General features: G+C 45.6%; 1 protein-coding gene, 1 long non-coding RNA gene and 1 pseudogene across 6 annotated transcripts; 2 read left to right on the forward strand and 1 right to left on the reverse strand.

Annotated features, from left to right (window-relative positions):
- Nucleotides 1–23,141: 23,141 nt before the first annotated feature.
- LOC117067654 lies at nt 23,142–38,647 on the forward strand. The gene is made up of 3 exons (XR_004430812.1): nt 23,142–23,744; nt 29,698–29,701; nt 38,614–38,647. It is a non-coding gene; the product is annotated as an uncharacterized LOC117067654 (long non-coding RNA).
- ZNF286A (zinc finger protein 286A) lies at nt 25,290–44,724 on the reverse strand. Of its 5 annotated transcripts, none has more exons than XM_033184467.1 (6): nt 44,516–44,724; nt 43,934–44,091; nt 42,978–43,066; nt 36,901–37,015; nt 35,471–35,563; nt 25,290–28,070 (listed from the first exon to the last, which is right to left on the reverse strand). In XM_033184467.1, the coding sequence occupies exons 1-6, from the start codon at nt 44,572–44,574 to the stop codon at nt 26,839–26,841; spliced, it is 1,746 nt and encodes a 581-aa protein (XP_033040358.1). In that variant the 5' UTR covers nt 44,575–44,724; the 3' UTR covers nt 25,290–26,838. The 5 variants fall into 5 exon arrangements, with proteins under 5 accessions (XP_033040358.1, XP_033040361.1, XP_033040362.1 ...); XM_033184470.1 differs by having other exon boundaries at nt 43,934–44,168; nt 44,516–44,723; XM_033184471.1 differs by having other exon boundaries at nt 43,934–44,255; nt 44,516–44,708.
- On the forward strand, nt 39,246–39,887 carry LOC117067653 (annotated as a pseudogene).
- Nucleotides 44,725–66,786: the final 22,062 nt, after the last annotated feature.

Raw genomic sequence — 66,786 nt, forward strand, 5'->3', positions numbered from 1 at the left:
AAAAAAAAAAAAAAAATTATGAGGTTCTGAGGACAGTATAGATTCTTCAGCTGTCTATCCAGAGGTGCCTATCTTGCAGGTACCAGAACCTTTCACGAAGACTAATTGATTAAAAAAAAAAGCTGGGCATGGTGGTGCACGCCTCTAATCCAAGCACTTTGAAGGCCAAGATGAGAGGATTGCTTGAGGCCAGGAGTTCAAGACCACCTGAACAGCATAGCGAGACCCCCCATCTCTGCAACTGTTTTCAAAAACATTGGCTGGACACTAATTTTTGCCTGTAGTCCTAGCTACTCAAGAGCTGAAGTGGGAGGATCACTTGAGCCTGGGAGGTCAAGGCTGTAGTAAGCTACGATTGTGCCACTACAGTCCAGCCTGGGCAACAGAGTGAGAACCTTTCTCCAAAAAAAAAAAAAAAAAGGAAAAAAATAAGTTGGCAGTAGTTAGGTAGTTTGAGAGGCTTGAATAATGCCATTTCATACAGCATAAGTAAATTAAATTGCAAAACAATTTATTGATTTAGGGATTAACTGAAAACATTTTTATATGTATATCACCTTCATAAAATATATTATCCTAAAATTAGAGATCATTCTTAAAAATGCTCCTTTTAAATGGTAAAATCTTACCTATTATGAAAATTCAGGCTCTGGAGAAAATCGCGGAAGTCTCAAGAAGTATATTGTTTCCACTGGATATTTATAAAGCACATCAGCATTGTTCTTAGAACAGCTCCCACAGTAGTTATGGAAGGAGGCCGTGTCCATGTCGCAGGCAGTGCCCATGTGTGTCCTCTGCCTGGTGTTGGCGGTCAGGCCTGGCCTGGCTCAGTAGTTCCTCCACGGTGTCACACTCCTCCAGCGACGCAGGCCCCAGCAGCTCACCGATGAGGACTTCAGCCCAGACCGGTGAGCTCGGGGTTTGTGTGGAACAGACGGCATTGCTATTGCTGCTCCTGACCAAGGTTCTCGCTCCCTGGTCTCAGCCTAGGGCTGCCCGGGCGCCGGCCCCAGTGTAGACAAGGTGGTGCTGCCCCAGCCTGAGCAGGTGGGGAATGGGGTGGGGCTGGGGTCAGCCAAACATCAAGGCAACAGCAACAGTGCCTGTGCCCCTGCATTCCACACCTGACACTGGGTGGTGCTCGTCATGGAGCTCCTGAGGCAGAAAGCCAATTCCAGCCCAGCCACTTGCAATCCAGGGCAGGCTCCTTCCCTCTCAGGCCCTCGGTCCCTTGTCAATACCAGGAGGCAGTGGTTACAATGAACGTGTTTCAAGGTCGGGCATAGCGGCCGGGGCAGCGGAGGAGTCTGGAAGGGCGCAGCCGTGTGCGTTACTTATACTAAGAGCTACCAGCCCAACTATGTGGAACCACCGATCTGAGGGCTCCCTATGGGGGTTCTGACCAACTGACCATCCCAGAGCAGATGGCCTTGGCCTCTAGACACGGCCAGGCCCGGTCCCTGCTCAGGGAGATGGAGGGCTGCTACGGGCCACATTCCCAGTGCCCCACACGAGGTCAGGGAAACGTCCTGCCTCCACCTCCTGGCTCCACCATCAAGAGCCCCCCGTCCATGCTGGGCCCCCACCCCTTCTCCTGAGCTCCCCAGCAGGAGGGGGCAGGAGCCCCGCCTCCCATGGCACTGGCCCCCTTTTCCCAAGCCCCTTTCTCCCACTCTTTCTGGGCTCCTGGGGTGGCAGCTGGCACGGGGCAGGGCTGCTCACCTTTTCTAGTTTGGAAAGAGCCAGAGAGTAGCTGTCCTTGGCGCGGAACTGCATGAAGCGCATGTTGGAAGGGTGGGTGAGCTCCGTGGTGATGCTGAGGCTGGGGAAGAGCCTGGGGGAGGTGGAGGTGGCTCAGGGCGGGGCCACGGTGGCAGTGGGGGTCTCAGGGCGGGGCCATTATGGCTGTGGGAGGTCTCAGGGTGGGGGCCCATGGTCTTGGCCATGGGGGTCTCAGGGCGGGGGCCCGTGGTCATGGCTGTGGGAGTCTCAGGGCGAGGGCCCATGGTCGTGGCTGTGGGGTGGTTTGGAGCCGAGCCCCGGACGCTGGGCGCACCGGAACATGGTCTGCACGTTGACGATGGTCTTGGCGTCTGCCATGTAGTCCTCCTCGGCGCTCATGGTGCTCTCCTTGTCCACCACCACCAGGTTGTCGGCATAGATGATTCCGCACTGCAGCAGGCTGTCCAGGCTGGTGGCGGGACCAGGAGCCCGTGGCTGAGGATGGCCCCTCCCCACCAACAGACCCCTGGGATTTGGTCAGAAGGCAGGAAGACCTCAGCCCCCCACCCCACCTGCAGTCGGGGCCACCTCAGACTTTGGAAGAGGAGGGGAGGGGTAGGTGTGGAGCCCCCTTGAGCCATGGCGGGCCACGCCTTACTTGTCCACGGAGCCCTCCATGTAGTAGACCATGGGGAAGCAGCAGATGGCTTCCAGGAAGTGGTGTGGGCCCTGTGGGGACAGTGGTCCTGGAGGGGCCCACCCGGCTCCAAGGCCTGCCCTCCCCAGGCCCAGTGAGGCCCTACCCTCCATGTGCAGAGCTGGGTCAGGCAGGGTTCCCCAGAACCGCAGTGTATGGGACCTGGGGATGCTTTAAGGCCAGTAGACCATTCTTTATTTTATTCAAGGGAAACCAAGGCCCGGGAGGGTGGGACAGCTCAGCTGTCAGGATCTCGGGGTCCTCTAGGCAAAAAGGTACAGAAAGGGGTCCCCTAGGCAAAAAGGTGCCTGGGAGGAAGATCCTGGGGCTCAGAATGAGTGGAGCAGGAGGCAAATAGGACAGAAGGAGTGTCAAAGGAGGAGGGGGAAAGGGAGAGAGATGACCAGAGTGGGAGGAGCTGGGAGCCACAGAAGCTGAGAGCAGGGAGGAGCTGGGAGCAGGGAGGAGCTGGGAGACAGAGGAACTGGGAGTGGGGAGGAGCTGGTGCAAGGAGGAGTTGGGAGCGGGGAGGAGCTGGGAGCCAGAGGAGCTGGGAGTAAGGAGGAGCTGGAGGAGCTGGGAGTGGGGAGGAGCTGAGAGCTAGAGGAGCTGAGAGCCAGAGGAGCTGGGAGTGAGGAGGAGCTGGGAGCTGGAGGAGCTGGGAGTGGAGAGGAGCTGGGAGTGGAGAGGGGCTGGGAGTGGGGAGGAGCTAGGAGTAGAGAGGAGCTGGGAGTGGGGAGGAGCTAGTAGAGAGGAGCTGGGAGTGGGGAGGAGCTGGGCGCCAGAGGAGCTGGGAGTGAGAAAGAGCTGGGTGCTAGAGGAGTTGGGAGTGGGGAGGAGCTGGGAGCAGGAGTGGGAGCTTGGGGGAGCTGGGAGCAGGGAGGAGAGCCCCCCTTTTTGGGAAAGCTGAGAGGACCAGGTCAGAGGCCCCATGTTCCCATGCCCTCTGCAAAGGTGAAGGGTGGGCCCAGTCGGGGAGGCTGCTGGCTGCAGGTCTGAGGGCCCGGGTGGGCGCGGTGGGCAGAGCCCAGGAGCCTCACTTGTTGTCCAGCAGCAGCACAATGGGGTTTAACTCCTTGCGGGATCTGTAGTAGGCCCGCAGCGGCACGATGAAGTTGTACAGCCCGTTGCTGGCCGTCTCTGCCGAGACGATGATCAGCTTGTTCTTGAACCCGTAGGCCTTGGCGTCTTCATAGCTGTTGTGCTTGCAGCCCTGGGGGCAGATGCTGGAATCAGGGCTGGCTCCTACTGGCCACTGGAGCCCTCCCAGACCCCTCACCAAACAACCCCCCTGAACACCCAGCCGTCAGCCTCTCGGCCCACAGCCCTTTCATGGCCTACATGCGCCTGGTGGGAGCTACAGGCACCACCAGATGCTACAGCTGTGCCCACAGGTGGCACAGAGCAGAGTCATGTCAGGGGTGGAAAGGGCAGTGTCCATGTGAACATGTGGTTTTGGCATGTGGCTGGAGATCCAGGCATGGGCACAGATACGTGTCGTGTGTGTGCACACACTTTTTCTCATTTTGTCCACCAAGAGGCTCAGAGCAGGGACGCCAGCAGCCGTGAGCACGCCACATGCCCAGATCTTGGTTTTCAATCATCATTTTCCACTAAAAGGAATCAGGCTTCCTTGGAGAAGTGGTTCATTCCAGACTGGAGCTGGGGAAGGCCAAGATGTGGCTGGAACATCTCCGGTTGGAAAGCACAGATGAGCTCAAAGGGTGAGGGGGTCGTGCCAGAAACACCCAGAAACCACTTGAAGGTCCCCACCCCACCCAGAGAACCCAGGGGGTCTGAGCATCAGAATCAACAACGATCTGTCAAGGATGCTGCTGCTGCGATGACCAGCCACAGATTACAACCCACAGAATACGCTGGGAGCCTGTGGTCCGTGGAGGACACACACATGGGGAAGAAGAGGTCCCCTCCTTGGCTGAGCCCTAACACACAGCTGGAGAGAGATTCCGGAACTGGAAACTATCCACTGATGGCCGGCGTGGTGGCTCAGGCCTGTAACCCCAGGACTTTGGGAGGCCGAGGTGGGAGGATCACTTGAGTCCAGGAGTTCGAGACTAGCCTGGGCAACATAGGGAGACCCCCATCGCTACAAAAATAAAAATAAAATTAGCCAGGTGTGGTGGTGTGTGCCTGTGGTCCCAGCCACTCAGGAGGCTGAGGTGGGAGGACCCCTTGAGCCTGGGAGATGGAGGCTGTAGTGAGCTATGATCCCACCACTGCACTCCAGCCTGGATGACAGAGTGGGACCTCGTCTCAAAAAAAACCCAAACAACAAATAAACAAAAAAGGACCCACTGATGGATGCTGAAGCCGCTGGGTCGAGCGGTTTGCTTTCCTGACCTCAACACGTCCCCCACAGAGAAGCTGCTAACTCCAGAAGGAAAACAGTAATTTTCACAGTGGGGAAACCTGCTGACCCTAGTTTGCCACCAGATCCAAGTTAACATCGCCAATGACCTGACAACTGACCCCCGAATTTCCAGGGAGGGCTGGCCCCACATGCAGGCAGAGTCCCACCACCAAGAAACATCGGCAGACCCACCCGCCACCAAGTCACTGGTCCCCGCTCTGCAAAAATATTAAGGTCAAGAGACCCCAGGGATCATTCCAGATTAACGGAGAGTAATGAGAAAGGGGTACTCAGGCGCAGCCGGGACAGGCTCCCTGCGGGGAAACACTGTCAGGATACTGAAGGCTGTCGGGGCCCTCGGCGCAATCTGAACCTGGACAGTGGATCAGACATTCATGCCGGGCCAGGGTCCCTGCCCTAACGAGCTGTGGTTACAAGATGGTTCTTCATCTTTGGGAAGGCATGTGGATGTATTAGGGGAAAGGGGTGTGGTGGTTCCAACCTGTTCTCAAAATGGTTCAGAAAACACGGGCCTCTAACATAGAAACTGGGAGAGGGAGAGCCCAAACGGGACGGGAAGGGAACGTCTGCTGAACCTGGGTGAAGGGTCTGCGGCTTTCCTATTCTTGCAGCTTTGCTAGAAGTTTGCAATGATAGCGAAATGTAAAGTGACCAAAGAGAAAGCAGGGCAGGTGTGCATGGCCCGGTGCCGGTGTCTGGGGGCGCAGAGTGCGGCCTAGCCGCCAGCCTTACCTTGTCCAGCCGCAGGCAGCAGAATGGGGCCTTCACAGGCAGGAGGTGGCACAGGGTTGGGGAGCTGCCGATGTAGGGCGAGTTGGGAGGGTAGCCCTTCACGTACCTGGGGCAGGAGACAGGAGCCCTCAGCACAGCTGCACAGAGGTGGCTGGGTCTGCGCTGGGCCCCCCCCCCACCCCGCCCAGGCTGGGGGACTCGAGGGCACCCACTCCACCCACAGCCATGTTGCTTGGGGTCACGCACAGCTGGCCCAAGGTGGCCTGCTCTTCCCTCAACCACCTGTGCATCAGCAAACGCTCCTCCAGCTGAGCCTGTGATCACCGTGTCATGAGGCCTGCCCAGCCTTGGCGCCCAGGACCCAGTGTGTCCTGCAGGGCAGTGTCCAGGGCACCCACACAGGTGCCAAACCTTAAGGATTCATGCCTGCCTGACGGGTCAGCAGCGGCTGCAAGCCCAGGGCTGGGGAGGCATGGACTTGGCCCTACCAGGGCCTTGGGGGACTGGAGGAGACTGCGGGGTGGGCAGGGCCCTCACTGCTGCTGCCCTCACCCAGGTGTGGGAGGGGGTGGCGGTGGGGCTCGCCCCTCACCTAGTCAGCTCAGGAACCCGCATGGTCAGCCCTCAGCTACTCTGGGGCCCTCAGCTACTCTGGGGTGGGACCAGGCAGGCTGTACCCCGGGCCCACCCTTCCCTGAGGGTCTGAGGTGAGATTCCACCCAACACACACGCACAGTGGAGATGTTCACACATGTGCATACATGGAGATGGACACATCCAGACACATGCACACAACACATGGCCACATACAGGCACATGGAAATGGACACACCAGGACGTACACACAACACATGCACACAGAAATGAACGCATGCTGACATATGCACACGTGCACCATGTGCACGGACACACAACATACACACCACACGCAAAACATGCACCACAGACACAAGGACACACACCACACACACGGACACACAACACACACAACACACACACACAGACACAACATGCACCACACACGGACACAGACACAACACGCACACAACATACACAACACATACCACAGACACAACATGCACCACACACACACAGACACAACACACAACACACACCACACACACAAACATACCACAGACACAACATGCACCACACAGACACAGACACAACACACAACACACACACACACCACACACAGACACACAACATGCACACCACACACAGACAACATGCACCACACACGGACACATACAGACACACCACACACCACACACACAACATACACAGACACACAACATACACACCACATGCGCAACATGCACCACACACAGACACAAGGACACACACCACACACACGGACACACAATATACACAACACACACCACACACAGACACAACATGCACCACACACGGACACATAGACACAACACACACACATACACAACACATACCACAGACACAACATGCACCACACACACAGACACAGCACACACACACCACACAACACACACAAACATACCACAGACACAACATGCACCACACAGACACAGACACAACACACAACACACACACACACAACATACACACCGCACACAGACAACATGCACCACACACGGACACATACAGACACACCACACACCACACACACAACATACACAGACACACAACATACACAACACACACACCAAACACACCACACACACACAAATATGCAACTCATACCACACACACAACAGACACAACACACACCACACATGGACACACTCCACACACCACACACACAACACACACCACACACAACACCCCATACACCACACATACACACACCACACACACGGACACATATACTACACACACCCAGACACACCACACACCCACAACACACATGACAACACATTGACACACCACACACATCACACATATGGACACACACCACACACAACACACACCACACATACATGGACACACACAGAACACCCCCCCTCACACATCCACCCCCATGCCTCACGTGGTCTTTCTCCCCCCACCACAGTTTAGACGAGGCTTTGCAGCCACAGGCAAAACCCACAGGGCTCTGCCCGCCTGCCACGCCTCCCTGACGTCCCCGGCACCCCAGGCTGGAGGGGCAGACACTCTGGCCTTGCTCTTATCCACATCCTTTTCCAGCCAGGCTGTTGTCCCCAGGTAGCCACCACCCTGTCCTCAGCAGCACCCAACACACACACGCAATGGGTCAGGGCTGTTTCCCAGCAGCTGGGAAATTATGGGCTGTCATTACCGTGTGTTGACCCAACCCCAGAGGCGAAGGCCAGGCCAGAGTGAGGCAGCCCCGCTGAGAACGGGCCCTTGGGCCCTTGGGCCCTGCAGTTGGGGCGCTTGTCTGTCCTGGCTGAGGCCAAGAGGCAGAAGCTGCTGAGAACAGAGTGGGGCCTCCTGTCTTAGAATGTGAAGCAGGAGGACTTGGCTCCAAACCTAGGCAGGACAACAGCTCAGGATGGGCTGTGGTTTCCAGGCTGGGATGCTGCCTTGCCCAGGGGTTGCACAGGGACCCTGCTCAGAGGAGACCCACCCTTGGTCAGGCGGGCTGTGCCTCTCTGTGCTCTGTGGTGCTAAGGGGGAGACCTAGGGCACTAGGTGGATGAGGATGGCCTGGGGTCACCGCCCGGCTCCATCCTGATTCAGAGAGTGGCCGGACCACTGCGGGGCTGGTGGTGGGTGGGAACGTGGCCCTCTCTGAGGATGGTGCTACCCGGTGCCTGACACACAGCCCCTGCCCCAGTGACCTGCCTCACCCCAGTTAGCTCTGCACCCCCAGCCCCAACTGGGAAGGGTGCAGCCCAGCACACCCCCATCTCAATGACACTCTAAGTGCTCCCTGGAGACAAGAGTGCTGTGGCTCTGATGTCTGTGTCACGTCCCCTGAAGGTTCTATTTGTCAAACAAGGACTTCCAGGGAGCTGTCCAGAAGCTACAGTTCAGAGCATGGGGGACCACCGAGGAGGCTCCGACGCTCCCCTCCCCCGCACGCACGGCGGCTCCTCCCCGCACTGGGAGCCATCTCCAAGGCAGCACTCACTCTACCACGGAGAGCCCCTCGTCGTCTGACGGCGTCACCTCGTCCTCTGACTGGTCACTCAGCAGGTCGCAGGGCAGCAGGGCCGAGCTGTCGGCCAGCTCCAGGACGGGCGCGATGCTGGGCCGCCAGCTGCCCGAGCCGTTCTCCGTGGGCAGTGCCAGCTTGCTGCCCCCGCCCCCCCCACCGCTTTGCGTGGGCCGGTGCTCCGTGCCCTGCAGGTCCATGGCCACTGTCCCTGGAAGAGAGCCCTGCGCTTGGCCGCAGCCCAACTCCCACCGTCCAGCGGCAGCGAGTTCCCAGAGCTCAGGCAAACACAGGCATCTCTGGAGACCCTGTCACGGCCTGGCTCCTGTGCTCCAGCTGGTGAGCTTCAATCTCTATGCCTCAGTTTCCCCCTCCATACAACGGGGACAGTGGCCTCTGGGATGATGATGTTGAGCGAAGACCCAGAGGACCTCAGTGCCCCATTGGTACCACCCAGGCCAGCTGCTGTGGCCTCAGTACCAGCTGCCTGAGGAGGGGGTTGGCTGATCTTAGGGTCGGGGTCCCAGCCTTGGGGACCCGGGCAGCTGGTCAGGCTGCCTGGCAGACAGGGCCAGGTGGGGAGCAGCCGGGTCACTCAGTGCCTGCGGGAGCAGACTCTGTCACTCCTGCACCACCCCCAGGCTGCCAGGTGGGGGTTGTGGACCTCCAGGTATGGCCCAGGGCCTCTGTGGGTGCAGTGAGGGTCGCCTGAGTCACCCTGGTTTCCTGGAAGCCACCAGGGGGCAGAGTGCCCACTGTGCAGGTGAAGGTGGAGGTGTGGCTAGGCAGCAGCAGCCTGCCTCCCCAGTGCCCTGTGGCCAGGCCCGGCCCCCCCCGAGTGAGCTGCCGTAGACGGGGGCTGGCAACCTGCGGGGTCTGGCAGGCGGCAGGCTCTGCATCAGCACATCTCCAAACCCCAGGGACCTCTGGGTCTTGGAGACTGTGCCCCACTGCACTGACCCACCTGGTGCCCCAGCAGCCACCGTGTAACAACCCTCCAGGGTGGGTGTGCAGGGTCAGCCTCTGCCAGGGCCACTGTACGGAGGCAGCAATGCCCTGGCCCGGCCGTGGGTCTGTGGCCTGAGTGGCTTCCTGGCCTGGCCCTGCTCCCTAACTGTCCCCCAGGAAAGCCTGGCTAGGAGGGTGGCAACAGCATTGTAGATGCTGCCCTCAGGGCCATGGGCCTGCACCTGCTCAGAGGTAGCCTGACCCTGTCTGGCACGCGGCACCCCGGGCAGATCCCTGAAGGCGCGATAAGAGGCCAAAGCCCTCTGCCGCTGCCGCCACCTCATCCCACCAACTCCCGGCCCCACTGGACGTCAGGGTCCCTGACTGTTTGAGGGACACGTGAAGCAGACCCTCTGAGCCGATGGGACCACCAGGAGCCTTCAGTTGAGCTGCCAACCAGTCCTGTGGGCAGCTCCACTTGGACACAGTGAGTAATGCCCACAAAGGTGGCCACGGGAAGGTGGAGACACCCCTGTTTGACAGATTCAAAAACAGGCCCAGAGAGACGCCACTTATCCGAGGTCGGAGGCACAGGCCAAGAGGAGCTGGGTCTGGAGGCCACACTGGCCTGGTCTCCTGCCCTGCCCGGCTGGTCTCCCGCCCCGCCTGGTCACCTGCCCTTGTCCCGCCTGGTCTCTCACCAGAGGAGCGGCCCCAGGGAGTCCCGCGTGCCTGCCCCGGCTCACCCATGGAGGCGATGATGCTGTGCACAGGCAGGCGGGCTGGACCCTCCTGCAGCCCCTGCCCCGAGAAGGCTCTCTTCTTCCGCTTCTCCTCCTGCTTGAAGATGAAGGCCGAGTTCTCCTCCTTGGTGATGTTGATGTAGAAGCAGGTGTCCGAGGCGGCCAGGATGTGCCGGAGCCCCGGGTTCAGCAGGATGCTCTTGTTGTCCTCTCGCTTCAGCCCAATGAGGCACACACCGTACCTGGGCGGGGGCACCAGCACTTCAGGCCCCGCCTCTCGCCCGCCCCGTCCCGCCCCCTGCTTGCCCTTTCCGCGAATCACCAGAGTCCCCACTGGAGCTCCGTGTCTTCCTCCTGGGGACCATCTGGGGTCAGGGACCTTGGCCGAGCCCTCCTGTCCCAGAGGTGTCGGGGACCAGATTGCTGGGGTCAGCCCATGAGCCTCAGGGAGGAGCCGCGTGGCAGGTTTTTATGTGGACCTGGAGCCCAGTCCTGCGGCTGCCCTTGCCAGGCAGGATGACCTGATGCCCTGCCCCCGAGCCCTCTGCAGACCCGCCCCAGGGCCACTCCTGTGCCTGACCAGGTGGGTGTGGAGGGCACGGAGCAGCCCCGGAGTGCCAGCCCTATGGCCGTGGCCCGGCCTTACTTCTTGTGGGCGTGGAAGGCCGCATAGGTGAAGCTCTTGCCCTCGTACTCGCGGAAGAACTTGCTGTCGCCCATGCGGATGTGGTACACCTCGTTGCCCGAGAAGCGTCCGTACATGCGCTGCCACTGCTCCGGGGACTCCTGTCCCTCCCTGTGGGCCGGAGCGGGGCCGGGGGAGCGTCACCCTCGGCCGTGGCTACCCCTCTTGCCCGGCCGGGTCTGCAGGTGGCCCCTCCGCTTCCCCTGGCATGGACCCCCTCCCTGTGCAGTACTTTTGCCCGCCACGCGCCCCTCCTCCGGGAAGCCCGTCCCCGCCCCTACGCAGGCCCTGCCTTGTCTCCCTGCGCCGGCCGGGCCACGGAGGTCGGTCCCGCGGGGCACGGGGCACTCACTGGCCGCGGGACGTGTGCACCAGCAGGGTGATGAGGGTGGAGGTGGCCGGGCAGATGCAGTTCAGCGCCAGCATGGCATACTTGCACTCCTCCTCACACACCACGTGGTCTGCGGGCAGGGGGGTAGGCCGGTCCACCTGCTGCCCTGCCGGCTCTCTCCTTCCCCACAGCATCTGCTCACTTCCTGAAGGTGCTGTGCAGACGCACCCTTGCCTGGTGCCCCCCAGGACCCCCCATGTGTCTGCTGTCCAGCTCCAGCATCACCAGCCCCAGAGTCTCTGGACCCCAACCCCCTCCTTGGTCTGAGCCTTGATGGACCTTCCATCATTCCTATGCTTCTCTCCCAGCTCAGTGAGGAGCTCCAGGGCTGGGCGGTCCCTGGCCCCTGTGCTCTGGGCACTCCATGTGGACCCTGACCCCGTCCCCCGTGCACCTGGCATGGGGCCTGACCCCTGTCCCCCGGGCACCCAGCATGGTCCCTGCCCATAGAAGTGCTCATCAGATGGTGCTCCTGTCCCCACCTGACCTCTGACCCTGCCTTCACTTGACCCCAGGGCCCCAGTGTAAGACTGTTCATCTGAAGAGGTCGGAACCTCTAGGTCCCTTCTCGGATGCGGTGAGGATGGGGGTCCGCTGTCCCCTCCAGCACCTCCTGGTGTGCTTGTGTGTGGAGCTCCAGGGCCGGTCCCTCCCGCTCCCCCAGATAGCTCACCCATGCGCGCACATGCGCCCTGCCCCAGACACACCGTCACCCGCGCGCACTTGCGCCCTGCCCCAGATGAGCCGGCACCCATGCGTGCATGCACACCTACCCCAGATGCACTGTCACCCGTGTGCGCACATAAATGCCAAATTTTAGTTTGTTATGATCTATTATGAACCATGAATGTATTTAGTATTTTGCAATAAACAAATATTTCTACCTTTTCCTCCTTTGAGCACCATCAATGAATTTTTAATGTTATGTATGAATTCGTTTTTGTATACTTTCCTTCTTTGTGTTTCAATGCCTGCCTCCTCCCTCCAGAAATCTGGAATTCTGATACATCCACAAACATCTTTGGAAATGTTACCTAAAGATTCAATCATCTTCAATTTTCATCAGTTTTCAATGGATCAAATATTTAGTCCATTTCGCTGTGTCTTAAAAATCTCAAATATTACACACACACACACACACACACACACACACCCCTCATGGAAAAACCGCATTTCATGTCTCACTGCTTGACTTTCCCTACATTGACAACAATGATTTATGACTATGAAATTCACAATATGCTGATAGAAGGGGACTATTTAAAGTGACTGACTTTCTGGGGGCTTTCAGAACTATCCCATAACGGTGACACCAGAATTTGTCAAAAATTTCATAGGCACTATGTGTGTTATTTTCTGTATCTGGCAAAATAATCACTACAGAGATTCACTGGAGAAGTATACAATGTAGGTGTCATTCTGCTCCTTAGCCCTTTGCTTTCCTGTGCAAAATTCAAGGTTTACATTGTTTCTGGTTCCACTGTGTTACTGTAAAAATACCCTTACGGTGTAACCACCTAGAGATACTGAGAAGCACCCATGCTACGTAGAAAAAGGATTTTTCAGATTCAGGTTTAGTAAATATGAAGTCAAGTACTGTTTCTCACAGATACACAAATTCCCACAGAAAACTCCTGGGTCTGTTCAAACTCCCCCTTTGTGGTTGAGAGTTAAGCCAGTCAATGAATGGTGGTTGGGAAGGTGGAAGACAGCAGAAACCCTAATGAAATGCTCAGAGAGATTTGATTCTTTCAAGCTTACATGGATCTGAAATAAATCATATTAGTATGCTTTTTTTCCTTTTACAGAGCAATTTAAGTTGAACTAAGCTGTAATCAATTGGTAAATTGATAATTTACTTCCATATATCTTTCAACAATTGTACTTTTTGTATCTTCCATAGATCGTGTATGTGTGTGTATGTGCGCATGTGTATGCTGTGCATACTTTTAAGAAAAATTTCAGTGGTGATAACATGCATTATTTCAATAAAGAGCTTTATGACTTAAGCTTGCAAAGTATAGCAGCTAATGAAGAGATGAAATTTAACATACTAAATTTTTTTAAATAACATTTTGTATACTTTCATATTCAATGTGGATTTATCCACATCTATGTAGAGCCTACTATAGATTTCAACTTACATAACCTTTATCTTGACAATGCACTACCATTATGCATTGCTTTGTACTGTAATACTATACTATATACATAACAAATTTGTCATTATTCAGGCATTCTTTATGCTGTACACAGATTCACTGCTTATACGGGCCCTGACATATATTAGCTGTATGAATGACCAGTCAAGCCTCTAAAGTCTGTTTCTCTGTACATAAAATAGGATTTATAATTTCTTCTTTATCGTAGTGCAGTATAAACAGAAAAATGTATGAAATGACAAATAATTACTAAGCACTAATTTGATTATGTATTTATTCTCCCACACTGTCCATACATTATCAATTTTACTAATTAGTCTTTTAACCTAGAGTTGGGGAAAAAAGAGAACCATATTATCTTTTCTCTTTGCCTTAATCGAATCAAAAAATGCATTTTGAAAATAAAAATATTACCTATATATTTTGTACAAAAGTTATTTCAAAAAGAAATAAATTCACTGAATCTAAATACTTCTCTTTACTGCTGCATTTGTTGATTTTTTAAACCCTAGTACAGGACTCTTTTTGAAGCGAGTAGAAGCTGAGATGATGCTGGCTTTTTCTGAAGAAATAAAAATGTCCTTACAAAAGGTTTAAAATAGAGGTTTAAATCCCCAGGATTACTTATTATTCAACTTCCTGGATAGGGATGTATACACTGTTGGCTTATGTCTTACAGTAGAATATCACAGGATTCTAAAAATATTGCATGTTTCCAAAGAAGGACACTGTTCTTTAAATCTACAAAAACAAACAAACAAACAAACAAACAAACAAAAAAAACCCCAGGAGACATCTTGAGCAGAGTTTTCTAAAGAAGAGCAATGCTTCAGTATTCTACCAGCAGAGACAGACCTAGAAGTAATTTGGAAACTACCAAGAAGGCAGCCTATGGCACTCAACACAGCCCCAGCCGCTACTACTTCAAGGCGTCATTCTATCCTTGCCATTCAGATCTTGCTGTTACTAACTGAACAGAAAGAAGGAGACACAGAAAATTCTGGTTTAAATCAACTATAACTATGCTTTCTATGTTTAAAATTATTACAATGTACTTTTACAATTTTAATAATATTTTCACAAAAAAATTGAACAAAGGCTTTCCTTTCCAAAATGTCTTTACCTTTATAATGAAACAAGCTGCCTAACTTTATAATGAAACAAATGTATCTATTTGTCATACATACATTTATATACATATACAATAGAAATATTGTATCTATTATGATAATAAGATGAACTATCTTTATCAATCAATTTGTTTAAGATAAGTTTCCCAGTCAGTATTAGCAACCTAAATTTCTATACCACAAGCATCTCTTATCTAGATACATTTCAATTCAACTTTTGTGGCAAGCCAGATAAAGAAAATCTCATGAGATCACAAAGAACAATGAACGTATGAAATAGGGCAGACAGTGTTTGGCCCCATGGGCACCATGGGGTTAATTAAGTTCCAAGTGGAACAGACTCCCTACATAAATCCACACCATCGGATTCCTGCAACGGAAAAGCCCTCATAGTGGTTAAACTGTCACAGTAGAGATGCTTCTAGAATGGGTAATGCTGTCAGAGCTGGAAGTCAGATCTGCAACAAATGTTGGGAAGGATGTCATCAGTCTTTTTTTTAAAAAATGCCAAAAGTTTTCCTTTTTGATCTTAAAATAGTTGGTGAACAGTTGGCCAACTACAGATTAATCCATCCATATCTCCAAATGCAACTTATTTTGTAGCTATTATTCCGAGGACTACCAATATCTATATATCTGAGTGTTATCTTCTGTAATTTCATGGATGATAATGCCTCTTTATGCTCACTCATTCAAGGCTAAGCTAGAACTATTACTGAAGGAGTTAGGCAGTGAACAACACCTGGGAAAAATAGTGAAGAATTTAAGTAATTCTTTGACGCTGAATCTATGAATTTTTGTCGCCATAGCCATGAATGTCAACTCCGAAATATAAAAATCTGAATCAAATATCCTTTCCAGATACCTGCTACAAATCACTTGCTAGCTACATGAACTTAGTACATACTTTGCAATTTTGTGTCAGTTTGCTTTTCCTATAAAATGTGGCTAAAAAAATACCTGTTGTATATCGTTTGACCCAGCAATCCCATTACTGGGTATATACTCAAAGGAATATAAATATTTCTATTATAAAAACACACGTATGTGCATGTTCATTGCAGCACTACTCACAATAAGAACATAAAATCAACCTAAATGCCCATCAATAATGATACACTGGATAAAGAGAATGTGGTACATATACACCATGGAATACTATGCAGTCATTAAAAAGAAGGAGGCCACCACTGTCACTGCCTCCTCAGCCCGCCAACCCCGCTGGCAGTATAGCCCCCAATAGCACCCCTAACCTGCCCTCTGCTGCCAGCCCTGTAGCCCCTGGATAGCATACCTAACACACCCTACAGCTGCAGGCAATGTAACCCCCAATACCCCCCTGCCCCCAGGCCCCGAGCTCACAGACAGTGTTAGCACCCGATGGTGCCCACAACCTGACCCACCCACAGGTGTTACTGCACTAGACAGCGCCCCAAATCCGCCCTCCCCCACCCTGCCATAAGCAGCGCAGCTCCTGATAGTGCACCCCCACTCACGGGCAGTGCAGCACCCGACGATGCCCCTGAACCACCCCTCACTGCCAACACTGTAGCTCCAGCTAACTCCACCCAACCCGCCCCCTGCCACGAGCAGTGCACCAGAAGATAGCGCCCTTAACCCATCCACTGCCACTGGCAGTACACGTTAGTGTACACGACCTGCCTCCCATGACCACCCCCGCCACCGTAGCCCCCACTCCACCACCAGCAATGCAACCCCAGAGAGTGCCCCCAACCAGACCAATGCCACAGGTAGGTAGCCTTGGGCAGTGAGCCCCAAAAGGACACCCAACCTTTGCCCAGGAGGACAGTGCAGCCCTGGATAACTCACCTATCCCGCCACATTTGTACCACTCTGGCCGAGCTTCAGTCTCTGATGTCACCACCCACCGCAGCGAGGCGACCCGCGGTGGCGCAGGCTCCAGCCTCCAGCATGCAGTGGTGCTTCTTCTCGTCTTCCAGCTTGGCAGGAGAAACTCCCACTGCCAGCTGCCCTCCTACTGCTCTGTCACCACCACCAACAGCAGCGAAACAGAGCCTCAGGCTCTGGACTCCAGGCTCTAGGCTCCAGGCTCCCGCCGGCGGCAAGTGACGGCCCCTTCCAGTTCTCTAAGCTGAGACGTAACTGCTCAGCAGGCTGACAAACAAGAGTCTGAAACGACCTGAGACCGCGTCAACATGCTTTATATACTGAGGTGCCGCACACGCGGATGCTGGAATACATGTTCTGATTGGATGAAAGAAAACCTCTACACCTACTATGATTGGACTTTATTTTCATGCTGTGATTGGTTGGCTTCAGACTTGTTCTCATCCAATGAAAACACGATAATAAAGTCCAATCCGAGTAAGCCTGGAGGTTTTTTCCCATCCAATCAGAACATGCAGTCAAAGAAGCTCCACGTGCATAACCTCAGTATATAAATGAGGCTGAAGTAGCGGAAGGGTTTTTCAGTTTCCGTATCTTCCGGTGAAGCTGGTCGGTTCCTGACTTAGAAAACGAGGAGAAGGGAGTCACACTACGGGGCGGCTCGCCTCGCTGCGGTTGGCGGTGGCTGGAGGCTTGAGTCGCCACACTACGGGGCGGCTCGCCTCGCTGCGGTTGGCGGTGGCGGTGACGGAGAGGCTGGAGCTACGGTAGGAGGAGGAAAATAGTTTCGGGATAGATAGACGGAGTGGGGCAAAGAGGGCGGTTAGTGACAAAGGGAAAAAGGGATAGCGAGGAGGAGGAGACATTGCAAAAAGACAGTGGGGAAAAATGTTTTTGGGTAGATGGAGGCGGAAAAACGGCGGGGAGCGCGAGGAGGAGGGAAGGTTTTGCAGAAAGACTATGGGTAAAAAGTTTATGGGTAGATGGGAGAGGAAAAAGAGATGGTGACGGGTGGAAAATGGGGGCGAGCAGTAGTGAGAGAAGATTTTGAGAAAAGATGGTGGGGAGAAAAGTTTTTGGGTTGATAAAGAAGCAAAAGAAGGTAGCAAATGGGAGAAGGAAAAAGAGGGTTGCCAGCCAGAGGAAGAGAAGGTTTAGTGAAGAGAGTGGCAGAAAAGAAAGATGGTGAAGAAAGAAAAGACGGTGAGTAAAAAGTGTTTGGGTAGATGGACGGGGGAAAGAGGTTGACGAGGAGGAGAAAAGAGGTGGCGAGAAGGAGCGGGGAAAGAAGGTTGGGGAAAAGACGGGAAAATTGTGGTAGATAGAGGGCAAAAAAGGGTGGCAAGCAGGATAGGGGAGAGCAGGGACAGAGTGAGAAGCGGGGAGAACTTCGTGAAAAGACAGTGGGGGAAATTTTGGGGGTAGATGGAGGGGGAAGAGAGGGAGGTGAGGAGGAGTGGGAAGAAGGCTTTGAGAAAAGACTGGGGAAATGTTTTTTGGGTAGTTGGAGAAGTGAAAGAGAATGGCAAGGAGGAGCCGGGGGAAGACGATGAGGAAAACAGTTTTTGGGTAGATAAAGGAGGAAAAGAGGGTGGTGAGCAGTAGGAGTGGGGAGAAGTCTTTGGGAAAAGACGGGGAAAATGTGTTTGCTTAGATGAAGGAGCAAAAGGGGGTGATGAGAGCGGGAGGGGGAAACAGAGGGTGGCCAGGGAGAAGGGGAAAATGCGGTGGGAAAAAACAGTGGTGAAAGTGTTGGGTAGATGGATGGGGAACAGCACGGTGAGCAGGAGAGTAGAGAAAGCTTTGCGACGGTCAGGAAAAAATGGTGGTGAAAAAGTTTGGGGGTAGTTGGGGGAAGAAAAAGGGTGGCGAGAGGGAGGGGGCCAACCAAATGCGGTCGGGAAAAGAAGGTGGGGAAATAATGGTGGGGGACGAAAGTTTTGGGTAGATTTTTAAAAATAAGATTATTTGTATTTTTGCTTTTGAGTAGTTTGAGTTCTTTGTGTATTTTGTGTATTTACCCCTTGCCTGAGGCATAGTTTGCAAATACTTCCATTCTCTGGTTTCTTCATTCCACTGATTGCTTCCTCTGCTTTGCAGAAACTTTTAGTTTAATGTAATGACGTTTCTGCTTTTGTTGCTTGTGCTTTTGATGTTTATTTGAAAACTCGTTGTCCTAACCAATTTCATGAAGCATTTATCCTATGTTTTCTTCTTTGGGTAGTTTCATAGTTTCGGGTCCTACATTTAAATCTTCATTTTGAGTAGATTTTTGTATATGGTAAGATAACAGCCTAGATGTATTTTTGTACATGTGGATATTGGGCTTTCCTAGCACAGTTTATTGAAGCTATTGTCCTTCCCCAATGTGTGTGCTTGGTGCCTTTGTTAAAAGTGAGTTGACCGTAAATGTCTGAGTTTATTTCTGATTTCTCTATTCCGTTTCACTTGTCTGTATCTGTCATTTGTCTCTTTCTCACCGCAACTCCTTTTATTGATAGTACCATGCTGTTTTGATAGTACCATGCTTACTATAGATTTGTAGTATATTTTGAATCAGGTAGTGTGATGCCTCCAACTTTTCTTTTTATTCCAGATTCTTTTGTCTATCTGAGGTATTTTGAATTTCCATGTGAATTTGAAGATTTTTTCCTATTTCAATGAAGACAGTGTTTTGTAATTGAACACAGATTGCATTGATTCTGTAGATCACATTGGGTGATATAGATATTTTAATATTATTCCAGTGCATGGACATGGATATCTTTCCATTTACTTGTGTTGTCTGCTTTAATACCTTTCATCTATGTTTTATAGTTTTCATTGTGGGATCTCTTGCCTTTTTGGGTAACTTTATCCCTAGATACCTTTTTTCCTAATGAAATAGCTTTCTTGAATTTTTTCTTAGACGTTTCACTACTGGTGCATGGGCGTGCTACTCATTTTTATATATTGATATTGTATCTTGGAACTTGACTAAATTTCTCATTTCTAGTAGGCTTTTTGTGGAATCTTTAGGGTACTCTCTATATATGTTCATGTCACATGGAAACCGACAATTTGACTCCCTTTTTCCTGATGTGGATGCCTTTTATCACATTCTCCTGTCTAATTGTTCTAGCTAGGACTTCCAGTACTATGATGAATAAAAGTGGTGTAAAAGTAGCCACACTTGTTCCAGAGCTTAGAGGAAGAGCTTTTAATTTTTCCCTATTGATGATGATGTTAGCTGTGGGTTTCTCATATATGGCTTTTATTGTGCTGAGATATGTTCTTTCTGTTACTCATGTTGAGTTTTTATGAAGGAATGTTGATTTTTATTTTTTTCAGCACAATGATTATATGGTTTTCGTTCTTGATCTGCTGAATGTGATGTCACACATTTATTTGTGTTTAGTGAATCGTCTTCATATTCCTGGGATGAAACCCACTTGCTCATGGCAGATTATCTGTTTATTGTGTTGTCAAATGCAATTTCCAGCTATTTTGTTGAGAATTTGTTGCACCTGTGTTTATCCTGGATATTGGCCTGTGGTTTTCTTTTTGTGTTGTGTCCCAGTCTGGTTTTTGTACCAGGGTCACGCTGTCCTCATAGAACAAGTTTCGAAGCCATCCTTCCTCTTCATTTTAGGGGGAATATTTTGAGTAAAATTGGTATTAGCTCTTTAAAAAATGTGTGGTAATTTAATGTAGCAGGAAAACCATGATTCTAGCGTTTTTCTTCGCCGGGAGGCTTTTTATGACCGCTTTAATTGCATTACTCATTATTGGTCTATTCAGGTTTTTTATTTTTATTTTTTATCATTCTATTTTGGGAATTCGTTATGTGTCTAGAAATTTATTCACTTCTTTTTTTTTTTTTTTTTTTTTTTTTTGAGACGGAGTCTCGCTCTGTCGCCCAGGCTGGAGTGCAGTGGCCGGATCTCAGCTCACTGCAAGCTCCGCCTCCGGGTTTTACGCCATTCTCTCGCCTCAGCCTCCCCAGTAGCTGGGACTACAGGCGCCCGCCATCTCGCCGGCTAATTTTTTGTATTTTTTTAGTAGAGACGGGGTTTCACCGTGTTAGCCAGGATGGTCTCGATCTCCTGACCTCGTGATCCGCCCGTCTCGGCCTCCCGAAGTGCTGGGATTACAGGCTTGAGCCACCGCGCCCGGCCGAAATTTATTCACTTCTAAATCTCACAGTCCTTCATATTTTTGCGTTATCAATTGCAATGTCTCCTTTTTTATCTACGATTTTGTTTTCTTCTTTGTATCTTTAGTTAAAGCTTGTCAGTTTTGAATTTATTTTTTCTAAAACACCCCGGCTCTTTGTTCCATTGACTTTTTGTGTTTTTTGTTTCTATTTTTAAAATTTTTTCTCTAATCTTTATGGTATTTCTTCTAATTCTAGCATTTGACTGTTCTTGTTTTGTTCATTACTGGAGGTCTACTGTCAGGATGGCTATTTGAGATCCTTCTATTTTTCTGATGCGGGCATTTATAGTTCTACACTTCTCTTAGTATTGTTTTTGCTGCATCCCACAGGATTTGTTGTGTTTCTATTCTCATGTTCAATAAATGTTTAATTTCCTTTTTTTTTCGTTTATTGGTTCATGAGCATGTATTTCAATTTCCATGTATTTGTGCAGTTTTTAAAGTTCCTCCTGTTACTGATTTCTACTACTACTACACTCAGGTCAGAAAAGACACTTGATATGAATTCAGTTTTTAAAAATGTGTTGGGACTTGTTTTTTTGGCATGACACAAAAACCGGGTGGCCCCTCTCCACCCGGTGATCTTAGGGAGCCCAGGACCCTCTGACCAGGGCACAGCGGGAGAGGCAAGGTCCTGCCTCCCTTGAGGGAGCGGCCTAACCTGTACCTGCTCATACTTAGTAATGATGATGTTGCCTTGCCGCTGGGCAGGCAGGGTATCCGGGTCCTCATCCATCTCTATCCTGCAAGACAAAGTCATCCAAAGGCTCTGCCGCACCCGAGATCTCCAGAGCACAGCCGAACCATACCCACTGCACTGCCAGACACACTCCAGTCTGGTGAGCCCCATTCCACCACCCCTCCCAGATGACAAGGGGCCAGACTAAGTGGCCCCACTCCTGACTGGGTCTCTGGAGTCCTTGCCTCCAACCACTGGTGGGTTCCTTCCTGAGGACTTGAGCACATGGGGACCTGGACAGAGAGGCCCATTGTCCCCGAACACCCCAGGGCGGACACACACCTGCCCCGGCAGGACAAACAATGTCCACTTGTTGAGGGTGAAGGGCCCACGATGGGCTGTTCTGGGCACCTGGAGGCAGGTGGAGTCAGGGACCGGATGTCTCTTAGGATCGTTCAGAAACCAGGAAGATACTCAGTTTTCTGTAGGAAGCAAGACATCTGGTGACTGCTTCATTCTGCCCCAATTCTCACTCACTCTGGTCAGTGAAGCCACTTCAGGAACAACACTAGCCAAGCAGTTTGGTTTGAGGAAAAGATGATCTATTGACTCCAGAGCAGCCTCTGTGCTCGTGGAGACCCCGTCTCAGGGGGAGGATGGCGGACACCACAATTCCTAGCTGTCAATACAGGAGGGGGCTTTGTTTTCCTGGGTCATCAAGAAAGAACAAGAGAACTCTGGGGCCATAGTCCTAGAGAACACCGGGGGGGGGACTGTCCCTGCCAGGAATACTCACGGCAAAGGGAGGATAAGGTCTCTAGAGAATCAGATAGAGAGAATGGGACGCTGCAGGAGGGCTCCAGTCCTCAAGCCCCTTTGACCAGGAGGGACGATCGTCACCCTCCAGGCAGCCCTCCAGGGCTCCTTCGTTTTCCACAACTGCCTGAGGGACTAATGACTACTGATGAGCAAAGACTCCCTGACAGGTCACAAAGGACAGGTAGCACAAGTTAGCATTAAGAACTGGCACCCTGGTGAGAGGTCCATGCTTTCTGTATACCAGAGCCTGGCATCAAAGAATAGAAAATTATCACCAAAACACAGCTCAGCAATGTGCAACAAAGCCCTTTCATATATATAATTTCACATAACCCTCACAGAAACTCTATGAAATCAATGTTGGAAATACTTTCTTAGGTTTTTGTTTTGTTTTGTTTTTGAGACATTGTCTTGCTTTGTCACCCAGGCTGTCACCCAGACTGGAGTGCAGTGGCACGATCTCGGCTCCTGACCTCAGGTGATCTGCCTCCCTTGGCCTCCCAAAGTTCTGGGATTACAGGCTTGAGTCACGGTGCTTGGCCCATTTTGCCTAATTTTAACTGTGCTTTTTATACGAAGTTCTTCCCTCCCTTTCACCCCAATTAGCCCTACTGAGTGGTGCCTATACCTGGCCTGGGGACTCAGCACTGCTTGTTAGGAACTGTCTTCTTCTACTCCTTAACCTTCTTGTAGATACTTGGGCTGCTGAGGGTATCTCCCATTCCATCACTCCAGAAGTTGTGAAGCCAGATGAACAGCTAGAAATGGGACTGGTATTCTGAACGATATAGAGATATATTTGGTTGGTTCTTCATTACATCTTAAAATACGTTTTAAAAAGGGAAGAATTTAAAAGCTATTTATAAAAGTTTCTGACAATACATATAAAACATCTTTATTGACAAGTGAACCAATAAGAGCACATTTAGGTTACAAATAACCAAAAAATTTGAAATGCCAAATTTCCAAGATTCACATTGCAGTACAAACATGTGGCAGATTAAACATCAGGCATAAAAAGGACAAATACTGAAACGCAAAGGGCCAGAGATCCCAAGTCCCTTAACACTATTTAAAATGTTACTCAACTGCAAACTTCAGCCTCTGGAACCATCCCAGATAGCTACGTGGTTAAGTGATATGAAGTAGGAAAAAAGAAGGTTCTGGATGGTCTCAAGGAGGCTGTGTAGAGAACAGCACCAGATGGAAGCAAGAGCAGAAAGAAGTCAAGTCCCATCTTTATGATAAGCCAGAGAACAGGATGGTCACAGTTCTTCACTGGTAAACAAAAGATGGGGAAGACACAGCCACCCTTAAGTAACTTCTACTGACAGATGCTCCAGCACTTCTCTATGTAGAGAAGGAGAGAGAAAGAGAGCACGTGCTCAAGCAGGAGTGGGGGACTCTACATTTATTGTCTGCCAGTTCCTTTATATGCATTGTCTTATTTAATCCTTATGACAACGTTATGAGAAGCTGTAATACAGATAAAGAAACTGAGACTCAGAGTAGGGAGTTTTTCAAAGTCACATGACTGCTTAGTGGGGGTTGCAGAATTCAAACTCAACTTTGGAAAGCCCATGTTGGCCTTCTTTCCTTAGTCAAATTTTGGCCCTCAAATGAATTTATATTCACTCAAGAGTTTCGCAAGTTTCAATAACTTGAATTCTCCTGATAATATATAGTAACATCCTAGAGGTAGGAGTATTTTGATACATCATTTCCCATCTCTTTTATTTTTCTGACCCCTATGAACTCTCTAAGTTCAACTTTTCCATCCCACCTAATTTCTCTGACTGGTTTAAACCCTTTATCCCATTTCTTAATGAATGCTCTACAACAGGGGCCAAGCAAATATTTTCTGTAAAGAGCCAAATAGTAAATATTTTAGGCTTTCAGGGACATACAACCTACTATGGGCTATATCCCCACCAAAGTCATAAAATGAAACTTAATTGATGGTATTACTAAATGAGGCCTTTTGGAGGTGATTAGGTCATGAGGGTGGAGCTCTCATGAATGGGATTAGTGCCCTTATAAGAAGCTGAAGATACCAGAACTCTCCCCTTCTATCACGTGAAGACACAGTGAAAGGTGCTTTCTATTAACCTATACCCCAAATATGTTGACATCTTGATCTTGGACTTCCCAGTCTCCAAAACTGTGAGAAGTAAATTTCTGGTGTTTATAAGCTGCTCTGTTTGTGATATTAAAGCACAAAGGCACAACCTCCACTGCAGCTACTCAGCTCTGACACTGGACACAAAAGCAGTCAAGGACAACACGTAGATGAGTAAGTGTGGCTGAGTTCCAATAAAATTTTCTTCTGAGAAACAGGTGGTGGGTCAGAGTTGGTCCATGAGTCCAGGCCACAGTTTGTCAATTCCTGCTCTAAACCATTGGTACTAAATACTAAGATGATAAAAGAGGTGAGTTCCTTTTCCTGTGTTTTTTTTTTTTTTTGAGTAATTATATGGTTTAGGTTTAGTATCCCCACCCAAATCTCATATTGAATTGTAATCCCCAATGTTGGAGGTGGGGCCTGGTGCAGGGTTACTGGACCATGCAGGTAGTTTCTCATGAATGATTTAGCATCATCCCCCTAGTGCTGTCTCTTGATAGAGTTCTCATGAGATCTAGTTGTTTAAAAAGTGTGTAGCACTTCTCTCTTTCTCCCTCCTGCTCCTGCCCTGTGAAGATACCTGCTCTGGCTTTGCCTTTTGCCATGAGTAAAAGCTCCCTGAGGCCGGGCGCGGTGGCTCAAGCCTGTAATCGCAGCACTTTGGGAGGCCGAGACGGGCGGATCACGATGTCAGGAGATCGAGACCATCCCGGCTAATATGGTGAAACCCCGTCTCTACTAAAAAATACAAAAAACTAGCCAGGCGCGGTGGCGGGCGCCTGTAGAATGGCGTGAACCCTGGAGGGCGAGGCTTGCAGTGAGCTGAGATCCGGCCACTGCACTCCAGCCTGGGCCACAGAGCAAGACTCCGTCTCAAAAAAAAAAAAAAAGCTCTCTGAGACCTCCCCAGTCACACTTCCTGTGCAGCCCATGGAAGTATGAGCCAATTAAACTTTTTTTTTCAGTCTCAGGCATTTCTTCATAGCAGTGTGAGATTGAACTAATACAGAGGACAATAACAAAAAGTAGGTAAATATGAAGGCCAGAGAAATGGCAACTTCTTCACGAAGGGAAGCTACTTATCCTCAAGCAAGTCAGTTGAGGACTATCTTGTGAGCTATTTTCTGTACCTGTTTTCCACTTATACAGGGAAGTATGCCCTGTGTCTCACAGTTGCTTCAGTTCTTCTTTACTGAGACCCTAAATATAATAACACACTGAGCCACTCAGCTTCTCAGACCCTCAATATCCCTAGGGCTTTTTCTTAAATGGACACAGCATAGCTTACAGAAAGCTGAATAATGTAGACAAAGGAAGTCTCCCTGACCCTTTGATTATAGAAAACCAAGGATTCATTCAGTGCCAAGGATAAAAAAGGAGGGACTTGATCAACAACCACCATTAAGATTTTGACCTATATGCTACTTCACATAAACTCCCAGGGAAAAGGAAAATGAAAGAAGGTCTCTACAGTAGAGGGATAACAATGATATAAATCAATGATGACGCCAGGCGCGGTGGCTCATGCCTGTAATCCCATCACTTTGGGAGGCCAAGGCAGGCAGATCATGAGGTCAGGAGATCAAGACCATCCTGGCTAACACAGTGAAACCCTGTCTCTACTAAAAATACAAAAAACATTAGCCGGGTGTAGTGGCATGTACCTGTAGTCCCAGCTACTCGGGAGGCTGAGACGGGAGAATGGCATGAACCTGGGAGGCAGAGGTTGCAGTGAGCTCAGATCGCGCCACTGCGCTCCAGATGGGGCTGCAGAGCAAGACTCCATCTCAAAAAAAAAAAAAAAAATCAATGAACATAATCCATGTGAACATAACTTAGAATTGTCTGTAAATATTATATATCCTAGTTATAGCCATCAAATTAGACAGCAGCTTGTTGAGGGAGGAAGGGAATGCTAAGGACTTTCAACGCAGCCTTTTTGGTTTTTATGGATAATATAAAAGAAATGACACTCTAGAGGAATTGTACCATATGTGTATCTAGATCTCTACTTGGGGCTCAAAAATAATAAATAACAACATTGTGTCTTCCTGATGATAAGGATATAAGCCCTCAGCCTAACCTACCCAATGAGAATTCCCTTACAAAGCAAGAGGCTTACAACAAAGCTCTGACATAACCAAGAGAGGGGAAAACTGAATTTCACAACGTTTGTGCTGCTACCCACTCTCAGGGACTTCTTGAATTTCCACAAATAGCTATTTGGGAGGTGGGAGATTAAAATTTTGAAATTGCTGGCTACATTTCATAATGATCAAATTAATGGACATAAGGAACCTGCCTATGGCTCAAAACTATGTATTACACACATGAAATTAGATGCATACAGAATTGGCCCTCACATGCATCTTATGGATGGATCTTCCACCTAAACACACAAGTATTTAATATAGTGATAAAACCAACTTACATTTCTTCACATTAATTTTTCAGGGTTGCTCTTCAGTGTGAACTCTTTGATGTCTGATGAGAGATGAACTGCACTTAAAGCTTTTCCCACACTCATTACATCTAAAGGGTTTCTCTCCGGTATGAGTTCTCTGATGTTGAATAAGAGCTGATGAATGAATGAAGGCTTTTCCACACTCACTACATTTGTACGGTTTCTTTCCAATATGAATTCTTTGATGTTTAGCAAAATTGGAGCTCCGGCTGAAGGTTTTCCCACATTCATTACACTCATAGGGTTTCTCTCCAGTATGAATTCTCTGATGTTGAACAAGATGTGTGCTCTGACTAAAAGTTTTTCCGCATTCACTGCATTCATATGGCTTTTCTCCAGTATGAACTCTCTGATGCTTAGTTAGGGATGAGCAATGGCTAAAGGCTTTCCCACATTCTTGACATTTATAAGGTTTCTCTCCAGTATGAGTTCTTTGATGTTTAATGAGTGCTGATGAATGAATAAAAGCTTTATCACATTCATTACATTCATAAGGCTTCACTCCAGTATGAATCAACTGATGCTGCACAAGATGTGTACTTCGATTAAAACCTTTCCCACATTCATTGCATTCATAAGGTCTCTCTCCAACGTGAATTCTCTGATGTGTTGCAAGGGATGAGCTTTCTGTGAAGGTTTTCTTGCATTCACTGCATTCAAAGAGAATTCTAGTATGAGTTCTCTGGTGTTTAGTTAAATTAGCTCTGTGGCTAAAAGATTTCCCACATTCATTGCAGGTATAGGGTTTCTCTCCAGTATGGACTCTCTGGTGTCGAATAAGCACTGAATGGTAGGTGAAGAGTTCACCACAATCATTACACTTATGAGGTTTTTTCTCTTTGTAAGTTTTCTGCCTTTTCATTAAGTTTGATTCTGGTTTCAACCTTTTTTCAAGTGTATGAAAGGCATAAGATCCTTTGGGGACTCTGTCTTCAGTGATAAGGACAGATTTGTGATTGAAGCTTTTCCAGTATACATCATGCTCACGGTCTGTTTCCTCAGAGAGTGAATTCATGTGAGTGAACATTTCTCTCAAATGTCTCTCCTGATTTCCTGGCTGACTCTCTAACCAATTTTCACATTCAAGAGCTGCTTCCAAGTTGGAGTTATAGACACTATTCCGTGTCAGTCTGTCTATTATTGCAACTTTGCATGATTCTGCTTTGGAAAAATCTTGCACTGAAGTTGAATCCTTGCTCTGTGGTCTAGTCTCCACGTCTGAAAGACATTGGAAATGCAAATTTCCTTCGTTTTCTGTGCTCAACAAAAAGGCAGTTCTGTAATAGGTAAGAGTTAATGAAAGTGAAAAGCATGCCTTCAAGAAGCAAGTGGATTTGACTCTTTTAGACGATTTGCAAAGAGAAACAAATGGAGGGAAACAAATGTTCAGAATATGCAGAGAAAATGAGTACATCCTATCCAGGAGAGTCAGAAGAGGGGAAAGATGACAAGAAATATAAGAGTAGAGATGCTGATAAAGCAATATATCCACAGATGAGCAGGCAATGCATACACAGATCAGGATGGGAAGAAATAACTTTTTATAGAATACCTACTTGTTGTGATAAATTTCTAGGCACACAACCATCTTAGTGTAGAGCACAGTTATGGCTTCTAAATTTTCACTATTCCCATCCTACTTACATCCAAATATGTATTCCATTGCCAGTTTAATCTTCCTAACAACGCTTTTACAACATTTCGCTGATCAAAAACGTCCTATGATCTCCCAAAGGCATAATGACAAATACATGACATGATATATGCACAAGGCTTTGTTGAAGCACTAATTGAGGTAGCAAAAGACTGATAACATCTCACATATCCTACTATACAGAAATGATTGAACATACAGTGGATACATACAATGGAGTACCATGCAACTCCTTAAAAAATGACAAAGATCTTTACATATTGCTATAAGGTCACCACCAGGATATATTGAGTTTAAAAAGAAAAAGCAAGATATAAATAAATGTGCACAGTTTGCTACTGTTTTATAAAGAAAAAAAGGGGGTACAAATACATAAACCATTTGCTTACATTTTAAAAAACAAAAAAAGGATAAAAAGGATAAATGGAAAACCAATAAAAATTTGTACCTATAGGGAAAACATCGGAACAGGGAGGGCAGAGATGGAAGCTTAACCTCTCTAAATATATCCAATATAAATATAGTAGAATTTTTATATCCAATACAAAGCTAATTTATACAGAGAAAATATTTTCAATAGTGTAGTTCAAAGAAATAAACAGGAGTAAAACAGAAGAGCAAATACAGAAATACAGTATATGTAAGAATTAAAGATAACATGAAGGTGGTATTTCAGTCAGTGAACAAAACATAGATTTGTTTTTCCAGTGATGCCATGGAAACTGATTAACTATTTGAAGAAAATTAAGTTAGATGAGTCACTCATTTCATCCACTCAAATAAATTATATTCATTCATCTGTCTCTTCATCTATTTTATTCAACAAATATTTATAGAATATCTTCCACGTGCTAGGCTGTGAACTAGTCACTGGGAAAAAAGAGTCACTATGCATACACAGGAAGAAAGAATTTAATCTAACATTCACAAGCAAAACCTGAATTGGAGTTCTGCCGCTTACTAGCTGTGTGATACTGGATAAGTTATTTAACCTCTTTACTTCAGTTTCCGTATGTGTAAGAGGGGGTAATAACAGTACCCATCCTACCTTAATGAGCATTAAATGCAAATATTTATGAAGCACTTAAAAATGCTGACACAGCATAAGTGCTACATTAAGTGTTTGTTAAATAAATAAAACATAAATTGATAGAAGGCTTGTATAGGTAGGTAGAGGCAAAGATCCTCGAGGATGGTCCATGAACCCCTGGGAAATAGTAAGTTCAAAACTGCTTTCAAAATAAGATTTAGATGTTATTTGCCTTTTTCATTGTCTCAACATTTTCAATGATGTTGTAAAGTAATGGTAAAATTGCTTACTAAACTTACTAGTAGTCCCCATCACGTACTCTTCGTTTTTTTTTTGTTTTTTTTTAAGCCAGTTTTATTTAAAAATGTCTATGGAAGCATAAACATTACTAAGTTCATTGAATTTTAACCCTTTAAGTGCCTTTTTAATATACAGGGTTAATGAAATAGGAAATATTCATAAGGCAATTCTGTTTATACCAAAGAACAATGGTCACCTTGAGGAAATGAGTTGTGAGCTGAACCAGCCGCTTGTTTCACAGACCACCATTTTACCTGAAAGGGTGACCGAATGGCAAACTATGTTATCTAACTTGGGTATCTGGCAGACAGTTTCTCAAAAATGAACAGAGTAAACCTGTCGTATCAAGGACAACAAATGAGTTTTTTATAAAATTTGAGCTTTCAGGCAGAAATTACAAGGTTTGGAAAACTTCTATCTACTACCTAGAGCTTGATGGTTTCCTAAAACTTAAAGGCTTTTCTGATAACGTCAGTTGTGATACTAAAAGTTATAATATTCAAAAATATTGCACAATATAAAGTGTCAACAAAGATCTGCATAACTTAGTGAACCAATATTGTCCAAAGACTGACAGAGTTCAATACATGAAAAATTCACGGATGTGGTTTCTGATTCTACACTGAACCTAATCTTTCAGAAAGTACCACTTGTTCAGTTTTGGAGCTGTTTCAAAGAAGAAAAGCCATAATTACCTGAAAAGACCATAAAATACTCCTTCCTTTTCCAACTTATATCCATGTGATGCTGGATTTTCTCCATGCATGGCAACCAAAACAACAAGTCATTTCAAATTGCATTCAGAAGCAGTTGTAAGACTATAGCTACCTTCTATTATGTCATATATTAAAGAGATTGGCAAAAGTGTAAAACAATGCTATATTTCTTAACATTTTTTGGTTAAAGAAAATAGCTGTTTTTTAATAAAAAAAATACTGTGCTAACACGTAACAGGTTTATAATTTTTTATTTATATTTTTCTTTTAAGAGATGAGGTCTCACTTTACTGCTCAGGCTAGTCTCTAACTCTTGGGCTCCATCGACCCACCCACCTTGGCCTCCCAAGGCACTGGGATTACAAGTGTGGACCACCACACCAGCCAATTATTTTTAAATGAATTAGCTAATAGCTTAAAATTTTTCTGTTTTAACTTGCAGTATGGTAACTATTGGTAGATATAACCCACATAAATGAAACATCTTTAGGGTCTTTAATAATTTTTATAGTTACAGTAGGTCCTTTGATGCCAATGCATTCAGAACTGCTACCCTAGAGCACAGAGATGAAAGAAGAGTAGCTGTGAAATGAGGTTGGGATAATGAGTAAAAGCCAGATTTCGCAAGTTTTTGTAGACCTCCAGGATTCTGTCTGTTACCCTGAAGGCAGTGAGAAGCCATTCAAATGTTTCAAGCAGAGTGATGGCAAGATCAGATTTGATTATGAAAATACCAGTCTCACTACAGTGTTAAGAATGAAGTATATGGGGCAAAGGTAGAATTAGAAAGATTATCACAGTAATCCAGACAAACAAAAAAATATATAAAGGAAAATTCACCGTGAAGAAATACTTAGAATATAATTAGGTAAATACAGTAATGAATTGAGTAAAGGAGAAAGGGGGAGATGTAAAGACTGTGCATAGATTTCCGCCACGTACAATTTGATGACAGTAAGTACTACTAAAACAATTACTGGAAAAGGATCCTATGAGAGAGATGGGAAATTTAGACTTATTTTAGATCTTCAGTTTTAAACATGCTATATTGAAGTATCTTTGACATAAGGAAACAAAGGAATCAAATAGTTAAGATGTTGAGAACAGCCCTGAGGAGAGCTCCAGGATGGAAATACCAATTTGGGACTCATCTTGATAGAAGGTAACTGGTTGTGGGAATGATGAGACTAATGAAGAAGTAGAGGCTGCAAACAGTTGATCAGTTGGCCAAATCGGACTTTAGACACATTTTCTTTGGGCCACACTGTTTATGCAAACTTTTAAAATTAGTTACACACAGTTAAAAATAGGGAGATTGCAGCTGGACGCAGTGGCTTACGCCTGTAATCCCAGCACTTTGGGAGGCCGAGGCAGGCGGATCACAAGGTCAGGAGATGGAGACCATCCTGGCTTAACACGGTGAAACCCCATCTCTACTAAAAATACAAAAAATTAGCCAGGTGTGGTGGCAGGCACTGGTAGTCCCAGCTACTCAGAAGGCTGAGGCAGGAGAATGGAATGAACCTGAGAGGCGGAACTTGCAGTGAGCCGAGATCGCGCCACTGCACTCCGGCCTGGGCGACAGAGACAGACTCCATCCCAAAAAAAAAGGGAGATTACAGATAAATGCAAATTTAGGGTTTCTCTCTTGAAAACAACTGGAAGCATACTGAACGACAGCAACCATTTAGAGCAGGGATTGGCAACTATACATAGCCTGATGCCTACTTTGCTAAATAAATTTTTACTGGAACATAACCATATTTATGTTGTATTTTCTAGGGCTGCTTTTATACTACTGTGGCAGACTGAATGGCTGCAGGGAGACCATGTCCCACAAAGCCTAATTATTTACTATCTAGCCATTTACATAAAAAGCATGCCAGCCCTTGAGCTAGAGCTAATGAAGTAATGGCTACTCCTTTCAGTTGAGGCCTGCACTCCTCTGGTTCACCAGTTTCTACCTTGCTTGCTTAACTCAGTGATATTACCTCCTGGCCCATGTAAGTACTCAAGTTTATGATCCCAGGTATACAAAAGGAAGGGCGATTAAAATCAAATTTTGAGGAATTAGAATATTTAATTGTTCAAAAAAGAAGGCTAAGAAGATACACTCAGAGAAGTAAGAAGCAATTCCAAATGGATTAAGAATTTAAAGGAAAAAAATAAAGAATATACTAGGAAACAGAGGCAAATATATATGTAGCCTTGGAGTAATGAAAAACGTTTTAAGCAGTACTGAAAGGGCAGAAAAAAAATGATTGCAAAAATTAAACTTGTACATCAAAATGCATAGCAAAACTGAAAGGCAAAAACTAGAAAAAATATCTGTGACATAACAAAAGGTAAAAAACCTCATATATAAGGACCTCTTAACAGATCACTGTGAAAACTGCAATACCCCAAAAAAGGGAGATGGGTAGTGAGTGGGTAAGTCACAGAAACTGACAGGTCTCTGAGGTGAAACAGACATATCCATAATCACAGGGATTTTTAAAAACTCAATATTCAAAAGCATAACATTTTTAAAAAATAAGAATATCCAGGAAGGATTTTCTTTATGAGCTGTACATACTACTAAGTATAGTAATGAAAACAGTATGGTACTGGACACAGACAGACAAGAAACAGAAGCAAGTATGCAGGGGAACTAGGTTTACCACAGCTAGCATTACAAATCAGTAACAGAAGATTATTCCACGAACAATGCTGGACTTACTGGCTTTAAGTATGGAAAAAGACAAAATTAGTTTTCCTGTTTCATACCATATATACAAAAATAAGTAACTGTAAAACAAAATTGAACATTTTGGAATAAAATAATCTTTCTGACACTGGGATAAAGTAGATAGACAATTTATAAAAAGCAATATTTAAAAAAGTTATTAAAAATTTTAAATTCTATATGCCTAACACACCAGAAAATAAAATAAAGATTAGAAGAGCCAATTTCTTCTCACTGATTTGCAATGCTACTTCTGTCATATATTAGCACCTAAAATATATGAAGAAGTAACTCCACCATATCAAGAGAAAAGATACAAACAGCCCAATCTCAAAAAACAGGCAAAGGGTAACTCACAAGAAGAAACTTGAATAGCCAACAAACATGAAATGCTCAAACTTGTATTTATCATTCAGAGAAATGAAAATTGTAAAACATCATTTTACATCTGTCAGATTGACAAAAATTACCAAGTCTGATAACTCAACTGTTGGCAGTTCCTAGTAAAGCTAAACATGTGATGATTTAAGACCTACTAATTCTTCTTCCAGTTATCTCCCTAAACCAGCTCTCAAGATGAACATAAGGAAAAGAAAAAAAAAGATGAACATAAGGAATCAATAAAAGGATGATCACTGCAACTGTTACTAATGGCAAAAAAATAAACTATTCAGTTTATTCATACAGTGGACTTATTACTCCACAGTAGTTAAAATGAATAAACATAATTCACATATATTAACAGATTAATATCAAAATATAATGTGAACTTTAAAAAATCAGACTACACAAGAAAAAGTGTAACAGTAAAACACATTGTTTTATATACATATGTATATATGTCTCTGTGTATACATACACATACACAAACACTGAAATGATTCACACCATTTTAAGATATAATGGTTACTTCTAGGGGAGAAAGAGAATAAAAGGGTTTCTTTTTTTGTTTTTTGTTTTGAGACAGAGTCTCCCTCTGTCGCCCAGGCTGGAGTGCAACGGCATGATCTCAGCTCACTGCAACCTCCGCCTACTGAGTTCACGCAATTCTCCTGCCTCAGCCTCCCAAGTAGCTGTAATTACAGGTGCCTGTCACCATGCCCAGCTAATTTTTGTATTTTTAGTAGAGACAGGTTTTCACCATGTTGGCTAGGCTGGTCTCAAACTCCTGACCTCAGGTGATCCACTCATCTTGGCCTCCGAAAGTGCTGGGATTATAGGCTTGCGCCACCCACCACGCCCAGCCAAGAATAAAAGGACTTTAACTGAATATGTAATATTTTTTATTTCTTAAAAAATAAAAGATGTCACACAACTCAAAAGGATGGCTAAAATGAAAACACAATACTAAGTGTTGATAAGCATGTGAACAACTAGAACGCACATACTCTGCTGCTGGGAATGTAATTGGTACAATGACTCTAGAAACTTCTTTGGCACTATCTACTAAAAATGAGTATGTATGTATCCTATGATAAAACAAGTCTACTTGTATGTATATATCCAAAAGAAATGCATATATTTGTTCACCAAAAGGCATTTAAAAAGTGTACATAGCAGCATTATTCAGACAGCTAAAAAAGGGAACTATCCAAATACTCATCTTCAGAAGAATAAACTGGTATATTAACAAAATGAAAAATTACACAACAATGAAAATGAATAAGTTACAATGACATGCAACAACACGGATGTATCTCACAGCTAATGTTCAGTGAAGGAACCCAGACACAAGAGTACATACAATATGATTCCATTTATAGAAAGTTCAAGAACCGTCAAAACTTGGTGCTATAAGTTAGGATAAGGTTACCCTTGGGAGGAGAGAGGGGCCTGAAAGAGGGCACAAAGGTGCTTCTAGAGGTGCTGGTAAGGTTGTTTTCTTGATGTGGGCAATCATTACATGAATGTGCTAAATTTGTGAAAATTCATCCAACTGTGAGTTCTATATTGTAAGAAAAAGGAAGAAAGAAAAGAGGCAAATGAAGCAAAATATTAGTATGTGTCTAATCTCAGTGATGGATATATGAATGTTATTTTATTTTCTGGACTTCTGTATATATTTAAAATGCTTTAGAATTTTTAAAAAATTAAAAAATAAGGGCACACAGGTATTTTCTTAAGCACCAAAAAGTATTTCTTCATTGTCCTGCTGGGCTGTCATTTCTGAAGACTCCCATCTATCTGGCTCACCTGAATAGCTGCTTTTGGGGGTTTTTCTCTCAAGCTTCAATGGTTCTTTTCCATTCTCCAAGTTGTAGTTCTCAGGTTTGGAAACTGGAAGCCCTATTCATTTAAAAAAAAAAGAAAGAAGAAAGTAATGGGAGTAAGTTATTTGTGGAAGTTTTCTTCCAGCAGGTTGAATTGTTACATATTCCTTTGTGAATTCCAACTTTCTTTCTTATTTTTTTAATTTATAAAAATTTACTTTTTATTTTTTATTTTTAAAGTTAATGGGATCTCACTATATTGCCCAGGCAGGTCTCAAACTCCTGGGCTCAAGCTATCCTCCCACCTCTGCCTCCCTAAGTGCTGGGATTACAGGCATGAGCCACCATGCCCAACTTTCGTGGCCACTGTCCTGCTGGACTTATTTATTTGCAATGGGTATAAAGATCTAAACTGGAATATGGTCTCAACTTCTTGATCTACAAAGTATTATATATAGGAAGAGCTGAAGTAAGGGAGGGTGAACCTCTAAATAAAGCTTATCTACAGCAAGAGTCTGGGCCTGGTAAGGAGTTCAACTGGATTTGTAAATACAAATATTTTCAACTGTCAGAAAAGAAAGGAATGTCTCTTTATTTCCTTATTGTGCGAGGAAACTTCAGAGAGATGTTGCAAATTAGTCCTTACCTCAGGAAAGGAGGAAAAAGTGGGACCTCAATGGCAGCACCACATAACTGTGGTAACTGAAGTTTTATCTTCTAATGTTTTTCCTTTCCTTCTTCAGTTACTAGAAGTCACTTTCTTAGGGGATTTTTTTTTTACATGAGGTTTGGGAGGGGCTAACAGTTCCCTCTACCCCTCACATAATCATATGCATGCACGTGTGTATGCGTGCCATGCTGGTAGGCCCAGGATCTAAAACTGGCCACAGAGTACTCAATCTCTCTGGCTCTAGAGATTATTTCACCGATGGGCCTGTGACCTTATTTGCTGAAACTCCCAGGAAAGAAGCATTTTCTTTTTTAGCTTAGCTATCTAACTGGAAGAATAACGTAACCCTGGGACTGCCACTGGCCATCTTTGCCACATAGGGAAATCCTAAGAATAAAGCTAATACAGAGCAAAACCAAGCCAATTGATTAAAAATAAATCAATGAATACAGGAAATTCTTGATAATATATTTGGATTCCTGAAAAATCAAGATTTTTTTCCCCTTTAAGAGTGTGAGTTAAGTTTCTGTCACTTAAATCCAAAGAATCATGATACAAAACAAGCATAGACATTTCATCAAGAATCTAAATCAAAAACAGATTTTCTACATAGGCCAAAAAGAATTAACACTTTTTGACTCCTGAATGCAAAGGTGAAGGCTTTGTTAAGTTATTTCACTTTCATTAAAGTAATGATGTTCCCATAAGCAGATTCCAGAATCACAATGATAATCCATTCTTACAAAGTGAGACCAGGTTCCTATAGTTCTCCAGCATCACATCCCTTTGTGCAGGATCCAGCTTCCCCCACTCCTCTGGCGTAAAGTCCATGGCCACATCCTTGAATGTCACTGTTTCCTAAGACATAAAACATCTTTTTCAACATCTTTCCCTTGATAACCTCTCTTTCATCCCCCAGTTTCTGCTGGCCCTGGAGCAAAAGCCTGAGATGCACTTAACAGGGGAACTGACTGTGATAAACAACAAGTATTCTAATGGTCATCAGATTCAGAGTACTTTACGTAAAGGGTAACTATCAGTTATGTGCCAGGCACACTATGCTAGATTCAATATGAGAACTAAAAGATGACCCTGGTTTCTCCATTGAGAGACTACAATTTTTCTGAGGAATAAAGTATTAAAATACGAACCAATGAGTCAACAATGTAGTTTGATTAAAGTAAAATATAAGAAGAGGGAAATAAATGTCATGTCTACATAATGCTTCTCTGAGTTCTCAATAAAAAATTGATGAGTCAGTCTAGCCAATCACAAGATGAATTGCAATACAGAACTTGGAAAAGAAGAAGTCGGGGAAAGAAAAGACAGCAAAAACAAATCCAATTAAACATGAATTAATTCAAGGCAAAAAGCATTAAATTGGAAAATGGCTCCAATTTATGAGATACGACTCATAAATATTTACGTATAAAATATCATAAGATTATACTTCTGTAAGACAAAAAATACAAAAACCATAAGGAGATAGATACATATCTGCATTGAACATGCACCTTTAAGTAAACCCATAGACAACAGGAATAATATTTCAAGGTTACTGGAAGAAATATGCGTCAAATGCTCTAACTGGATAGAAAACACCTTCTGTTTAAACATTCATGTAGCATTTGCAAGAAGTAACAAAGTAAATTTCAGTACATTCCAAAAATAGAACAGAATAATTTATAACGGAGAAAATACATCAAAATATGAAAATAATGATGAAATAAAATAGGAAAAAAATGCCAAATGGCTAAAACTGTACTCAGAGGAAATTTCATAGCTTTAAACACTTCCATTTCATTTTTTAAAAAATGTAAATAAATGACCAGAGCACACAAATCAAGTTAGAACAAAAAACAAAGGAAAAGAGAAATATTTACAATATAAAAGCAGAAATTTTTACAAGAGAAAAATAAGACAGCTGGAAAATCTGAATAAGGTCAGTAGGTTATAGTATTATGCCAATGTGAATGTCCTGATTTTGAAAAAAGAATAATAAAGCAAAGTAAAATATAAATTTTTACAAAATCTAGGTGAAGCATATACAAGTTCTTTGTGCTATTTGCCACACTTCTTATGTCTAAAATTATTTCAAAGTAAAGCTACTATGGGAAAATAATCTAAGATTTAAGAAATAAGAGAATTGGGCCGGGCGCGGTGGCTCAAGCCTGTAATCCCAGCACTTTGGGAGGCCGAGACGGGCGGATCACGAGGTCAGGAGATCGAGACCATCCTGGCTAACACGGTGAAACCCCGTCTCTACTAAAAATATACAAAAAATTAGCCGGGCGAGATGGTGGGCGCCTGTAGTCCCAGCTACTCGGGAGGCTGAGGCGAGAGAATGGCGTAAACCCAGGAGGCGGAGCTTGCAGTGAGCTGAGATCCGGCCACTGCACTCCAGCCTGGGCGACAGAGCGAGACTCCGTCTCAAAAAAAAAAAAAAGAAATAAGAGAATTATTCCCTTAAGATAAAACAATACATAAAAATCACTCAGTAGCCCCTAAGTGGAAAAGACATTATGAGGAAAAGTGACCTTTAGCTTCGAATCTGCATATACATAACTAAATCAACATTCAGTGGGGATTAAGTGCCAAACGATTAGAAGAAAAAGCCAGAACAACAAAAATGCAAACCATTGCACAAACAGCAGGAAAAAAATACAAAAGGGGAAACAATAAATCACAGGAAACAGAATGATAAAAATCACACGGCAAGAAAAGTTTGAAACGCATGTATTACATGTGAATGAGCAAATTTCCCTTATAAAAAGAGTTTTTAAAAAAGCCACATCCTATATACAGAATAGGCCATCCAAACAAAATATTATTGCTAGGTTGGGTACTAGTGGGTAAATGGAAAGAAATATAGTATACCGTATGTCTGAATACAGTAGTGCAAGCACAACAAAAAATGTGAAAAAATATACATAGTAGAGAGAGGCAGGGACTGAATTTGAGGGGAAAGTAGCATTACCTTTACTTTCTGTATGTCTGTGTTGTTCACTTTGTTACAATGAAGAAGAACTAAAACCTTAATATTTTTAAAAATCTATTAAATTAAAGATAAAAAATAGCCCAGGCGAAAAAAGGTGCAGACATGGCCAAGTCCAAGAACCACACCACACACAACCAGTCCCGAAAATGGCACAGAAATGGTATCAAGAAACCCCGATCACAAAGATATGAATCTCTTAAGGGGATGGACCCCAAGTTCCTGAGGAACATGCGCTTTGCCAAGAAGCACAACAAGAAGGCCTAAAGAAGATGCAGGCCAACAATGCTAAGGCCATGAGTGCACGTGCCGAGGCTGTCAAGGCCCTCGTAAAGCCCAAGGAGGTTAAGCCCAAGATCCCAAAGGGTGTCAGCCGCAAGCTTGATCGATTTGCCTACATTGCCCACCCCAAGCTTGGGAAGCGTGCTTGTGCTCGCATTGCCAAGGGGCTCTGGTTGTGCCGGCCAAAGGCTAAGGCCAAGGATCAAACCAAGGCCCAGGCTGCAGCTCCAGCTTCCATTCCAGCTCAGGCTCCCAAAGGTGCCCAGGCCACTACAAAGGCTACAGAGTAGGTATCTGTCTGCCAACATGAGGACAGAAGGATTGGTATGATGACCCCCATCCCCACCTCTGGGCTGCCATCTGCATGGGGCTGGGGTCCTCCTGTGCTATTTGTACAAATAAACCTGAGGCAGGATTTGTTAGCCTCTGTCTATGAAAAAAAAAAAAAAAAAATAGCCCAGGCAAATTCTAATAAGAAAAAAGCTCCAACACTGCATTTTAAATATCTAATAAAGTGCACAGAGAACAAAGAGAGTTTTTAAAATTTTCCATAATAGGTTCAATCAGCTTGATGCTATTAACAGTGTTGAATCTGATATCAAAATATTGAAATATATATTCACACTTCTGGTACTTGTGCCCTAATTTTCCCCTAGCTACTATGCCTGGCCACTTTGAATCTGTGTAGTTCAGGTAGTACTGACTCCATCTCTGACTCACGGGTGGGATGTGTGCGCGTGTGCATGCGCGCGTGTGTTTTTAGGTATATTCTATAGAGAATTACATTTAGATTTGGCCAATATCTCATCCAGGAATAGGCCTAATACCCCATTAGAGTCAATCCCAGCACTTCTGCAATAATGACTAGAAGAGAATCTGCCCTTTTTCTCTGGCCTTCAACACAGGAAGATGTAAGCCTAAACTCCTTAGGGGCAACAATAGGAGAAAAACCTGTTTGACAACAAAACCCATGGCGAGAAAAGAAAAGGTCAGTAAAATAAAGAAATAGGTTTTAACATTCTTGTTTTGAGCCCTATATGTAGCCAGACCTAGATTTTTCCATTAGTCAGTAGTTACTTCTTTTCACTTACGCCCATTTGAATTGATTTCATCAGCTACAACTTAAAGCTTCTTGACTAATAAAGCCTTCAAGACTAGTGTAAGACAGTTAAGAAGCCAATGGACACAGGCAAGTACATAAAGGACCCTGAAAAGTCACTTTTACAAACACTATGAACATGCAGTATCTACTTTTCACACCTCGGATTATAGAAGCAAAGAGAAAGGCTGATTGAGGAATCTCTGGGTTGGGGTATGCCACACATATCATGGAAAGCTCCTTTTTCCCTTCTTTTTTTTTTTTTTTTTGAGAGTTTCATTCTCACCCAGGCCGGAGTGCAATAGCCCTCTCTCTGCTCACTGCAACCTGTGCCTCCTGGGTTCAAGTGATTCTCATGCCTCAATCTCCAGAGTAGCTGGGATTACAAGCATGCACCACCACGCCCAGCTAATTTTTGTATTTTAAGTAGAGACAAGGTTTCACCATGTTGGTCAGGCTGGTCTTGAACTCCTGATCTCAGGTGATCTGCCCGCCTTGGCCTCCCAAAGTGAGTGCTGGGATTACAGGCATGAGCCACTGTGCCCAGCCCTAACTTCTTTTTTTTTTTTTTTTTTTTTTGAGATGGAGTTTCGCTCTGTCGCCCGGGCTGGAGTGCAGTGGCCGGATCTCAGCTCACTGCAAGCTTCGCCTCCCGGGTTTACGCCATTCTCCTGCCTCAGCCTCCTGAGTAGCTGGGACTACAGGCGCCAGCCACCTCGCCCGGCTAGCTTTCTGTATTTTTTAGTAGAGATGGGGTTTCACCGTGTTAGCCAGGATGGTCTCGAACTCCTGACCTCGTGATCCGCCCGTCTCGGCCTCCCAAAGTGCTGGGATTACAGGCTTGAGCCACCGTGCCCGGCCTAACTTCTTTTAATAAAAGTTTCAAACATACAAAAGTTGAAAGATGAATGCAATAATCACTGATAAAGTACAATCACCACCTAAATTCAAAAATTCTTTTTTTTTTTTTTTTGAGATGGAGTGTCGCTCTGTGGTCCAGGCTGGAGTGCAGTGGCCGAATCTTAGCTCACTGCACGCTCCCCCTCCTGGGTTCACGCCATTCTTCTGCCTCAGCCTCCCGAGCAGCTGGGACTACAGGCGCCCGCCACCTCGCCCGGATAGTTTTTTGTATTTTTTAGTAGAAACGGGGTCTCACTGCGTTAGCCAGGATGGTCTCGATCTCCTGACCTCGTGATCCACCCGTCTCGGCCTCCGAAAGTGCTGGGATTACAGGCTTGAGCCACCGCACCCAGCATTTTTTTTTTTTTTTTTTTTTTTGAGACAGAGTTTCCCTCATTGCCCAGGCTGGAGTGCAGCAGTGCGATCTTGGCTCATTGTAACCTCCACCTCCCAGATTCAAGTGATTCTCCTGCCCCGAGTAGCTGGGACTACAGGTGCGTACCACCACGCCTGGGTAATTTTTTGTATTTTTAGTAGAGACGGGGTTTCACCGTGTTAGCCAGGATAGTCTCAATCTCCTGACCTATTGATCCACCTGCCTCAGCCTCCCTAAGTGCTGGAATTACAGGCATGAGCCACCACGCCCAGCCAATAATTCGTAATATTTTTCATATTTACCTTTTAGGAGACAGGGGCCAACAATATAAAAGTAAGTTGCAGACATGATCATACCTTAGCTTTCATCATCTCAGAGGGCTGGATTCTAACTCTTGAAATTATGCCTTCATAGGCTTTCCTTTTCCAATAGTTCTTTGAACTATGTGAGTACTTATTATTATTTTTGAGAGATTCTCACTCTGTCACCCAGGCTGGAGTGCAGTGGTGCGATCTCGGCTCACTGCAAGCTCCGCCTCCCGGGTTCACGCCATTCTCCTGCCTCAGCCTCCTGAGTAGCTGGGACTACGGGCGCCCACCACTACTCCCGGCTAATTTTTTGTATTTTTAGTGGAGATGGGGTTTCACCGTGTTAGCCAAGATAGTCTCGATCTCCTGACCTCATGATCTGCCCGCCTCAGCCTCCCAAAGTGCTGGGATTACAGGCCTGAGCCACCCCGCCCGGCCGAGTACTTACTACTTTTACAATCATTTCAGCATTTAACTGCTTTCTTAAATTGCTACTTAAAGTCACATACATGCTGCTTCCTCTAGAGAAACAAGTTTTAAGAGGTATGTACCACATTATATTGAAAATAGTTTGTCACATTACCAAGCACAGAAATGAGCATAGTAGGCTAAGAAAAGGAAATGCTGCTTACCTGTCTGTTGAGGGACAATAAACACTAAATAGGGAAGAAATCCATCCAATGTTATAAGTAGAAAACATTTTCTTCTGAGTCCATTAGTCTCTTGGCTAGTCTCTTAGATTTAGAACTCCGCTCTGCAGACGGGCTTTAGTGGATAAAGAAACTCCACATAACAAAGAAGGGAGCGCATCTATAGTCAAGAAACAAGGTGTAATTCCAAAAATTAGCAGACTCACTCACCTGGGATCTGGCCGTGAGGCGCAGAGCAGCCACTTCTCCCTCTTCTGTGCTCTTCTCTTGGAAATGGGGAGAATCCTGGGAAGACAGAGCTAACGACAAGAAAGCAGTAATGATGATACCTAGACTTAACTTGCCACTCAGATTTAAAGTCTAAAAACTGCTTCAACATACTATATATGCTGCCTACAAACACTGAGAGTGAAGGTACCCCAAAACAACCCACCTCCTCCCAGGACCCTTGTCCCAGGATGTACGGGAATATTGCTACTCTGGGCTCGAATTCAGTTGCTATAATCTTAACATATTCTGTAAGATGGTATCCTCTGATCTAGAAATTAGAATATGTCAGTTAATTTCCCAGCTTAATCAATACTCATTGGTTCTCACTCTGAAAGCTTACTTATAATGTAGATTGCTGGATGCCAACTCAAAGTAATAAGCATTAGTTGAGCCTGGGGTACAATCTAGAAATCTAACAACCACCCCAGGGGGAATTCTGGTGTAGGAGGTCACAGCACAACCTTCATGAAACTGGTCAGGTAGAACTGAAGTCAGTCATTAACTACTATGCCTGTTTTCTCCTATGTAAAACAAAATATTTTTGACAACTAAAGGCTGAATTCTTAGCCCCAATGGAGACTAGCATGATATAATCATTTGGGAGGAAGAGTACATGAGAAAATGAAGTAATTTGAGGCTTTTTTGCTCATGCCACGGAAGTTAACATTTCACTCACATTTTGTGGGTAGCTGTGAAGAGTCCACTGTCTTCAGCTGCCATGGAAAGGGTGGTGCTCCCATACCAAGCCCTTCAGTCTCACTTAAAAAGCCCCATCCATTTCCAAGACAATGGAGACAGCCAGCCAAGAGCCACCTCCCCTGAGCCAACCGTTTTCCCTTCAGGAGCAGAAATTTCGTCCTTTCACGCCACAAGTTCAACACGTCCGCAATTCTCACCTCTTTTCTCAGGCATTTCAGTCAAATCTGTCTCCATGATCACCACTTCCTCCTTGTTCTGGAGATTCTGCTCTTCACCCCAATTCAGATCTCCCTGGCCAGACGAGTTAGAAGACCCCCGGGCCTCGTGGTCCCACTTCCTGCTTCCCTCCTGGGCTCTGATGAAAGGCCTGGGTTAGATCGGGTGGGTTTCTTTCTCAACGTGGAGTCTGCCTCAGTCCTACGGCGCTGGAGCCTGGAAGCCCGGGGACAGCATCCCTGAGGCTGGGTCCTCAGGTGTCTGTCCCTACCGCTTGGAGCTGACCCTGGGGGAACCGGGCGCCTGGAAGAGGTGACGCTGGGGCATCAGGAATTTGGACAAATTCTGTCGCATTCGGGGCACTGGCCCAGGACCCCGCGACCGCCCCGCCCGTCGCACAACCGCGTCCCTGGAGGAGAGGATCAGGCCAGAGTGAGCAGGGACAGTGCTCATGGTCTGCCCTCAAGGCCCCTTTAACAAACGAGCACTCTGGCACAGAACGACCCGGGTAACCACTGCCGAGGCCGAGCGGAGACGAGCGACATCACCACAACCAAACTCACCTCCCATCCCGGGCCTCACAAAGGGTACGAACTTCTTTGGCCAGCTCGGAGTCGCGCATGCGTAAGAAGGAGCGGAGCCAGGCTGGGCCGCTCTCATCCCGCCCGGAACTACAATTCCCAGAAGCCCCTTGGCACCTCCCGCCCCCCGGTCTCCGCAGGTGGGAGCACCAGCGGTGCGGCTGGGAGAATCGGAGGCTCGAAGAGCTCCGTCCGTCTCGCGAGAATATGAAACAGCATCTCGGGTGTCTAATCCTCTGGGCAAGGGAGGGAGGGAGCAGCGGAGACGCGGAAAGAAATCAGGGTCAGTCCCCGCGCTTTGTCTGCAGAAGTTCCTGAGGCACAGTGCTTAGGGCTGCTGAGTTCAACCCAAGTTACTCCGGTGTAAGATATATTAAAATACATCGTTTTTATCCGTATTTTGTGCTCTCAGAACTCATCCTTTGCTTTCAAAACATATGAAGGATATTTTTAGGAAGAGCAGGTCCCTCTTTGTACACTGAGTCCGATGTTCCTGTATCCACAGACTACTTCTAATCCTAAAAATTCATGTATTTAAAATGAGTTGAAAAGATAGAACCTGTTTTAACAAATTGGAGCAACAGGTTCTTTGCAGACATAAACATTAGTTTAAATGTATCATAAAAGGTGGTTCAAGGGACCGTTATTCACTCTCTCCAATTCTATTAGGGGACTAACCCATCCACCTCCAACTTCGTGTCTAGACTGTGCTCCTTTTCTCAGTGAATGACATTACTGCCCACTCATTTGCACAAGTCAGAACCTGAATATTCTTAACTCTTTAATCTCATCATCTATCACCAAGTCCTATTCATTATATCTTAAATAACTCCATTGTTTCCATCTTTCTCCATTCCCAGTAGCATTACCTTACTTGGGGCCACCACCAGTTCACTAGGATTGCCATTGCAGCCTGATAGCTGGATTCCCTAACTAAGGTTTTCTCTACCACCAATCTGTTCTCGACACTTTCTGGCTAGTGCTCATTCTAAAACAATATGCTGTTACTTTACTGCTTAAAACCGTTCAGTGGCTTTTAGAAACTTCAAGGAAAGATGATTTCCAGTTCCCAGAAGGGATTTGTGACTCCCATTATCTCAGCCCCCTGGTAGTTACACCTTTGTGCAATCCCCTCCTCTTGTGTAAGGACTGGGACTTGCTTCTAACCAATACAGCACAATAAAGATGACGTAAAAGTCTAATGGGCCGGGCGCGGTGGCTGAAGCCTGTAATCCCAGCACTTTGGGAGGCCGAGACGGGCGGATCACGAGGTCAGGAGATCGAGACCATCCTGGCTAACACGGTGAAACCCCGTCTCTACAAAAAAAATACAAAAAGCTAGCCGGGCGAGGTGGCGGGCGCCTGTAGTCCCAGCTACTCGGGAGGCTGAGGCAGGAGAATGGCGTAAACCCGGGAGGCGGAGCTTGCAGTGAGCTGAGATCTGGCCACTGCACTCCAGCCTGGGCGACAGAGCGAAACTCAAAAAAAAAAAAAAAAAGTCTAATGTGTGACTTGCTAGGAGACTACTCTCTTAATGGCTTTGATGAAGTGGTAGTGACGTTGGGGAGGCCCACATGACAAGGAACTGAGGATGGCCTCCAACCAGTAGCCTGCAAGAACCGAAGGCCCATGGTCCCACAACCTGCAAGAAGCTGAACCCTTTAGACAGCTCTGTGTGCTTGGAAGTGAATCATTCCTTGTAGAGTCTTCCCATGAGAACCCTGTCTTGCCTGACGTCTTCATAGCTGGCTGCAAAGAACTCAGTTAAGCTGTGCTCAGCTAAACGTGTGCTATTTTGGACCACTAAGTATGCGATCATATTGCTATGCAGGAAAATTTAATACAACTTTCTAACATAAAAGAGGTTCTTCTTTATCAAAATCCAACCTGGAGATTGTCTGCAAGAGGGAAAATTGTTGGAATGAACAACTATTGAAAATTTTATTTGAAACCCACAGGAAGACAAATAGCTACGGTTGGTCCTAGGAGATGTGTGGCCTGTACATGTATGTTTAAAAAGCTATCCTAAGAATGGTAAAGGAAGATACAGGAAATATCAAGCAAGAACTTGTCATAAAAATAAAAACAACAAAACCGTGTGTCAAAATATGACGGTTAATACTAGATTGGATAGCAGAATGTGTAAAATTGAAGAGTGAATATCTAGAATATTCTAGTGAAGCTAGAATATCAGGCTAGGGAACTCTACACTTCCAGAAGATATCAGGAAGGGAGAAAAAGTTGAAAAATATGAAAGAAATGTTAAACAATGTGGAGACTGACTAGATTTTATGAGAATCCAGGAGGAAAGAAAAACAGAGGAGGAACTATTTTAAGAAATAATCAAGAATTATGGAAAAATAAAAAAATTAAAGACTTCATATTGAAAGTATTCATAGAGAGTCAAACAAAATTATGAGAAGACACCACATATTACAGTGAAATCTAACAAAGAAGAAATGCTAAAGTCTTCCAGAAACAAAACATAAATCACCTACAAAAGAAAACAATCACAATTTTAAAAAAATCCTCAGTGTTGAAAACAGTGCCTGTCTTAGGACCAGGTAGTGTCAGAGCTCCATCAGCCCGGACAATGGGAACTAAACTGGTGCATTCTCCACACTTACCTTCCGGTGAGTTGCTGATGAGAGAACCTGAAAACACCTACATCTCTGCAACAAGTCGAATTCATGACCTGAAGCTGAAAACTTCAAGCGTATTTGTTCAGGGTGTAGATGGGAATAAATTATCTTTGCAGTGCTCTGTTCCCTCCGTCTCCCCGAACATCTGTCACCCTAAAAGTCATCCACAGCTGTGGAGCCTGACCAACACCTTGATTTGTGTTGTCACCTGACCAAGCCTAAAGACCTCCAGCTCAGTCCCCCACTTTCATCCCACCCCCAGATGATAAAATTCAGACCTCTCTCCTGAAAGGCAGAGATTAAACATGCAGGACTGTTTCTGACCGAGTACTTCTTCCAATTAAAACCCCCACCGTGGGCTGTCTCCCCTCGTTTCGTTTTTCTAAAGGGGTAGAGGCCTTTTTTAGAAAATAACAAGATGCAATGTGTGTGATTTTCTTTTCTGATGTCTTTGAGAAATAGGGAAATATAAAAGTGTGTTCTTAACTCCAGAACCATTCTTTTTGCATAAACACCGCATCGGGCAGCTTTCTAAGTGTGATTTTCCTTAGTCTCCCTTCGTTGGATCTGCCGGAAGACTTGTCAGGGAACCTTTAGTGAAGTTACTTCTTCCTATTTTTCTTCTGTTTTTGGAGGCATACACATTATGCATAACCAAAACAGTGGCTCCATTTTGTTCAACTTTGTATTTTGATTGCTGAGAACAAAAAAAAGTATCAATGTGAAAAAAAAAAACAAAAGGCCGGGCGCGGTGGCTCAAGCCTGTAATCCCAGCACTTTGGGAGGCCGAGACGGGCGGATCACGAGGTCAGGAGATCGAGACCATCCTGGCGAACACAGTGAAACCCCGTCTCTACTAAAAATACAAAAAACTAGCCGGGCGAGGTGGCGGGCGCCTGTAGTCCCAGCTACTCGGGAGGCTGAGGCAGGAGAATGGCGTAAACCCGGAGGCGGAGCTTGCAGTGAGCTGAGATCCGGCCACTGCACTCCAGCCTGGGCGACAGAGCAAGACTCCGTCTCAACAAAAAAAAAAAAAAAAAAAAAAAAAAAAAACAAAAACAGTGCCTGGCATTTTGTGGCTTCTCAACAAATAAATAAATCTGATTTGCCAATAGCAGTACTGATTACACGAAGAAAATGTAATATTGATAAATAATATTTGTATTTGTGGGGTACATGTGATATTTTGATACATGCATAATACATGTAATAATCAAGTCAGGGTATTTAGGATATCCATCACCTTCAACATTTATCATTTCTTTGTGTTGGGGAAATTTGAAATGTTCTTTTCAAATTTGAAATGTGTTGGCGATTTTGAAATATACGATATATCGTTGTTAACTGTGTTATTAAAGATTCTAACTTATTCCTTCTATCTAACTCTGTGTTTGTACCTGTTAACCAACCCCTTTTCATCACCCTCCACACCCTTCCCTGCCTCTGGTTATCATCATTCTATTCTCTACCTCCATAAGATGAATTTTATTGGCTGCCACATATGACTGAGAACATATAGTACTTGTCTTTTTATGCCTGGCTTATTTCACTTAACATGATGACCTTCAGTTACATCCATCTTGCTGCAAATGATAGTATTTCATTTTTCTTGTTATGGCTAAATAGTGTTGCATTATGTATATATACCACATTTTCTTTATCCATTCATCCACTGACGGACACTAAAGTTGCTATTGTGAATATGACTGCAATAAACATGGAAGTGCAGGTATCCCTGTGATATACTAATTTCCTTTCCTTTGGATAAACACTTAGTTATGGGATTGCTGAATCATATGGTAGTTCTAGTTTTAGTTTTTAGTCTGGGTATGGTGGCTCACACCTGTAATCCCGGCATTTTGGGAGGTTAAGGTGGGTGGATCACTTGAGGTCACGAGTGCAAGACCAGCCTGGCCAACATGATGAAACTCCATCTCTACTAAAAATACAAAACAAAGCAAAACAAAAACAAACATGGCCGGGTGCAGTGGCTCACGTAATCCCAGCACTTTGGGGGGCTGAGGTGGGTGGATGACTTGAGGTCAGGAGTTCAAGACCAGCCTGACCAACATGGCAAAGTCCTGTTTCTACTAAAAATACAAAAATTAGCCGGGCATGGTGGCACATTCCTGTAGTCCCAGCTACTCAGGAGGCTGAGGCAGGAGAATTGCTTGAACCCGGGAGGCAGAGGTTGCAGTGAGCCCAGATTGCGCCACTGCACTCCAGCCTGGGTGACAGAGCGAGACCCCATCTCAAAATAATAATAATGATAATAAAAAACAAAACAAAATTATCTGGGCATAGTGGCATGTGCCTGTAGTCCCAGCTACTCAGGAGGCTGAGGCAGGAGAATCACTTGAACCTGGGAGAGGAAGGCTGCAGAGAGCCAAGATCATGCCACTGCACTCCAGCCTGAGAGACAGAGCGAGACTCCATCTCAAAAGAAAAAAAAAAAAAGGCCACACGCAGTGGCTCACGCCTGTAATCCCAGCACTTTGGAAGGCCGAGGCAGGCGGATTACCTGAGGTCAGGAGTTCGAGACCAGCCTGGCCAACATGGTGAAACCCAGTCTCTACTAAAAATACAAAAATTATCTGGGTGTGGTAGCATACGCCTGTTATCCCAGCTACTTGGGAGGCTGAGGCAGGAGAACTGCTTGAGTCAGGGAGGCGGAGGTTGCAGTGAGATGAGATCGTGCCACTGCGCTCCAGCCTGGCCGACAGAGTGAGACTGTCTCAAAAAAAAAAAAAAAGGAAAAAAGGAAAAATAATTTTGCTGTATATAGTATTCTGGGCCGATCAGCATAAAAAAAATACACATTCATAACCATAGAAAATGGATGGGAGGTGGGGAAGAAACATAGGTGTGGGTTTTAATAAGTTAGGTAGAAGCACCAGGAGAATAAAAATAGGATGTATAATATTCAAAGCATAAGAAAAGGAGTGACTGGCTGGGCGCAGTGGCTCACACCTGTAATCCCAGCACTTTGGGAGGCCGAGGCAGGTTTATCACCTGACGTCAGGAGTTTGAGACCAGCCTGACCAACATGAAGAAACTCCGTCTCTACTAAAAATACAAAACTAGCCAGGCATGGTGCTGCATGCCTGTAATCCCAGCTACTTGGAAGGCTGAGACAGGAGAATTGCTTGAACCTGGGAGGCAGAGGTTGCAGTGAACCAAGATCGCACCATTGCACACCACCCTGGGTAACAATAGCAAAAATCCATCTCAGAAAAAGAAAAAAGAAAAGAAGTTGTTATTCCATGGAAAGTGAGAGAAGAGGAATAAAAGAAACAAAGTATGGAAAAGAGAAAACACAACCCTGTCGCAAAAAAAGAAAAGAAAACACAAAATAAGACCTATTATATCATGTATCATAATAAATGTAAATGGGTCAAACTTATCTGTCAAAAGGCTAAGAATCTCCATTTAGATTAAAAACTAAGTAGGGCTGTGCGTGGTGGCTCACACCTGTAATCCCAGCACTTTGGGAGGCCGAGGCGGGTGGATCACAAGATCAAGAGATCAAGATCATCCTGGCCAACATGATGAAACCCCGTCTCTACTAAAAATACAAAAATTAGCTGGGTGTGGTGATGGGCACCTGTAGTCCCAGCTACTCAGGAGGCTGAGGCAGGAGAATCACTTGAACTCAGGAGGCAGAGGTTGCAGTGAGCTGATATGGTGCTGCTGCACTCCAGCCTGGTGACAGAGCGAGACACCGTCTCAAAAAACAAAAACAAACAAACAAACAAAAACCTTGTACTTGACAACAACAGTAAAAATTATTAATTTCATTATATCTCAAATCTCGAGTCCGTGACTTTAAAACATTCTAAGTGACAAAATGGGACTTCTGATGGTTTTCCAGCAAAAAATGTACATGTGCAGTTGTGTAAGATGCAAAAAGTAGCTTTTTTTTTTTTTCCCAGAGAGAATATTTAAATAACATCCTGATACACATCTATGACTTTCTTCTTCCTATATGTTTTGGCTGACTTCTCTTTGAATGCTTCTTCATCTAAGAATTCTATCATTTCTATGGAAAGAATAAATTCTCTATCATGGTAGGTCAAACTCTTTTTTTAAGAGTTTCTATATACCCCACACCCAATGGGGGTACATAAGACCCTTCAATCTTTCTACCATAAGGGTATACAACACCCCTATTGTTAACATTTTATGTTACTCTATGATAGCTGGTCGCAATTAATGAACTAATTCAATCTTTCTACCATAAGGGTATACAACACCCCTATTGTTAACATCTTATGTTACTCTATGATAGCTGGTCGCAATTAATGAACTAATATTGATACATTATTAACTGAAGTCCATACTTAGATTTCCTTGGTTTTTCCCAGTGTCCTTTGTATGTCCCAGGATCCCGCTGTGACACTGTTCTACTCTCAATCCCACAGTAGCCGCTATCTCGTAACCCTTGAGTGATCTCACCTAGCTCACGTTCAGCTTGCTTCTCAACCTTCGACTTACAAGGGACCTATCCATGTACAGGTGGACGCTCTTATACAACTCCCTCCTCTCTGTATCTCACCCCGCACTATCTGTCTGCTTCCACTGCTCTGAATCCCGATCTCCACATCCTCCACTCAGTGGGACCACTGTGCTCTACACAGATTCCAGCTATCTGTGCCATGGTTGGGAGTAGTTCCAAGACAGAAAGTTGGGTTGATCATGGGGTTCACCTCATGAGGTTCCCTCTGTCTGGGATCAGTTGTTTTGTGCGACCTATTGTTCACTGCCTGAAAATAGTTGTCTCATGTATTTTGTCATGTTGTACAGCAGTTTATGGTGGGAGGGCTAGCCTAGTACCAGTTACTCTATCATAGCCCGAAGCAGAAGTCCAAAGAAAGCTTCAAAAAATATAAGTCTGATCATGTCACTTCTCTGGTTAAAATCTTACCATGGCTCTAAGAATAAAGATCCAAATTTGAAAATGGCCCATGGGGTCCTGTATGATCTGAGCCCCATCTGTGCTCCAGCATCATTCCCCCTCATTCTCCCTCCTCCTCATGTCCTCGTTCTTTCCTTAGCCTCTGGCCTTCCTTCACTCCCTTGCCGTTTTCTCCTATCTCTAGGCTTTTGCACATGAAAACACACTGTCTAACATTCTTTCCATTCTTCTTCACCAACCAGCTAACAAGCCACAATAAATAAAACACTGTGAAACTAGCACAGCATTAGATGGAACAGAGTCCAAAAACAGACTCATATATGTATATATTTCAACTCAGTGAGAAAGGGAGGAATTATTCAATAAGGACAGTTAGTTCAATTGGCTAACTATGTTATCTTTAACTTACCCCATATTCAAAAAGAAACTTCAAAGCATTAATAAGCAAAATGTATAAGGAGCTACTCCAAATTGATAAAAAGAAAGCAATCCAATAAAAATGGAAAAAGGAAATGAATAGGCAATTCATGGAAGAACTACGAATAACTGATAAACATAGAAAAAATAAACATAGGAAAAGACATTCAACATTATTAAGAATGAAATATAATAAAATATATACTAAAAATAAAATCTTGATAGTATCCAATGTCAGGAAGAGAAAAAGGCACTCTGCTACACTGTTAGAGTATAAACTAGTACAGCCAATTCATCAATATTTTAAATGTACTCTGACCCAGCTCTCACATTTCCAGGAATCTATCCTACAGAAATAGCGGCATGACCACTGAATTGCCTGTATCAGGAAAAAAACTGGAAAGAACCCAAATGCTCATTAATAAGAATATATAGAAATTATAGGACATCCATACATTAGAACACAATGCATCCATTTAAAAAATGAGATAACTCTAAATTATTTTTAAAGATGTCTACGGTATAATGTTGAAAGTTATAAGTGAGTTGAAAAACAAAACAGTACACTACTAGTTATGCATACGTTCATATACACGCACAAGAAAAGCATCTAAAAAGATACACACCAATTCTAAAGGGTAGGATTTGAAGGGGGAACTCAGGAACTCCTTTCTTTTACTTATACACTTCTACAGTATACTATTTGAATGTGTCACAAAGAATATTTCACTTTTGTAATGTGAAAAACATTTGTGTACTTCTTGAAAAAGAATACATTTGCTATTATAATCAGCTGCTCAGGGTGAATTACTGTAGTTTGAGTTTAACATGGCAGCAGGAGGCTGTACCGCCACCTCGTGGGGGTATACTGCCACAGTAAATTGCTTATCTAAAAGTTTCTGAATCTCAGTGCTACTGCCGTTTTGGGTGGGACAGTCCTTTTTTGTGGGGGCTGTCCTGTGCATTGTAGGACGATTAGCAGTATTCCTCGCCTCTATCCTCTAGGTGCCAGTAACACCCCCTCCCCCAATTGTGACAACCAAAACTGTCTCCAGACCCTGGCAGTTTGTCTCCTGGAGGGGGAAAAATCACCCCTGGTTGACAACCACTAATGTGAAAGAATGAGTCTTGTGAGTGCAAAGTAGAGAAACAAAAGGTGTTCATTGATTCACTCATAAGAATATCACACCAGGTAAAGTCTTCATGAGATAATTTCCTCGTGTCGGTTAGAATGAGTGTTCTAACCCACAGGTGCGCGCACACAGAATTATTTTCATAGCTTGGAGATATTCTGCAGTTTAAATTCAGTGACAAGAAAACCCATTTTCATCCAGTAAATCCCCAATTGCCACAGGGCAGAAGCAACAAGGATGAAAAGCCTATCACATGTGTCCACACTCCATTCCCAGGCCCAGGGCAGGACTTCAAAGCACTCTGTACCATGGCCTCATCACAGCGCTCCAGCCAGTCAGTAACTACTACTTAATGTAAACCAGCTCCCTTCTGTCCCTCATTCAGCCACTAATTTCCTCCACTGCCAGGCGTCCCTAGAGGCTGGATTTCACCGTGTTAGCCAGGATGGTCTCAGTCTCCTGACCTCCTGATCCGCCCGCCTCAGCCTGCCAAAGCGCTGGGATTATAGGCGTGAGCCGCCGCACCCGGCGGGAACTTTGTATATATTTTCTTATGGTTGAACTTTGTATATTTTTTAGGATTGGTGTCTGTTACTGGAAATTACTGTGTTCTTTTGGAGGTGTCGTGCTCCTTGCTTTTTCATGTTTCATGTGTTTCTACATTTTTTCCTTCCTTTCTTCTTTCCTCCTTTCCTTCCCTTTCCTTTTTCCTTTCCTTCTTTTCCTTTCCTTTCCTTTCCTTCCTTTTTCTTTCTTTCTTTCTTTCTTTCTTTTTTTTTTTTTTGACAGAGTCTTGCTCTGTCGGCTGGAGTGCAGTGGTGAGATCTTGGCTCATGGCAACCTCTGCCTCCCACATTCAAGGGATTCTCCTGCCACAGCCTCCCAAATAGCTGAGATTACAGGCATGTGCTGCCATGCCAGGCTAATTTTGGTATTTTTAGTAGAGACCGGGTTTCACCATTTTGGCCAGGCTGGTCTGGAACTCCTGAATGAATTCAAGCGATCTGCCCACCTCAGCCTCCCAAAGTGCTGGGATTACAGGCATGAGCCACCACACCCGGTTCTACATTGATTTATACACATATGATGAAACAATCACCCTTCCAATTTCATGGAGCAGGTTCTGCAGGGAAAGATTTATTCGTATGGGTCTTGGGGTGTTTCTTCAACGGAGTGTGTTAGCTTTCGTTCTAGGTGGATGCAGTAGTGCATTCTCTACATAGTTTCTTCAACTGTAATACATGCTAATGACAGGCTGGGTGTGGTGACTCACTCCTGTAATCCCAGTCCTTTGGGAGGCTGAGACAGGTGGATCAAGAGGTCAGAAGTTCAAGAGCAGCCTGGCCAAGATGGTGAAACCCCGTCTCTACTAAAAACACAAAAATTAGCCAGGCGCGGTGGCAGGCACCTGTAATCCCAGCTACTTGGGAAGCTGAGGCAGGAGAATTGCTTGAACCCAGGAGGCGGAGATTGCAGTGAGCCGAGATCATGCCGCTGCACTCTAGCCTGGGTGACAGAGAAAAACTCCGTCTTAAAAACAAAAAACAAACAAACAAACAAACATGCTGGTGACATTTGTGAATGTCTCAGCGGCCTAGGCTAAGAGGTGGTGGTGGTGGTCACGCGGCTTTTGCACAGGGCTGTTTCTCAAGTCAGGGGCTCATTTGTGCACATGGTGGGTCAACCAACTTGGGGTCTGGCTCACTGGGGTTGGGGCTATGGGACTGTTAACTTTGGGTGAAGACACGAATGCATTGTTGCTTGGCCAGCCTAGAGAGTGCCTGCCAGTGGTGGCCTGTGGCTCTGTTTCTCAGACCCTGGACACAGGAGCATAGCTGCTTGGCTGTCCTGGGAGCATGTCTTCTAGGCGAAGCCTGCGGGGCTGTTACTTAGGCTTGCAACAAAGGCACAAAGCTGCTTGGCTGGCCGGGAGATGTGTGTCCTGGAGTGGCCCATGAGACTGTTTCTCAGGCCTGGGATGTAGGCACACTGCTTAGCTAACCTGGTGGGGTGTCTGCCTGGGGCAGCCTGTGAAGCTGTTTCTCAGGCCCTGAACATGGACACATGGCTTCTCGGCTGGCCTGCATGCATGTCTGCTAAGCATGGTCCACAGGGTTTTTTCTCAGGTTCAGGATGTGGACTCCTGGCTTCTTGGTTGGCCAGGGGTGGCCTGAAAGACTTTTTCAGGCTGGGAATGTGCGGGTACAGTTACTGGATCAGCCTTAGGGCGTGCCTTCCAGGGGCACCCTGTGGGATTGTTTCTCAGGCCTGGGATGTAGTTGGACAGCTGGTCAGCCAGCCTGAAAGGCATGTCTGCCAGGAATAAGCCACGATGCTGCATCATAGGCCCTGATCAGGAGTGTGGGGCCTTTGGGCAGGACAGGGGCACGTCAACAGTGGGAGTGGGTACCACAGGGCTGTTTCTCAGGATGTGGGCACAGGAGCATAGCCATTCTGCTGACAGGGCAGCATGTCAGCTGCTCAGTGGCACAGGGACCTCTCCTGCTTTGTGGATGATGGTCAGCAGTTTGGCTGGCTTAAGACATATTTGCCCTGGGCAGGATTGCCACGTGGTTCCTCTGTCTTGAAGTGCAGACAGTTGGGGTTGTCTTCTGTTATGCAGGACCAGAATCACAATTGATCCTAGGCCCAATCTATGCACAGTTGGGATTATGTAGTTTAGCCACCCTTGTGAGATTTGCAGAAAGAAGATGGAGCCCTGGTGCTGCAGAGGTGCAGTGGCTATTGACCCCATAGAATGGTGCACTCCAGAGGTGGCTCTACTCTCAAGATGGCCTGGTGCTGCTGCTGCCACAGCTTGGTTCACAGTGGATGAGTGGAGGTTGGGAGCACACACTTTCTGTTCCTAATCCGGAGCAGTGCGGTAGCAAGAACTTCAGACAGCTCTCTAAACTAGGCTCAGGGCTTTCAAGGACTGTGGGATTCTCCTGTAAGGACTGTGGGTAAGGCAATGGGGACTGGTGGAGTTGTTCTGCTTACCTTTTTCCTGTAAAGGGAAGTCCCTCCTGTCTCCAAGCTGATTGAAGCTGGGTGGGGGAGATGGGGCTGCAGAGGCTGGGTAACTCCGCACTGCTCTTCTGGATTTCCAATCACCTCAGCTGCCTCTCCACTCCCCCACTGCACTCCAGTGCTTTCCCTTCAACATTTCAGTAAAATTGTAGCTGTTTTATCTGTTTATTCATTGCTTTGGTCCTTCCTGGGTAGGAGGAGCAGGGGCAAGATCCATACATCTCTGGTCAGCCATCTTGCTCTATTTCCAGCTCTCACTTTGTTATAAACTTTTCTTAATCTAAATTCAGAAACTAACTTTTAACCTAATTATCAATAGATATTGAACGTTATCAATGATTTCTATTAAGTTAATTATTTGGTTTTACTTTTCCTTTAGAATCGATTAATGTAGAAAATTTCATAGCTAGATCTTCTGATGTTAAAATCAACTTGATCATGATATAGGTTAAATTCAGTTGGCTGGCTGAGTGCAGTGGCTCACACTTATAATCCCAGCACTTTGGGAGGCTGAGGCGGGTGGATCACCTAAGGTCAGGAGTTCAAGATCAGCCTGAATAATATGGTAAAACCCCATCTCTACTAAAAATACAAAAATTAGCCGGGAATAGTGGCCGGCTAATACAAAACAACAAAAACAAACAAAAAATCACAAGTGTGCATTTAAATTCTGACTCCATCGTTGGGAGTCAAATGGGAGTCCCCATTTCTGACTCCTCATGGAGAAAGAGGCTAGTTTTCCAAACATCTCTTTTAAGAGCTGAGGACACTCCATCAATGTTCTTTTCATACATCATCAGCTTAAATTTGCAAAGACTTCTTTATCCCTGAAATAGTTACCAGTGGCCGGCAGGCTGTAGTAACCAAGTCTGGTGCAGATAAACAGAGCCCATCTTGGGAGCTGGAGTGCATGGATGTTGGAGGGTCATGTTTTCTAAACTGTGGAAGAAAAAACAGAAAGCTATATTCTTCCAGGACGTATTTAGAACAGAGGTTGAGTTTGGGATTCAGATGCCTGGGCCTGTGTAGTGCACTTGCGAGGCACCCCAGCAGGGGCCTCCTAATAGAAAACGCGTCTTGAGAGAAGGAGTTAAGTATAAGCTTAGCTACACCTCAGAATTTCAGGGTCAGAGTGGGAAAGTGGTTCTAAGTAGGCCAGAATCTGTCACTAGGATCTGCTCTCAAGCCAGCTTCCGTGGCATCATGGAGCTTAAGCGAGAAAAGGCTCTCTGAGTAAAAAGAGAATGAGCAATTTCCGTAACATTGGAGGGACACATTGTACCAGGCATCCTTGCTCTGGGCTTCATCTCACAAACAGAATATATTATACCTCATTACCAGGCAACCTGGGCACCATTTGGACTGCAGGGCATCAGAGGCAGCAATGGTAGGAGAAGAAGGTGCCTAGTGGAAGACAGTGCTCCAGGGACTCCAAGAAACGCTGAGAGGAGGGGTCGGGCAGGTCCAAGACCCTTGCTTAGTACATAGGGAAAGAAGCTGCGAAATATGAATGTTACCTATAAATGTGACAGGCTTCTGGGGAAGTTGGGGTTTCTTAGATTTTAGAGAGAGGAGGGTGATCCTTGGCCAGTGCCTTGTCTCACAGCTTAAGAGAACTCACTGGAAGGAGCCTTCAGCTTCTCAAATCTTGCTGTTTGTGCCCATAATATGATTAGCATGCAAGTTTCTTTGCATTTGCACGATGTGTTCACTTTCGTTTTCTCACAAACCGTAAGGTTTTTGTAAGGTTATTGGAGCGGATATTACATCCCCATTTTAGAGAAGGAAACAGATTCAGAGAGGCAAGCTACTTACCAAGGTCACACAGCTAAAAGGTGCTGGGATCAGGACTCCGACCACTTAACACTTCTAACTCCAGATTTTCTTTCTGACCATAACGGGAGCCCTCTGTAACATATACCATTTACCAAGTCTTCTAATTAATATGCCTGTTTCCTTCCTACTAAACACTCTTGGCAAGGCAGTGGTTATTTCGCTGTCACGGAGGCAATATGTCCTCTGTGTTCTTTTTTATTTTGTTTTGTTTTTGTTTTTTTTTTTTGAGACAGAGTCTCGCTCTGTGGCCCAGGCTGGAATGCAATGGCGCGATCTCGGCTCACTGCAAGCTCCGCCTCCCGGGTTCACGCCATTCTCCTGCCTCAGCCTCCTGAGTAGCTGGGACTACAGGCGCCCACCACCATGCCCGGCTAATTTTTTGTATTTTCAGTAGACATGGGGTTTCACCGTGTTAGCCAGGATGGTCTCGATCTCCTGACCTTGTGATCTGCCCACCTTAGCCTCCCAAAGTGCTGGGATTACAGGTGTGAGCCACTGCGCCTGGCCCCTCTGTGTTCTTTTGAGCATTCTTGCTGTTTTGCTTCCTGAGTTTATGCACATGCTTGGAGGAGGGCTGCCTCTCATCCCAGGAAACCCATGTACAGATATTAGGATTCCTCCACGCAGACAATCGGGGTATAGAAATATGGAGTGTTTAGCCATCTGGTTTTCAGCAGGGAGGTGAATCAAAACCATTTGAGCATATGAATGTCCCAGGGGAAGTGGAATGAAGAATTGAGCTTCAGTGGCTGCTGAGACATAAGCCATCCATAGAGGATTTGGCTGAGGCCAACTATGTTATTTATAGAGAAACGGGCTCGTCCTCTGGCCCTGGCCACAGCAGTCGAGGGAGGGGCACATTTTTGGCCCTTGAATGAACAATGTTTCTTCCTTCCTTTGTTGAGGGATCTAGGTCAGCCGTCCTTACTTATTGTTTAAAAAAAAGAAAAAACAAACCTCTCAGTAAATATTGGGAAGGTGAAGGGTGGAGGGGATGATTTCTTGAGATTCCTTCCAACACTGAAGGGTTATACCTCACTAGTAAAAGCAAGAGGACCTTCACCCCCACCCTGTAACTTGTTGCTACCTGAAGGTGTCTGTCCGCTTGCCTACCTGTTGTGCTCCTGTCCAGCAAGCCCGGCCCGCCCCGCGCTGGCCATTGGCCTTGCTGAGCTGCTGAGCTGCTTCCCTCAGTGCCCTGGAGGTGTTCCCACCTGGCCTTGAGATAAGTCTGCCCTTTTCAAAGGTGAGTACTGAGTACGGCTCCCTGGAATGTGTGGTATCCCAGCAAATAGCAAGATTAGAGGTGCCCATTTTGACTGGAAGCTGGACAGCTGCCCAAGTTCTAGAAAACCAACCATGCTGAAACAACAATTGGCTCAGGGCCTCAGGGGAGCCGGCCTGGGAAACCATCTCCTGTCCCAGGACAAGAGAACTTTTGTTACAGATTTTTTAAAGATTCACTTCATTTATTATGTGTAGGTTGTTTTGACATTTTTAGGCAAAACCCATAAAGGTAATTAGAGTTAGATTTGTGTGATTATTTGGGTTTCATACCAATGTTAGAGTAGTTACAGAAGTTGATACGGAGATTCAACAAAGCATTGTTCAAATGTGCTATGTGCCGCATAAAATGTCACGCCCTGGCGTCTGGAATTTGCTGAAGGTCATTTGAGATGTGGTCAAATTCTTGAGCTCTCCATTTCCAGGGCATTGCAGACTCCCCCAAGTAGGTTTCTAGGTGGTCCAGCTGCTAATTCTGGCCCTGTAAGCTTGGGTGGTCTGAGAAGTGATCAAAGTGGTGCCTGTGTACCACAGCCACACCTCACTGGAAGACAAAAGAGAACCCTAGAACTGCCCAGGACTAGACCTTCAGAGGCTTAGGGAAGAAATGACTGTGCTGCACCTCCTTAATTGGCAAATGTCTGTGGCTGAGGGCACAGTTGAAGCTGACTTCGGTGTTTTCTTCATCCAGTAGTGGGGTCCTTCAGGCTGTGTGCCGGGTACTGAGCTGGCAGTCTTGTCTTCTGTACCAATAGGTGTGTCCTCCTGTCTTTGTGAAGGGAAGGCACGTGCAGTGCCCTGGGACAGCCCCTCCTTCTTGGGGAGGAGCCGTCACTACAACAATCGTGTTCTGAGACTAGGAGCAACAGCCCTTAGTGTCTGTAATCCGCGGTTCTTCTCACGTTTATTTTGTTCCTTTGTTAGTGGTAATTAATTACCAAAGTGATCCAAGAGGTCATCTTATTTTAGGAGAAAGACAGGGCTGGAGACCAGTTTGCTGATAGTGACCCCAAACCAGAAAGTTCACTGGGTCCGCACCTCTAGGTAAGCCAGGAAAATTCTGGGCTGGTTTCTAGAGGAGTGATGCGACTTCCAGCTCAGTGGTTCTCACACTTTGAGATTTTACGAGAAAAATTGCAGAGTGAATTTGGAGGACTGACTTAGATATCACTGTTCCAGACATTCCCAATCCTACACTCATTGCTATTATTTCAGAAAAGATAACATCTTTAATTCCAGAAAAGGGGGAAGGACACAAGCTCAATAAAGTACAGTCCCATAAATCAATCAAATTCATGGTTACGATCAGTTTATTATTTTTATTTTTCTCAGTCTGATGGGCTGATTTGTCTTGAAGTCTGGTGGACAAATATTACCTGTGTTTGTGAATCATAGCTCTGCGTGACTCAGCAGAGACACAAATGAAGAAAAAAGTCCAGTGAGATTTTTGAAGAAACAAAGGCTGTTTTTACTTAGGGAAAAAAAAGCTTGGATAGCTTTTTTAGCCAGGAACTGCTAGAGAGAATCTTTGGGTTGAGAAGGCTCTTCTTACTTGAGTTAACCTAGAGTCCTGAGAGTGATGGCCTTAAACCCCTAAACCAGGAGGGGACCTGTCGGCAGGCATTACTTATATCTTTTCAGAGGACATAACTTTCAGAGTTTGTCCATTGGTGGGATTATTTGTCACAGACTCAACAGGATGAAAGATGAGTAATTACCTGTCTACTACCAATTGCCTACCACATCTATTGGTAGCATTTGAGTCATCAGAATTCTGGGTGGGGATTCCTCCCTCAATTCCAGAGAGGAATCCTGAACCACACCTTGACCTCACATTCCTGGTGGTAGGTTTGGTTTAGGAAAACAGAATATCTAGGTGAAGTTACATTTGTTTTGTGAAGACAAGAAAGACACTTCATTTTATGCAAGAGAGACTTCATTTTAGCCCCTGAATGCTTGGGGTTAAGAGGAAGCCAGTGATGTCCAGTCAACACCTGATGAACCTGAGACATTTTTTCCACAGGGCATTTAATAAGCAAGCTGTAGGTAAAATCAGAGAGAGGATTCTCAATTCATAAATTTGGAGGTTGGGATTTGTGTTGAATGCAAACTCCAGGTGTGAGGAAGGAAATTCAGACGCATGCTATGATATGAATGAACCTGGAGGACATTACGCCCAGTGAAATAAGCCAGTCACAAAAAGACAAACACTGTATGATTTCACTTCTGTGAAGTGCCTTCGGTAGTCGAAATTATAGACAGAAAGTAGAATGGTAGCTTCCAAAGGCTGGAGGGAGAGAGGGAATGAGGAATTATTGGTTAATGGCTATAGTTTCACTTTTGCAAGATGAAAAGAGTTGTGGAGATAGATGGTGCTGATGACAGCACAACAATGTGAATGTACTTAAAGCCACCGGACCGTACACTTAAAATGGTTATAATGAGCCAGGCACAGTGGTGTGCACCTGTAATCCCAGCTACTTGGGAGGTTGAGACGGGAGGATCACTTGAGCTCAGGAGTTCAAGGCTGCCGTGAGCTATGATCGCACCACTGCAATCTAGCCTGGGTGACAGAGGGAGACCCCATCTCAAAAACAAGCAAACAAACAACCCAGCCTGAGCAACATAACAAGATCCTGTCTTTTAATAAAAACAGTTAAGATGGTAAATTTTATGTTTTTTGTATTTTATGTTAGGTGTATTTATGTGTATCTTATCACAATTAAAAATAAATCCAGGTATGGGTGGTGACCATAGGGTAGGTGGCAAGCATTCAGAAGCTAGATGCAGTGGCTCACACTTGTAATCCCAGCACTTTGGGAGGTTGTGAAGGGAGGATTGCACGAGCTCAGGAGTTTGAAACTCGCCTGGGCAACATAGGGAGACCCCATCTCCACAAAATTTTAAAAATTTACAAATTAGCCAAGTGTGGTGGAGGACTTGTAGTCCTAGCTACTTGGGAGGCTGAGGGCTGAGGTGGGAGGATTGCTTGAGCCTGGGAGGTTGAGGCTGCAGTGAGCTGTGATTACACCACTACATTACAGCCTGGGAGACAAAAGTTTTGAGACCCTGTTTCAAAAAACAAAAATAAAACCAACCAAACAAAAAACAAAACAAAAAAAAGCATTCAGAGGTAGAACATTCTGAGAATGACAGAGTTGGGGTAGAGGAGAGGCTGGGAGCCAGAAGCGTAAATCTGCCACTAAGGGAAATGACCGAGAGGCTGTAGAAGACAGCCAGGAAGAGAGGAGGGGTGGTCTTTTGGGGCACATAAGGGGAGCAGGTTTTGCAAAGGGGCTGGGGAGGGGCAATGGTCTAGATGTTGTGATGGGGGCTGAGGGGGACTCCCTACCACTTAAGCATAGGAGATGAGAGAAGGAGCTACACGGGTTGAGAGGTGGCAGGAGAAATTGTCTTTGGGGGACATTCAAATTTTGGGTAAGACAACGGGCAAAGCAGAATCCAAGGAGAGACAGAATATCAAGATGCCCCAGGGCTGCTTGGGAGCAAAGTGGGGTGGTGGCTGTAGCGCCTTTGAAGCAATAGGGAATTTGAGTTCAGAAGAATCATGTGACTTTCTAGCCTCAGTATTTGGGTGTTGGGGGTTTGAGCATGGGCATTTGAGGCTTGATGGGATGTGTCACAGTCCCTGGAAGCAGGATCAGAGCTTGGGCCTAGTGGTGTTCTGCTTCGAGGGTTGGTATTAGAGGGGACTTAGAAGTTGTGGTGAATTCTGTGGTCCCAGAGGGCTGGAGACGAGCCTCCAGAGGGGCCACCACTCCCAATCTCATGCCCCTGCCAGACATCCCAACCTGAGCATGATGCCATCTCCCAGTGAGCTCAGACATTCTCTTAGACCCTGCCACAACAAAATTCCTCAGAGAGCCAAACTAGAAATCGATTTACCAACCTTGACTTAGGACAACATTCTCATTTCATGGACAAGGAAACTAAGGTTAAGAGAGGACACGGGCTGGGCGCGGTGGCTCACACCTGTAATCCCAGCACTTTGGGAGGCCGAGGCGGCAGATCACGAGGTCAGGAGATTGAGACCATCCTGGCTAACACGGTAAAACCCTGTCTCTACTAAAAATACCAAAAATTAACCAGGCGTGGTGGTGGGTGCATGCAGTCCCAGCTTACTCGGGAGGCTGAGGCAGGAGAATGGTGTGAACCCGGGAGGCAAAGCTTGCAGTGAGCCGAGATCGCGCCACTGCACTCCAGCCTGGGCGACAGAGTGACACTCTGTCTCAAAAAAAAAAAAAAAAGGGGGGACAAATGATTGGTGCAGTCCAGGCCTGGGCCCACATTCCCATTTCCTGTTTTCCACACAGCTGTGGAATGTCTGCTAGCTCAGCACTTCAGTGGGGCATTGATGAAGGGCTGAGCTCTCCCATGAACTGCTCTAAAAGGGTTAGCCATAGAGAAGCAGGTATGAAACAATTCATGAGAGAAGAAAGGGTGGGAATGAGATAGGGAGGGAAAGAATGAGGAAGAAGTGAGCCACGTGGAAACCCAAGCAGACTGTATGCCTTCTGGTTTCTACTGAAGTTGTAGAAAGGGTCAGGCAGGGCAACTACCTTTTCTTCCCCCTTCTTGGAGAGATCAGAGGCCCTGTGGCATGCAGGTGGACCCGTTTGGCCTCCAGTACCAGGTCACTCTGAAAAGGGGATTAAAAGTTAAGCACACCTGTCCGTTAATACTGGAGAAAACACTGACAATGGTCTGGACTGGGAGAAGCCAGTCCTGGCTGGAGACATGAAAACCATGGAATTAAATTCCAGAACTCTGACAGAAGCCTGTGTGACTTTATGTGGTCTGAAAAGCTACATTTTTTTTTTTTTCAATTTTTAAAAAAGACCCAAAATATAAGGACTTCAGTGACAGGACAGCCATTCATCTTTCTGCATCTCATAGTGCTCTGGGATACTTAGGGAATCAGAGAGACTGAGGGGTTGAGGAGGATGCTTATTTATTATTTAGGTGCACTGGCCCAGTCAGATTAACATCCAAAAAGACTGAGCCTGGAACAAAGAGTCCAGTTACCTTTTAAGCATTTTGTGGGGTGTGGGGAGATCTGTGCAGGGGGAAGCATATTACGGATGCAAGAAACAAAGACAGTTATTCAATTAAGATGTGCATTACATAATTTACTCTTCAAGGAAAAAACATGTTTTACAACTTGAGTTTATCTGCCTGGTGACCTTGTAGCTGCACAGCTGGAGAAACAGGGTCTTCACAATGCCTGGGAAAGGGAGAGATAAGGCTCACTGGCCACAGAAAAACAGGCAGTTAATTTTTAAAGGACTTCAGCTCTTTCTCTTCCTCAAGGGGAATTGGGTTTTCTTACATACAATGAGTTTTTTTGTTATACATTCTTGAATTTATTTTAATTCCTGTTCCAATAGAACTGGACCTGAGGCAGCTAGGAATAGGATGCATGTTTCTGACCCTGGCCAGGATCAGAAAGAAGGAAACCTCTCCTGAGGGCCTTCAGCGGTGGAAGAGGGCAGTCAGGACAGGGACAGTAAGGAAACATTACATCGCTAAAAAGAGCTACTTATGCATATTCTATGCATGGTTGAAAATAAACAGCACTTCGTCTGGAATGAATTTGTAAAGTCTTCTGTGCCTCCCAACTCTTGAGTAGTCACTAGGTCTCTTGGATTGCTGAAAAGTCCTAGTCAGTGACAAGAAGCATCCCTGTGTTTATCTAGTTTGATCCAAATCCTGTAGAACTCACCCCAGAGGTGCAGAGCTATAGGGAGTGTAATATCTTGGAACCATCCTAATGCCTAATCCCTGGGGCTAGCTGGATCTGACCCCTCCCCCTCCATCCGATCTCTCTCTCTCTTCCATTCGCCTTCCAAATCCATTTGAGTTCAAATGTATCTGATTAAATAATCCCGGGGAAAACGGTAGAAAGTTCTAGGATACAGAATTTGGGGTCCAGGTACCCTGGAACAATCCTGGATTCCTTTGTATCCATTTGCAAGCTCTGGGTACACTGTGTATCCCCATCCAGGGGTCATGCCTCACAGCTCCTTTCTTCTAAGGAACTAGAGGCTTCCAGTCTCATGCCCTGACCATGTGTTATGGGCTGAATTGCATCTCTTTCTTCTACAAATGTGTATGTTGAAATCCTTGCCCTTAGTACGTCAGATGTGACTGTATTTGGAGAGAAAGTCTTTAAAGAGGCAATTGAGGGTGGGCCATAATCTAGTCTCACTGTTGTCCTTAAGAGGCGATTAGGACACAGATGTGTACAAAGGGAAGACCATGGAAGACACGGGAGAAGCCACCTGCAAGCCAAGGAGAGAGGCCTCAGAAGAAAGCAGCCCTGCCAATGACTTGATCCAGCTTCTAGAACTGTGAGGAAATGAATTTCTGTTGTTGAAGCCAGCCAGTGTATGGTTCTTTGCTATGGAAGCCCTGGCAAACTCATACACCATGTGTCTTAGTGTGTTTGTGTTGCTGTAAAGGAATACATGAGGGAGTGGGGGTAACATATAAAGAAAAGAGATCTTTTGGCTTTTTGCCAGGCTGTACAAGAAGCATGGTGCTGGCATCTGCTTCTGGTGAGGGCCTCAGGCCGCTTCCATCCTCAGTGGAAAGGGTAGGGGAGCTGGAGTGGGCAGGTCACATGGAGAGAGAGGAAGCAAGAGAGGGGGTGATGCCAGGCTCTTTTTAACCATCAGATCTCGTGGCAGCTAATATTAATAGAACGAGAACTCACTCATCACTGTGGGGATGGCACCGAGCCATTCATGAGGGATCCACCCCCATGACCCAAACACCTCCCACCAGGCCCCACCTCCAGTATTGGGGATCAAATCTCAACATGAGGTTTGTGGGAACAAATGTTCCAACTATAACACCATATCTAGGAACGTTTTGTTAAGTGGGCAAAAGGGCTATTAACCTGAAGGGGCTGAATGGAGCATTCTGTGGAAGGAGACAAGTCTTCCCTGACCCTCCTGATCTCCACTGAGTACT

This window comes from Trachypithecus francoisi, unplaced genomic scaffold, assembly GCF_009764315.1.
Source record: "Trachypithecus francoisi isolate TF-2019V2 unplaced genomic scaffold, Tfra_2.0 Lachesis_group20, whole genome shotgun sequence".
NCBI classification, from domain to species: Eukaryota; Metazoa; Chordata; class Mammalia; order Primates; family Cercopithecidae; genus Trachypithecus; species Trachypithecus francoisi.

What these genes read in the sequence shown, in the direction of transcription:
- ZNF286A (XM_033184467.1), bottom strand. Translation starts at nt 44,574, where the DNA reads ATGCGCGACTCCGAGCTGGCCAAAGAAGTTCGTACCCTTTGTGAGGCC. An exon ending in TGTGAGGCCCGGGATGGGAG is followed by an intron (nt 44,092 to 44,515) that starts GTGAGTTTGGTT and finishes GCCTTTCATCAG; the next exon opens with AGCCCAGGAGGGAAGCAGGA. An exon ending in TAGGAACCTGGTCTCACTTT is followed by an intron (nt 35,564 to 36,900) that starts GTAAGAATGGAT and finishes TTAAATGAATAG; the next exon opens with GGCTTCCAGTTTCCAAACCT.